The sequence below is a fragment of the Arachis ipaensis genome, chromosome B5 (genome assembly GCF_059453495.1).
Source record: "Arachis ipaensis isolate K30076 ecotype BB chromosome B5, ASM5945349v1, whole genome shotgun sequence".
NCBI classification, from domain to species: Eukaryota; Viridiplantae; Streptophyta; class Magnoliopsida; order Fabales; family Fabaceae; genus Arachis; species Arachis ipaensis.
Genome location: NC_142440.1, coordinates 18,327,942 through 18,399,544, shown reverse-complemented (window position 1 = coordinate 18,399,544; position 71,603 = coordinate 18,327,942). Strand labels below are relative to the sequence as shown.

Below are 71,603 nucleotides of genomic sequence, written 5' to 3'. Positions count from 1 at the left end.
TAAAATTTTTATATGATATAAAAACACGATGTATATATAAAATATAAAATATTTTTACATAAATTATAAATTTATAATAATATTTTGATATTTTGTTGATATTACAATATAAATTAATTTTTTTAATTATTTTTAATGTTTTTTAATTGTATAAATTATTTAAAATATGTTTTACTTTAATAATTTATAATATATACTATTTTTAAACTTATTTCAATAATATATATTAAGAAAAAAGTTGAATATGATGACATGTGGATGTAGTAGTATTTAATTAGGTATGTCTAAATATATTCAATGAATATTTTTTTTTATTTTTAATTAAAATACGGTTAGACACAAAAAAAATACATATATTAGACAAAATATCAATGAGTGTCCTATTTAAAATGTGTCTGACATATTTTGTATTAAAATAAATAAAATATATATTCAATACACAGATACGATGAATAAAAAAAATATATGTCTTTTATAAAAAATAAATAAAATAATAATCATACTATTATATTAAATCAACAGTAAAATACACATTAAAAATAATGTGAAATGACATATATAATAATAAATATATAATAATTAATTTAGTAATTAACTTTTAAAATACAGCCAGCATTTTTGGTAAAATAATCAAATTATGAAAATAATCAATAAATAATAGTAGGTAACGGCGGTTGTAATGAAGTAAATGGAAACGTTAAGTCGTTGACAGGGACCGTTATTGTACGTGTTACGTACGAAGCAGTAGACACTATCTAAATTTCTTACATTCCTTCCCACTATTATCAATTCATATTCATATATTCTGTTATTATCTTTTCTAAATCAATTATATTATGATTATTAGGCATATTCGTTCTTAATAAACATTTAAAAAAATGTCTCTAATAATTTATATAAAAAAATTTTGGGATCCGTAAATTTTAATAATTTTAGTTAATAATTAGAGCACAAAAATTATATTATTTTATTAATAAAATATAATTTAAATAACATAATTTTCTTATACTCACCTAAAAAATTATGAATTTAAATTTTTTATTTTAAAAAAATATTACATTATTTTTAATAAATAAATTTTATTAATTTATATATATTATAATAAATATAAATATAAATTATATTAATTTATATGTATAAATTATGATAAATTTATATTTATATATATATATTTTTTTATTAATATAAATACAAATTATTATTAATTAAATAAAAATTAATTTTAATATATTATTAATATAAAATTATATTATATGTGTATTTAATTATATAATATTATATTAATAAAAATAATTATTTTATATATAAATTATGTAAATAATTATTAAAAAATAATTATAATTATACGATTATATTTTATACTATCAATACAATCAAAGTTAACTTATTAAATAATAATTTAAAATAATAATATTTATTTGCAATAAATAATTTATATCTGGCGCCACGAAAAAATAAGGTGTGACTAGGCCTGATAAGATATGGTGTAGGTAGGACAGCATATAAAATAATATTTTTTTATTAGAAATAAAATTTTGGCAATTTAATATTTGGCAAGATAATTATCCACTAACCTCTATCGTGGTATTTATACACAACAACTCTGAAGTCACAGCTACTCATTCGTCGTCTCTAACCACTTTCATTCTCTGCTGAATCGATCACACTTCGTTCGTGGTAGTTGGTATCATTGTATGGCCGCCAATTCGAGCAGTCGAGGGATCACTGCCTTGGGGAAGCGACTCTGCACAAACCGGATCTGGAACTCCAACTCCTCTTCCCTTTCCCCTGCCCTCGCTTCTAGGTATCTTCTTCTTCTTCCAACTGTTCATCATTTCTATGTCTTGATCCCTTTCTTTTCTTCTTCGTTCATGGAATCTGTTGCTGCTGCTTGTGGTTGCTTTGATTATTGCTTGTTATTGTGGATGGATGATCATTTTTTGGTTAATTCAGTTTAACTAATTAGTAATTACTTGTCTGATTAGGAATAAAGAATAATGATGATATATCATAATAATTAGTCCTGTCTGAAGTATGATCGATTTTGTTTTGTGAATTTGTAATTATTAGTCAATGCTTCTTCAGAAGTGGCATCTTCTCTTGTTGCAGCTACAGAGTCTTCGTTGCCGGAGATCACCATGTCTTTATTTTATTTTATTCATTTATTTATTTTTGATAAGGCAAAACGTCTTTTCCTAACATTGGGAACCCTTTTAATTATTATCTTTATTATTTTATCGCTTTAATCAAGTAATTAACCATCTCCATTTTTTCCTGGAAATTTGGCTGTCGCCATAATTGGGAAATTTAATTCCCACCTAGATTTGGATACAGTTCCTTTCTTATCCTCGTCACTAAATTTGGCATTTCTTTCTCGCTTTCACGCATGCCCAGTCCCATCTTTTTCCATGTCTCTTTACCATACCTTATCTTATTCTTCTTTTAAACAATAACATCATAAATTGTTGTAGCCATTGTTAAACAATAATAGTTTTTTTTAAAAAAAAAAAATCATATCCTCCCTTCATCATGGACTCTCCTCTCTATTGAACTCATGAAGCTTCTTCAGTGTCACCTCTTTATTAGGTGATTGTCCTTTTTTTTTCCCATTGTCCTTTTATTTTGTTTTTGGTTTCACAATGTTACAGCCTTAGAGGTAAAGGAAAAAAAAAAGCAAAAAAAGGGGAAAAATAAAAAGAAAAGAAAAGCATCTTCTCCTAGATAGTGGCTTTTTAGATTGCTGATAATGTACGGAAAATGTTTGTTGTGGCACGGGAAAATACTATTTAATCCTTGGTAGGAGAAGAAAAGGGAATTGAATGGAGGTGGTCGTTTTCCTCCATAACCCCTCGTGGGTCCTTTCCATCTGTCCCCTAACTTGTACCCTCTCGAATATCAATCGCTCTCTTATATTCGCTCAAGATTATGCTTTTTTATTATTTTTTTCCCCTTTTTGTGTGGTAAATTGGTAACCTTCCATTATAAGGGTCCAACATAAACAGACCCATAATAATTAAACTGATATATTTAGATAATTATTTGAATTTTAACTAGTAGTTGGTTTAATGGACCCAAGTTGTGCCAGGTTGTTTTTTGATCTATAAAGAGACACGGTGGTGGTGATGATATCTGATTAGAATCTTTGTGTCATTCATCACTTTCTTTGCACTATACGTGTTAATATTAGAATCCTCCTTACTGCCGATATTGAAAATCTAGGTCCATTCATCTATATAGACCGTAGACTATGCTCTTGTCCATCTTGATATTTTCTGTATTCCTTGCTACTTTGGACGGTCCTATATATTATTTGACGTTATCTTTTTCTTTGCGAGTTCAAAGTTTGAAAATGAGTTGTTTCGTGTTGATACATCAATTTCTTGTCAGTATATAAATTTAAAACTGGTTTGGGTATTATTAAGTTGTTATGAATTTTTTTTTTATTTTTTAGTATATTTGATAAAATTTTAATAATAAAAATATTAAAAATATATATATATTTTTATAAATTATAATATATTTTTTTAAAAGACTTTTTACTTAAAAAATATTTTTTAATATTATAAATACAAAAATATCTTTTTATCGTCATATTTAAATATAATTTTTTTTTATTTTTTAAAAAATTATTTAAACAAATGTAAAAATTTACCCAAATAAGTCTTTATTATTACTTAATGTTTTTAAATTATCATTTTTTGTTACGTGAATTACCATAATACCATCCTTTGCATATATGATTTATATAATATAATTGAGAGTTTTATTTAATTTATGCTTGCGGTTCATTCTTAGCATTCAGTCTTATTTTTGTTAGAACTGTGCGAGAAGCTAAAAGCTATTTGCAGACCTTTTTTTTTTTTTTTTTTTGTGTTTTTGGATTTTGTTTGGCGTACGATTTAGCATTATTTTTTGACAATTAGGTGTTTCTAAAACAAAGGCGTGTTTCATGCTTTGAATAAATTTATAAAAGTCGTTTAACTAACCCTGCTCAGACCCAGGTGGCGGCTTGTATAATCCCCTTTTTGCCCTCTTGACTTCATGGGATTAAATTATACAATTATTATCATCTATACTCCATTAAATATAAATATATTGGTATGTGTGAAGTGTGATGCATTTGATGGAATAGTCATGGCAAGGTGACAATAAAATCACCTGTGCAATTGCAATAAATATGATGACCCGCACATAGAAGAAGTTGAAGGACAGAAGGAGGCATGGAAAATGCTACTTTAATTGCAATAGCGGTTGAGTGAGTCGGTTGTAGGTCCACATCTCGATATCTCATATATACCCATCACGTGTTTACCAATCTTTTTGCCTTTGACATATTGACACCTAACCCCACTCCTCCTCCTTTTTGTGTGGTCAAGCCACTCCTTCTCTTTTGTTTTTGGTCTGATAACCCACTTATCTGTTTTTGATCACTGTTCTGCCTGGGAATGCCCAGCCCACATGGATGACCCTCCTATATCCACCCTTTTTTGGTATGTTTTGGGTCCACATTGTTTAATTAAAAAATTGTAACTAATTAATGATCACAGATGTATGATGGTTCATCCTTATAACTTTTTTACCAAGCAAAAAGTGCTGTATTTCTTTCTAATTAAATAAATTTTAATTTCTTGTTTATATTTTATAGTAATAATTTAAATTAAGAAATTATAATTTTAGGTTTAAGAATTAGAATTAGAATTTAGAATTTAGATTCATTGTTTATGAGTTAGAGTTTAAAATTTAAAATTTAAAATTTATAATTTATGCTTTAGAGTTTAAGGAGCAATGCACTCTATTTTTTTTTTGGGAGTGCATTAGCATTTATCATGTATAATATATTTTTTTTTTGAGTGAGTATTTACATATAAATCTTTCCATTTAAAAATGATAATTGGGTTAGATGATTGACTAATTTATCATGAAATGACTTTGAATATTTTCCATATGTTGTTTTGAATTATAACTAATTTGATTGGGATTGGGAAACAGGAAGGCAGGATACAGCTCGGTGTACGACAAGAACCCGGATGAGCAGGCACACGCTGGTGCAGTCCCCGACGATGTGATCCATGCAACACAATCCGGCAAGTATTGGGCCCCAAACCCACATACTGGAGTATTTGGTCCTCCTGCCGGCACCGACCAACCCACTCCTCCTCCCACCGCTGATGCCATCAAGGACTCCGTTCTGGAGGAGAAGGCCTGGTTCCGCCCCACCAGTCTCGAGGACCTTGAGAAGCCCCACAATCTTCCTTAGACACTCCATCTCTATATGTGATCCATATATAGTATAAATAAATAAGGAGACATATTAAAGTGGGAGTGTTGTGGTTAATTAATTGATTGCTCTCTACTCTCTTTCTAGCTTGCGTGTATAGTGCTGCTTAGTTTTACAAGAGCCTGGACTGCAGCTTTTGTTATACATTTTTATATATAGCTTGCTAGTCATGATCATGAACTATGCTATGGATGTATCGTCATCATCCTTGCTTCTGTATTCATGCTACTTTAATATCATATCTATGCTTATGATGATGTTGTGCTTATATTATTGCTTACTTGTTAACGGTCCAGACTTGAATTTATTTTTGATCCAATCATACTGATAGATCTAGACGAGAAATGCAGATATATCCATAATCCATTACAAGGACTAGTGTAACACCCGTGCTAAGTGCGGTTTAAATGTTGTTTTGGTTTAAATGTTGTTTTATTGTTAAAATTTGTTGGTATTTATCTATTGATACTAATAGTTGGTACTGTTAATTTAGAAAAGTCTTCGTATATAAAAATTCATTATTAAATGTATAAGACTGTTTCATTCTCTGTTTATAAAGGTTAAAATAATTTTATTATTTTTCTAGGTGATATTAGCAAATTCCACATAAATATAAAAGCTATTATGTTTATATATTTAAATAAATGTTGTTACACATTTTTACTGTTTACAACCAAAAAAAGAAAAAAAAAATTAAAACTTCAATAAAAATAATTTATATTGTAATCATACAAACAACAAATACTAACTAAGTAACATTTAGTTATATTATTAGACTCCTAGTATATAGTCTGTAGTAGCACGAGTCATGTATTTAATCTATTTTATTGTATTTATGTATAATTTGTTTATAAAAAAGATTAATATATATTTATTAAAAGAATTAATTTATTTAGAACATAAAAAGATTAAGTAATTGATCTCTTTTGTTATATTGATGTTTAATCTGGTTGTTTATATCCTGATCCACAACTTAGCCAGACCTAAAATGGGTAAAGCTCTATCAACCATGCGTTTTCTGCATATCGCGCATGTCATGTGTACGCGTCAGTCACGCGTACGCGTCGATGGCCTTTTCTGTGTGTCACACGTACGCGTCAGGTACGCGCACGCGTACGCGTCGCTCCTCGCTGGTCAGCTCCTTGGTTTCTTCTCTTTCTCTGCAGAAACTCCATCAAATCCATCCGAATGCTACCTAAAATAAACAAATTTGCACAAGACTCAAAGTAGCATCCATAGTGGCTAAAAGATAATTAATTCTTGATTAAACTCAACAATTTAAATGCAAATTCACTAGGAAAAGATAGGAAAGATGCTCACGCATCACAACACCAAACTTGAATTGTTGCTTGTCCTCAAGCAACCAAACTAATATAAGCTTAGAAAGTGAATTTGCATGAGAGTGAGAGTTCAATTAAGCTCATGTCTCTTCTTATAGTGGGGTTTACAACTGCAATCTTGAATAGTTTTGGCATCTCACTCTCCTTTGAATCAAAAGGATGTCACTGTCATTCGGAATTAGAATCCGGATAATATTATGAATTCTGTGATCTTTTGTAACTCAATTTAACCCTTGAATACAACAATTTTTCTTTTCTTTGGTGCTTTGCACCTTGAGCCTAGCCGTGACTTTAAATGTTTTGTCTCAAGTTTTACTTGACATAGAAACACCACAAACATTTAACTGGGGAACTCTTTTGAAGTTCTGATTTTTCTTTCAACTACTCCCAGACAGTGGTGCTCAAAGCCTTTGGCATACTCTGCTAATTGCAATTGATCTCGACTCTAAATGTTTTGTCTCAAGGATTACTTGACACAAGAACACCACAAGCATGTGACTAGGGAAACAACTCTTTGAGCTTTTAATCATGTTTGACCTCCCTAGTCATTGATGCCCAGAGCCTTGGACCTTGCTTTTGTATCTTTTCTTTTTTTTTTTCTGTTTCTTTTGCTTCAAGGATTAAATTTTTGTTTATTTAAGAGAAGTCATAATAATTCTCTAAATTCCTGTTCCTTGTACATCAACATTCTTTGATTCAAATTTAAATATGCACTGTTCATGTCATGCATTCAGAGTCATAGAAAATACCACCACATTTAAATGAATAAGACTACTCTTTAATATAAACTCAATTTCTCATGCAATATACCACTTCTTTTTCTTTTTCTTTTTAGATTCAAGTTCAGTGAGCGGTACATGAGATAATTAACAAAATGAAACTAATTCTAAGAACTTGAAAGTACTAAAGACTATGCAGGCAATCAAAACAACAGAAAACAGAAAACAAAAAAAAAAAAGAACGCAAGAGAAATAGAATGAAAGGAACTCAACCACCTCAGTTATGCTGGTGGTCATATTCCTCCATGAAGAACGTTCATCTCCCTTTGGTGCTATAAAAATAAACAGAAAAGCCATAAGCGTAGCGACAACACCAAACTTAAAGGTTTGCTTGTCCTCAAGCAAAGAATAACTGAAAACAAAAACAAATAGTGAGATGAAAGAATAATAAAAGGATAAAAGAAAAAGAGAGAATTAGGATTAGGGGGTGGATGATTTGAATTCAGGCGCTGAGGGGTTTAATTTGGGCGTCGCGTGCAACGCATACGCGTAAGGCACGCGTACGCGTGGATCACGCTGATTTCAAGCGACGCGTACGCGTGGACTTGGTTTGTGCGAATCGCGCGAAGGCGGCCACGCGCACGCACAACTCTCTGCTCGCGTGGTCTGGAATTCAAAATTTTCAGATGACGCGTGCGCGTGCCATTTGGGGAAAGGACGCGCATGCGTCAGGGACGCGTACGCGTGATCAACTTTGTGCCTCTAGCACACTTCCAGCCCCAAGCCATCACAACTCTCTGCCCAAACACTCATTGACGCCGTTTTGCAGGGTCACGTGTACGCGTCAGGGACGCGCACGTGTGGGTGGCCATTTGCGCAAACGACGCACACGCGTTAGGGACGCGTACACGTGATGCGACTTATGTGCCCAGCATGGTTCTAGCCCCACTCCTGCTCAACTCTTTGGCTAATTTTATTTTTCACGCACACACACATGACGCGTACGCGTCAGCGACGCTTGTGCATCGTGTGCTCTTTTGTGTGTGTGTGTGTGTGTGTGTGTGTGTGTGTCGCCTAAAGTGTTCGGTTCCTGTTATAAAATAGCTGCATGATCAGAAAAACAGTAAAAACTCAATAAAAATCAAATAAATAATAGAACTACTACTACAAAAAATAACTAAGGATACGAAATTATGAGTTGCCTCCCGACAAGCACTTCTTTAACGTCACTAGCTTGACGGTCAGTTCTGCTAAGTCAGCAGATGAGCGGACCTCTGGCGATTGATCTCGCCTCCAAGATAGTGCTTCAACCTCTGGCCATTCACTGTAAATTTCCTGTCAGAATTCTCTTCCTGTATTTCCACATAACCATATGGTGAAGCTCTGGTAACTACAAACGGTCTTGACCACCGGGATTTCAGCTTTCCGGGAAAGAGTTTGAGCCTTGAGTTATACAGAAGCACTCTTTGTCCTGGCTCAAAGACTCTGATGGCAATCTTCTTGTCATGCAGTAACTTGGTTCTCTCCTTATAGAGCTTGGCATTCTCATAAGCTGAATATCTGAATTCATCAAGCTCATTCAACTGAAGCATTCGCTTGATTCCTGCAGCTTCTGAATCAAGATTCAGATATCGGATTGCCCAGTAAGCTTTATGCTCCAACACAACTGGCAAGTGACAGGCTTTGCCATAGACCAACTAATAAGGGGACATGCCAATAGGAGTCTTGTAAGCTGTCCGGTATGCCCAGAGAGCATCATCAAGCTTCCTAGACCAGTCCTTTCTTGAAACACTGACGGTCTTCTCTAAAATCCTCTTAAGTTTCCTGTTGGAAACTTCAACCTGTCCACTTGTCTGAGGGTGATAGGGGGTTGCCACTTTATGACAGACTCCATATCTCTGTAGAAGAGAGTCCAGCTGTCTGTTACAGAAGTGGCTTCCACCATCACTAATGAGTGTCCTTGGGACACCAAACCGGCTAAAGATATATCTCTGAAGAAAGCTCATTACCACCTTGGCATCATTGGTGGGTAGAGCCACAACTTCTACCCACTTGGACACATAATCAACTGCCACTAGAATATAGTTGTTTGAATGTGAAGGTGGAAAAGGTCCCATGAAATCAATACCCCACACATCAAACAACTCAACCTCAAGAATCCCCTGCTGTGGCATTTCATGGTTGGCAGGGAGATTTGTGGCTTTTTCACATCTGTCACAGTGCTTCACAAATGCTCTTGAGTCTCTGAAGAGATTCGGCCAGTAAAATCCGCTCTGAAGGACCTTTGTAGCTGTCCTTTCACCACCAAAGTGGCCTCCATACTCAGAACCATGACAGTGCCAAAGAATCTGCGTGGATAATCCCTAGGAACCTTGAAGAATAAGCTAAACAACGCGAAAACAGGAAATCGTTTCTCACTTGCGTGGATAATCGTAAAACAGATAGGTAAGCTCAAAAGAAGGTTAAAAATAAAATATACAGATCAGAGTTCCAAAAACATAGATATCAAGCTCCAGACTCGACCTGCGAAGCTAAGGCCGGCCAGAGTATATATATATATACATACAACCCAAAATAAAACTCAAACTATATAACAAGCACCTGTTTCTCCAAGTCAACCTCTAGGAGGGACAAACAAAAAATATATACAGAGGAGAATCTATATACATATATACATAGCATAAATACAAAATACAACATCTCAAAATAACCAAACTTCGCTTGCACAGGAAACTCCAGACACTCAACGAGGCACATCTCGACCTACATCTGAAAACAACAACATAGATATGGAATGAGAACCGGAGGTTCTCAGCATGGTAATGGTGCCCACATACATAATATATAAGGTCCTGGGAAAGCCAGAGGCGATCCTAGAACTTCGACACTCAGATTTAAATCTTAAAGTTTATAAATGGAAAACTATAAGCAGGGTAGGTTATCCAAGGTTCTTATTTCTAATTCCTTTCTAACTTAAGCCCTAATTTTTGCCTTCTTCCAATCCTCCAAAACTCCAGTGTACAGACAAGCAATATAGACAAAGCAAACACAAGTAGGATACAAATACAACACGTAGCAAATATAGCAAGTAAGCATAGTAATCACATAGGCAAGCCCAATTAATGCACAATCAAACAAAACACACATATGCATATGATGTATGCCTGCCCTATGGCTGATGAGTCTCATCTGTCGGTTATATAGCCAACCCGACATGTCCGATAGCTAACCCGAACATCGTCCTCTTAACAACTGGTGAGCGGTACAATACCACGATCCTCACCTGGTGGGCGGTAAACCACCTCGATCCCCACCATCTGCGGGTGGTAAACCACCTCGATCCCCACAGACGTTTTCAATTGGAAAACAGCACACATGTGGGCGGTAAATAACCACGATCCCCACAAAATAATTTTCATATCAAATTCATCCTCTTCATCATTCAATTCATTCAACAATTATCATCATCACACCTCCCATTCCATTCATCAATAATTCACACTCAAAACATAATTCTCTTCTTAACTAAGTAAAACTCAAAATATAATACTTTTCTTAATAAATCAAGTTCTAAAACATAATGCATTTCTTTTCTTTATAAATCAAAGTCAAATAATATAATTCTTTTATTCATACTTGTTTAAATAATACTTCAAACTAAATCTCCAATTTTTATAAAAATTTCGACAGCATCTCTTTTAAAATTCGGATTTTGCCACCCTACTCGGGTCCCAACCAAACCACCTTTCAAACCCTTTTCAAATTATTTCCAATAAATCAAACCAATTCCAATATCAAAATCATTTCCAACTCTCAATTCATTCATTATTCAACAAACACACATATATATATAAGTCAACCAATCTTCAATCTTTGATCGTCAATACTCACATTCATCAATAATCATTCATCAACTCCCATCAACAACATTAATTAACACAATTCCTACAACCAACTCAACATGATCATCATTCATCAACTCATTCGCAATATAATTCCACATTTCCAACCTATCCTATGGTCATCTAGCCTATGTTTTCACAAAATATTATATATTATCTATGAGAAACCAAAACCATACCTTGGCCGATTCCTCCCTAAGCTCGGAACACTACAAAAATCTCTCCTTTCACAAGCTCTAAACTTCCAAACGTCAATTCCTCAAACTTAATCACCCGAATTTTGTTCCAAACCGCCCAATTGAACTCCGAATCAACAGGAACACAATCTAATTCACACAATATCATTATAATCAACATAGAGTTCACTAAACTAGAAATTCACCAAGAAATAGAAGTTTCTTACCTTACCCATGGCTCAAATGAACAAAACCCAATAGTTTCCTCAAGCTAACTCAAGCCTAGAACATCAAAATCACATAATCGATCAAACTTAAAACCTTAAATTTCGAAATTAGGGAAGAGTGGCTGAGTAAGAAATTGCTAGATTCTTACCGAATTGATATGTGGGTTTTGTAGAGAATTCTGAGACGAACGCGTGGCCACTGACGACTTGTCAATTGGAGCTCCGAATTGAAAGTTACGGACGATTGAATTTCGGAGACGTTAAGGGTTTCGGTTACGCTCTTTCTCCTCTCTTCTTTCAGCGTATCAAAGTGAAAAATGAAGGAGAAAGCTTCAGTTGGAAGCTTATATAAATTGGGCCTTGAGCCGGTTTGGGTCTGGTTCAACCGGTTCGGTCTATTGGTCCAGTTTTGGGCCAAACTCTTTAAACTTAGTATCAAACTTTGTATTTTTAATATTTCTACTTTCCTAAACTATAAAATTTAATTTTCTAATATCTTTGAATAATAATTAATTTATTGGCTAATTATTTTGTTAATTTTCCAGAGTTTACACATAATGTTTATCTTATTATCTATGTAAATTCTCAATTATAGGAATTTAGTTGAATCATGGACAAGATGAAAATAATAGACACTTTTTTTAAAAAAGACTACCCAGAAGAGTGAAAATGTTTCTAATGTTGTTACATCAACACCAACCTCTTCAATACTTGAGGCATCAAACATGAATACTTTAGCTCCTCAACAAGATAGTTCAATGTCAAAGCGCCCATGACTTAATCCTGAACAAATGGAAGTATGTCATTTGGTAAGAGATCTAGAAATTCGACCAATGATTTGGAAGTTTCATCCAAGTAAAAGAGATGAAATTCGTCGAGCTTATCTTAAAGCTAGACCAAATCAATCAATACTTGATAATTATCCATTCTTGAGCGATACAAGTCATCGTCGTCGGTTTCAAGCTTCTTGGTTTAAATTATACCCTTCATGGTTAGAGTATTCTATTGAAGATGATGTTGTATATTGTTTACCATGCTACCTATTTGCTATGGAATCTTCAATCAACACATATTCAAATGCTTTCATTGAAAACGACTTCAGAAATTAGAAGAAGGTAAATAGTAAAAAAAATTGTCCTCTTTTGAATCACATTGACAAAGGCCCCAATTCGTTCCATCATAGGGCAACGAAATCATGTGATGATTTGATGAAGAAATCACAACATGTTGATACACTTATGAAACAACAAACATCAAAGAAAATTGAGAATAATCGACGTAGACTTGGAGCATCTATTGATTGTATTAGATGGTTGACTTTTCAAGGTTGCGCTTATAGAGGCCATGATGAAAGCTCGGGTTCAGATAATTGAGGTAACTTTATTGAATTGTTAAAGTTTTTGGGTTCTTACAATAGTAGTGTTCAGAAGCTTATTTTGGAAAATGCTCCTAGATTTGCTAAATATACTTCAAGTGATGTTCATAAAAAAATTCTACATGTTCTTGCTACAATGGTGAGAAACTCAATTAGAAAGGATATTGGAGATGCCAAATTTTGTATCCTCATTAATGAAGCTCGTGATGAATCTAAAAAAGAGCAAATGGCTATTGTTTTGAGATTTGTTGATGTGGATGGTTTTGTTCGTGAACGCTTCTTTGATCTTGTACATGTTAATGATACTAGTGCCTTGACTTTGAAAAAAGAATTGGTGTCTGTGCTTTCTATTTATAATCTTCAAATTGAAAACATTCGAGGTCAGGGATATGATGGTGCTAGCAATATGAGAGGAGAATGGAATGGTTTACAAGCTTTATTTCTCAATGATTGTTGACAAGCATATTATGTCCATTGTTTTGCTCATAGATTGCAATTAGCACTGGTGGCTGCTTCAATGGAAGTACTTCAAATTCATGAGTTTTTTCACACAATTGAATGCTATTGTCAATATTGTTGGTGCATTTTGCAAACGACATGATCAACTACAAGAAGCTCAAGAAATTGAAAATGCAAAATTGATTGCCAATGATGAGCTAGAAACAGATCAATGTGCAAATCAAATGGGCACTTTACGAAGAGCTGGAGATACAAGATGGAGTTCTCACTTTCATTCTATTTGTAGTTTGATAAGAATGTTTGCAGCTACTCATATCGTTTTTAATAACATTATTGATGATGGTACAACTTCTGCTCAAAGAGGTGAGGCTTATGGTGTCAACAAAGTGCTATCCTCATTTGAATTTGTTTTTTCGTTACATTTGATGAAGGAAATTATGGGGATTACTAATATTTTGTGCCAAGCATTGCAACAAAAATTTCAAGTTATTTTGAATACAATGCATGTTATTTTTACATCAAAACTACTTCTTCAAAAATTGAGGGATAATGGTTGGTACAATTTACTTGAGATTGTTAAGAAATTTTGTGAGAAACATGAAATTGACATCCCTGATATGAGTACACAATACACAGTTGGAAGAGGTCGATCTCGTCAACCAATGTATTTTTGGCCGCAATTGACTCTCAAATACAAGAGTTAAATAGTAGATTCAACGAGGAAACCATGGAGCTTTTGACTTTAAGTACTGCTTTGGACTTTAAAGACAATTTTAAGTTGTTTAATATTCAGAAGAGTAAAGTATCGTTTTTGTCCCTAACATTTAAATCGTCTTATTTAAGTCCCTAACGTTTCAAAATTGACTCAATGTTGTCCTGCCGTTAGGGATCTGTTAACAGAATTGATGGCGGGACAAAATTGAGACGATTTTAAAACGTTAGGGACTTAAATAGGACGAAAACGTTGGGGTCAAAAACGATATATAGAAATAAATTTTAATTTTATCCTTTAATAATATCAATTTTTAACGGTACATAGTTATTCAATTATTTTTTAATCACATCTAAGTAAATTACACTTAATCAAATTACTTTTATTCTAAATAAATTTATGTTTTTATAATTTTTACTCTTAAAGATGTTTACTCATCATGAAATGTTTGTAGAATGACTAGTACATAAACTTGCGGAAAAAAATGATACATATACAATAAAGTAATGTGATTCTAGTAATTTTACAAACATTTCATGATGAGTAAAAATCTTTAAGAGTAAAATTATAAAAAAATAAATTTATTTAGAATGAAATAAATGTGATTAAGTGTAATTTACTTAGATCTGATTAAAAAATAATTAAATAACTATGTACCGTAAAAAATTGATATTATTGAAAGATAAAATTAAAATTTAATTCTATGTATCGTTTTTGTCCCCAACATTTTCGTCCTATTTAAGTCCCTAGCATTTTAAAATCGTCTCAATTTTGTCCCGCCATCAATTCTGTTAACAGATCCCTAACGCCAGGACAACATTGAGTCAATTTTGAAATGTTAGGGACTTAAATAAGACGATTTAAACGTTAGGAACAACTTTGGAACTTACCCCAAACGTTGACGACAAAAACGATACTTTACTCTATTCAAAATATATGCAAGTTAGCTGAAAAAGTTTTATCCTTCAAATTTTTCTAATCATGAAAGGATTCTTTTGAATGCTCAATTGCAACATTATGCATTTGATATACCGAATCATCTAAAAGATGTTGGGACACTTTCTGAGTTATGTCAAAGATTGAAAGAAACAGAAAAATCAATAACTTATCATTTGGTTGATAGACTAATTCACAATGTCTTGACTCTTCCAGTATCTACAGCAACAACAGAAAGAATTTTTTTGGCAATGAAAATTGTTAAAACAAGGCTTCAGAGTAAAATGACAGACGAATTTCTTGCAGATAATTTAGTCATTTACATTGAGAAAGAAATTGCAGCTATTTTCAGTACAGATTCAATAATAGATAACTTTGAATCAAGAAAAAAATATCGAGCTCAATTGTCTATGTAAGTTGCAAATTTTAATTAATTTCAGCTCTAATAATATTATTATTAATTTTTTCATTGCATAAATTATGGTTGTGATTTAAATTATTTACATGAAGCATAATATATTTTTTAATAATTTTGTAGAAAATGTTTAAAAAGGGATCGAATAGTATTTGAATATTCTAAAAGCACGTATGGAACGACCTATATAATACTTAAAATTAGTTTTGAGATATTTGTGTTTAATTATTATACATATATGTTCAGTTATTTTGTAAAAGGTAAATTCTAAGTCTTAGTTGTTATTTTTAATTAAAATTAGAATTAATCTCCACGTACAAGTCTTTTTGCTATACAAGTCTTACAAGTCTTGAAATTCACTTATTCCTAAAACGCGCCTCTTATGGCACGTATGTTTCACGCTCCTCCTTAACAGATTTTTCAATCAACGCGCGCACGTTCTTCTTCTTCTTCTTTTTCGTTATCGTCGTCATCAACACCACCTCTTCTTCCTCCTCCTCTTCCTCCTTCTATTTTTCATTGAATTTTATTCTCTTCCTTTCTTTTTCTCTTTCTCCTCCATCATAAGTTATCTCGTTGTTGAATATAATGAATAATTCAAGTTCAGATTGTCAATTGAACCAAAATGAAATTGATTATTGTTTTTGAATCCAATCAAGTGGCTGAGGTGTGGTTCAATTCAAAAGAAAAAAATGCAGCATTAGAGGAAACATTTTTCTGTATTTGTAGCAAATTTAGGCATAATACGAAGATATTTGGGTGTAAAACGAAGATATTTAGGTGTATTTTTATTCTGATAAGTTTTGTATAATTCAAAACTCTTCCTCTTCCTCCTCCTCATCTTCTGCTGCTTCTTTTTTTTTCCATCATCATCACCATCTTCTTCTTTTTTTCTTATTCATCTTTTCCTTTTTGTTTTACCTTCTCAAGTTTCTTCTTGTTTTACTCTCTTAACAAGAATAAAAACAAAAAAAATCAAACAAAGAAGAAGAAGAAACACATAATGCTGCAAAATTACTTGGAAGAGGATGAACTTACATTCATTTAACTAAAAGAAAGAAAGAAGAAGAAGAAGAAAAATGCAGCATTAGAGAAAATATTTTTCTGTACAAAAATGCTATTTGTACACTAAAATCAGCAACCAATGTATTTGTGTATAAATACATGTGTGCTTTAATTTATTTTCAATGTATATTTGTATTCCAGTATGTATTTTATACTAGTAGCTGACTTTGGTGGTTGATTTTAGTGTACACGTAGTATAACTCATTTCTGTATTTGCAGCAAATTTGGGTGTAAAACGAAGATATTTTGGTGTATTTTTATTCTGATAAGTTCTGCATAATTAAGAACTCTTCATTTTCCTCCTCCTCATCTTCTGATACTTCTTCTTCATTTTCTTATTTTATATTCTCATAATTCTTTTTGGGAGGAAAAAATCAAACAAAGAAGAAAAAATACATAATGTTGCAAAATCAAAAGAAGAAGGAGGAGAAACACAATGATAAAGATGAAACACGCGAACAAAAAGGAGGAGAAACACAAATAAAAATGAGAAGAAGAAGAAAGAAGAGAGGGATGAGGAGAAACGCGAAGAAAAAATGACAGTTGTGGTTTTCATCGAGAAAAAAGAAGAGTTGTTCATAATGGTAAAAGAGCGCTTTGAAAACGTAATGCGCGTGTTAACACGCTTTTGTGATTGAGCATAATTTTTTGTTAGATTTGACCCAACTTATAAAACTTATAAATAAAAAAAAAAACAAAAAAAAAAACATATTGGCCCTTCTAAATATTGTCTAGCTTCCCCCTTGACTGCAACCCCCACCTTCTCCACCTCCAAACTACTCTCCGTCAGCCAGAGGGTGTTGCACCGCCGGCGTCTCCTTCGTCGCGGTCCTCTTCTCCTTGGCATCTCCCTCTCCGTGCTCACACTCTTTCACCGTCAAGAACGTCACTCTTCTACATCTCACGAATGTCGCTGAGTTGTCACACAAAAATAGCCGTTGGCCTGCCTCTTGTCTTCGCCGAATGACATATCTGCTTGCTTCTTCAGCGTCGTCGACGGTAAGTTCCTCATCCTCGCCTCTGGTCTTTGTTTGTCCCTAACCCTTGTTTGTCCTTGTCCTCGTTCCTAAGTCCTTTGGCCTCGTTCCTGAGTCCCTGCTGTTTTAATTTGGTTCAATGATTTCAATCGCTTAAATAAATTATTCTGCTAGTGTTGAATAAAACTATGTAAATCAAAATATATGACTTGTCATTATTCTCATATATTGATACATGTTCAGGAGGGCAAATTTTCTTATCATATGTCTTCTAACTAATTAACTCAAAGCATAAAGGGATAAAGGGCGCGTGCCCAGGTGAAGAAATCGGCTGTGGCTCCGTGAACGACAAGCGCGGCTGCGGTAACCGGAGGTGGCGGTTCCTTTGGTCTGTACTCTCCGTCTCTCTCTTCCCGTACCTTTTGTTTTTTTTTTTTTTTGGTATTAAAAGGGATAAGTAAAGAAGCTGTTGTTGAACTTAGTTTTAGGGTTTTGGATTACCAGAATTGTGCTGATCTTTGCAATGAAATGGTAGAGCTGAACCTAGACTTGATGAAGTGAAGATGATGATTTGTGTGTGTGAGTTGAAACTAATTAATTAATTATGGGTTAACGGTTAGAGTCTGCTCCATAATGTGTCATCATATTTGATTAAATGCTTCCATTCTGCTTCTTTTTTATATGATCACTTGATTTGATTTGATTCACCAATTTATTACCACTTTGAGCTGAATAATAATAATAATAATAATAGCAACAACAACAATAATAATAATATTGGTATTAATTGATTTGAATATCGGTGCAGATGACATAGATACCAAGAAACTTATCTTCTGATTAGGAGCCTCAACATTTTGATTCATTTTCTTGGTTTGGAACATTTATATGTATCAATTCACCCATATCACCTCAAAGGAAACTTTACTCTGTTATGTACTTGATAAAATATAACTTATAAGGGGCCTTCTTGGGTCAGGGATTAGGGATACTGACAAGGATGATTAGGGCAGTTGCCAGTTTCATGCAGTAATATTCCCAGATTGAGAAGTTGCCTTAGTTTTCAAAAAAACAAGTAACTTTGAGAATAGCAAATTTTAAAAACATATAATATTGCTGCTGCTCACTCAAAACTAAATGTAATAAATAAATGCTTTTGGATAGTTATGTTTTTAATTGATGCATCAGTATGAAGTTTAAAAGAATGAAAATTCTTCCCAAACAGATTTTTATGTGCTTGTCAAGCATAAATCCAAAGTTGATTGTAGTTCTATAGGGTATTCCATTCTCAAACTGAGTACTAGAATATATGAGACTTTTTTGGTGTGTTTCAAGGTTTGGAATTTTAACACAAGAACTTAGAGCCAAGGATGTCTCTTCGTATAAAGGCTGTGGTAGATAAGTTTGTTCAAGAGTTGAAAGAAGCATTAGATGCTGATATTCAAGATAGGATCATGAAGGAGAGAGAGATGCAAAGTTATATTGAAGAGCGTGAGCGTGAAGTAGCGGAGCGTGAAGCTGCATGGAAGGCTGAACTTTCTCGTCGTGAGGTATCCATTTCTCTAAAATTTATAATGTTTGTAGTGGGTTTTGCTACAAATCAATCTCATGATTAATCATATATCCTTGTATGATCATATGGATATATTTAAAATGTTAAAGAAATTAGAGAAAGGAGAAAGCAGTAGCAATCTAGCAATGCTAGTGTCAATTGACTTTTGATGATTATCCAATCATTTGATGGATAACCTGATTTTTGTTTAGATGAATGCTTTGAATTTGGATATCAGTAAGTATCCCTTTATCCTGTAGTCACGCATGACCATTGACCAAGAAATGATTGTATGAATTCCAATTCTGATGTCTAGATGAACGCTTGACAAAGTGAGATGTGGCAGTTTAATTTAAAGTTGATGGTATTGAAGATTTGATATAAGTGAAATTTTAATGAACTTTCCTGAAACCATAGAGACAAAGTAATGTGGCTTTTAGGTACTAGGCACTATCAGAGCAAATTATTTGACTAATCAGTTAAAGTTGGCAAGTATCACTGAAACAGTGGCTTCATGGTTGATTTATAAGATGCTTAGCTGCTGCAACTTTCTGCAAAATTAGTTCTCCTTAGACTAGGACATTATACTTTTGAGACACATACAGTTAGGAGAACCCTTATCTAATATTTTTTTTTGATATCATGTTTTACACATTCAAAGGTACCACTTTTCATTGTTCTGTAATGATCTGGGGCATTTTGTGAGTTACCAGCATTTTGATGGGGATAAAAAGATGGAAATTGACTGAAGAAACTTTTTGGCATTATAACAATATTTTCTTTTATGATACTGCTGGTTTACAAAAAATTTACACCGTTACTTTTTTGTTTCAGGCAGAGATTGCGCGTCAAGAGGCAAGGCTGAAGATGGAAAGAGACAACCTTGAGAAAGAAAAAAGTGTCTTAATGGGAACTGCCTCAAATCAAGATAACCAAGATGGAGCTCTTGAAATTACAGTGAGCGGCGAAAAGTACCGATGCCTTAGATTCTCCAAGGCAAAGAAATGATGCTTGATGCTCTGCTTAGCAGACCAGAATGGGAAAAAAGTACGTTTTTCACTCCTCACCTCCAAAAGAGAGGGTTAGTCCAGCTAAGAGACTAACATGCAATTCCATGTCAAGTTGTGGTTTATTTGTTCATTATTCATTGCTCAATTTGGAAAGTCATTGGTTGGTCCATATTTTTTCATCTGTAAATTTTTAGTATTACAGTTTCACACTGATGAGTTGGTACTTTTTGTAGTGAAAATATATGGTTTCAGTTACATTAAGGACAACTTTGCCGAGTTAAATACAAAGTTTTTATTGTTATCCGGACAATTGTTACGACTTCTGCATTAAAAATATGTAGCTTATGTTTTCTTAATCTTAACATAGAATTGAACATAATTTAAATAATTATATTACTTTCCACTTGATTTTATAGTGGAGCAGCATGTTTTTAAAATATGCAACAAGAATTTTTATCAGATAGTAGGAGTATTTGCTCTATTCTAAATTAAATTAAGATTAAGAATTTGTGTCCGAATGGTGGAGTATCTTGTCAGTTCTAACATAAATTGATATTTATTTTATATGCATTATTAATGTAGAGGATTTTGTTTTTTATAGTTTAGTTATTTGTTCATGTAGCAAATTCTCTCTTATTGATTTAACTCTTGTTGTTCTGGGAGTTGCATTAATTTATGAATGATGATAGGAAATGATTGCATCATATTTTAAAATATGTTAACCATCCGGAAAAATTAGGCTTCATTATATGATTCACTAGCCAATTCAAATGAAACAATCCTAAGATAATTCATATCCTTCTTTTGTTTGAATAATACTTAATGATGAAACCTGATTTAATCATTAGTATTATTTATTATTATAGATAACTTCTAGTTTCAACATTGTGATGAATGAAAAGAGTCCTGAAATTGGAAAATGCTTATAATAATGGTTTTGACAATGGATTGAGGACTTAAAGTGGCATCAACCCTAAGTATTCCCTCAGATTCATCAATCTTAAGCAAATCCAACTGAGATTGCAAAAGAGATTCCGGCATGTAATGTGTCCCTTCTGCAGCTCTTTTATTTAATCGAACACTTAGCACCTCAGCAGGAGCTTCCAACAGTACAAAGCTAACAGCACTTGTTTCATAACTTCCCAATTTGTAATCAGGGTCACTTGATCTTAATGTTTCTCTATATTGCTTCTTCAATGCAGAACACCCAAGAATCACACCATTTCCGTTAACTATGTGTTCTTTTGTGGCATCTCTTAGTGATTCAAGCCATGGCATCCTGTCTTCATCAGTGAGTGGGATTCCCTTGCCCATCTTTTCTGCAATATTTAGAAAAAATAAAATAGGGGAGAGAAAAATTAATAGAAATGTTATTTCAACATTGCTAAAAGCTGTCTATATAGTTGGTAACTATGTAAATAATTTGTAATTTTAGCTTAAAAGGAATTGAACTTCTAAGTGTGTGTTTGGATTACAGTTTGTAAACGGGAGTTTGTATAAAATTGATTTTGCAAACTTGATTTTGATAAAAAGTAAGTTTGTGTTAAAGTGATTTATGTTTGGTAATTTTTGTATCAAAATTGATTATAGTAAAATAAATGTTGTTTGGCTTATACCATTCAAAATCACTTTTAGATAAAAAATTACTAAAATAACCTCAACTTAAATAATTTTTTTATATTATTCTATAATTTTAATTTAGATATTTAAATAAATCTTATTAGTTAATTTTATAATAAAATTAATATTTACTTACTAAAATAAAAATAACATATAAAAATAGATAAAATATATTTTTAAATAAAAATAAAACAATATAAATTTTATAAATATATAAAAGAATATTTAATCAAATATGTTACATTTTTTTAAATATTAACTAAGAATGTTATTTTAGTATTTTTTTACATCGTATTTTTATTCTAATACTCTCAATAATCTTATTCTTAATATTAATTTAGAATCCAACGTTTATGATTTTATTATTATCTATGATTAATTTTTATTTAATTTTTTTTAATAGAATCATAATCTATATTATAAAAAATTACACTAAAACATAGTAAATGAGAATTACAATTATAAAAGAGAGTACTAAAAATAATAAAAAAATTAAATATTTACTTTATAGTAATTGAAACAAATTTAAAAATTCTTGATGATCTTTTTATATAGTATATTTAGTATTTTTAGTACTCTTTTTTTAGTATGCTATAATTTTTTTTATTATTATTATTTACAGTTAATTTTTTGTTTAATTTACTTTACCTAACAGAATCAATAATCATATTATAAAAAAATAATAACAAACATAATACACAAAAATCACAATTATAAAAGTGTATAATATCAAACAAACAGTTGAAAAAAATAAAAAAAAAATAAATAATAAAAAAATATAGCTCATATAAATAGAAATAACAAGAATTTTATAAATAATATAATAACATACATGAAGGATAAAGTTGGTAAAAGATAAATAAATGGTTAGTATCATGGCTAAAAAGCTCGTTAGGAAAACGCAGAAGCTAAAAATAGTTGCTTCTTGTAAACGTTGGTTTTGGCAGCAGAATCACTTCTGCGTTCATGGAAAAAAATTTTGCCAAACCAAAAGTTGAAGCTTTCAAGAAGTCTAAACGTACTTCTTCCCTTCCAACGAGTTTCCCAAACACACCCTAAAAAGGTTTGACTTTTCAAGGAGGAATTTTTGAGAGTAAAAGAACTTTGTAACTTCTAAATGAAATTTTTGTTACTATCAATGCAGTGAAAGCTCTGCTATGTTTCACAAGGAAACTTTAGCAAAGAGAGAATGTATGTATCCTACATTTTTATTATACTCCATAAAAATTGTTAGACAACTTTTGAGTTATTAAAATAACAAAACCTAAAAAAGTAAAAGAACAACATAAACAAATAACAAAAGAAACAAGACAGATAGAAACAAGTTCTTTATTTCAGGATAATATCACCCAAAGATGCATTGCATTTGTACAATTGTGCATGTATGCTCATATACCCACCTTTGTTTGATTCAGAATGAAAATCATCAGCATCAAGATACTTATATTTCATCTCTTTTCCCAGCATCTGTCCTACTGTGCTGTTGAGTAGATTTTCAATTGATTGATAAGTTTTTGAAAAGAAAATAGTTAACCAATCAGTTTCATTCATCAGCTCAAAAATTTAACTAGAATAAAGATAGAACTATCCAACATATCATTATCAAGGCGTTAATCCAGAGAAATTGTTCAGCAGACTAGCAATTAGCAGAGCCATATTCTAGAATTATTATAGTGGACTTCTTGTATCCCTTCTTTTCTATAGAGATATCAGGTGTTCTTTTATTTTATTTTGTTTTTTTTTACCGGCAGGTGAGGATCGAACTTGACACTCGGTTAAGAAATGTAGAGCCATTTATACTCAACCACTGTATTTTGATAGCTGTGGTTGCGGGTTTATGGTTTAGAATTTAGGACAAATGGCTAATGTTTGAGTACATCAACACAAAGGAAAATTTGAATCTAAAACATATTACTTGAATATTTTACAATTAGACCCTTGCTAGTAGCTAAAGAACAAAGAGTTTATGAAATCATCATATGTGGATCAAGCTACGTTCCACTGCATGTCAATCACTTCTAATTAGTTTCATGCTCTTCATTCATGTTACCCCCGACTCTCGGGTCCCGCACCAGAACGGCCTCCGACTCGGATATCCGGGGTTGGCCCCACCTCCTTTCTCTAGAAGGTCCGAACTGGTCTCCACATCTTTTAACCAATATTTGAATTCAAATGCCTCTCTTATCTTAGTTAAATAAGATAAGATGAGATAATTTCCACTAGCTATATAAAAGGGAGCCCGAGGCCCCCTAACGTACGTCATTTAGTTCACACTTTATACCTCTTAAATCCATTATGACTTAAACATCAGAGTGCCTTTCAGATAATTCGGCGACCGCTCTGAGTCGCAAGTCTCCGATCTATCTCACAACCCGTACCAGAGACTTCTAGTACCATTCGTATCCTTAATGTTGTTTCTAAGCCTTTCATTTTCATATCTAAGCCAACGTTTCATTCTATAATAACACAAAATGTCCAATTTTGTGTAACTGACTATGTATCGTACTCGTAAACAATTTTGAGTAACTCCCGGCCAAGTTTTGGTTGGAGTGGATGGGGCAACCAAAAATTCAATGACGATATATGTGTGGGTTAATTTAAGATACAATACAAACTAAGTACACTTATCCTTACTTTATCTTAATTCTGAAATCAATTTTTTTTTAATAGGAGACAATAGAGGCTTTGGTTATTGGATGGATGGACTTACGTTTTTCCGGCACCGCTGACACCCATGATTACGATAACTTCACCTGCCAAATCACATGATATATATAAGCAAAGATTAACATCTATACTTTCACATGGAAATTGAATTCTTATATACAAAATGAACCAATTGATTCACCTTTTTTCTTTGGAGCCATATCTAATGTAGGTACCTCTCTGTCTGATGAAGGCATGAAAAATCAAGTCGAGAATCAAGAACGATATATATTTATATATATTGACTTCTAGAAGAATAGGGGGAGCGGGACTTGACAAGAACTCATCGCATAAGGATAAAAATAATGAGCCAAATGAAGTAATAATGATAGAAAACTGAACATTAAATGTTGCAGCTATCACGTGACTCAGCTCCAACAAAGCAATTGAGGTTAAGCTCTTAAGTCCTAGCTACATATCTATCTATTCTGTTGTATAAAAATCGAATTTTTGTACTTAATGATAAAGTTGACGTAACATATTTTCTGAGAGTGTTTCTTGATTTATTTTTTTTTAATTTATTAAATACAATTCATTACGATAAATTAATTATATCAACTAATTGATTTGATTAGATATTTAAGTATCACACAATTTAATAATATTATGTATATTATGTATATCAATTAATTAAATATAATTGTTTGAGTATAATTAAGATCAATTAGCATTATTCAACATATCTGAATATTTATTATAAGATATTACGTCTTTATTATTTCAATTCTCTTATCACCTATAAATACCCTTCTATATTGTATCATTCTACACAACTTGAATATTCACAAACATTTTTTTTATTGCTCTCTCCCCTTTCTAATATGGTATCAGAGCCATGGTATCCTCCTTGAGGAGGATAAATTGATTTTCTTCTGGTGAAATCACCGTACTTTTCATACTTTTCTTCTGTGCCATTTTTTTTTCTCTTTTGTCAATGCTTTGATGCTTTTCTTACCTCACCGATTAGCTCATCCACTACTTATTTATTCTCATGGAGAAACCATATATTTTTCGTCACCTTCTGATAGTTTGTCATCTCTTCGCATTTTGTCACTTTTCAGCAGTTTCGCGGCAGTTCTCCATCTTTTCAGCAGTTCTTCGGTAGTTAGCCACTCTTGTGGCAGTTCTGTCTGCATTCTCTTCCACCAGTTTCGTCTGCGCTTCTTTCCAGCAATTCCATCTGTATTTCCTTGTGGAAGTTCCGTCTGCGTTTCCTTGTGGCAGATCCGTCTGCGTTTCCTTGTGGAAGTTCCGTCTGCGCTTCCTTCTCTCAGTTCCGTCTGCGCTTCCTTCCGATAGTTCTGTCTGCGCTTTCTTCATGCAGTTCCATTTGCATACGTTCTATCAGTTTATGCATTTTTTTATTTAGTTGTTTCAAATAAGTTTTAAACTCAAGTTGTCACTTGAGTTTGAGGGATGTTAGAATATAATTAGAATCAATTAGATCAATTAACATATCTGAATATTTATTATAAGATATTAGGTAGCGTTTGTTTTCGGGGGCAGGACACGGAGACATGGACAACACTTGTTTAAAAAGTGTTTGGAAGCAGAGACATGGACAGTGGACATATTGTCTCCGAGACAGTTTTTTATACTTTTGTGTTCACTCTTTCATGAAGGACAATGATGGACACGGGATTTGGAAGAGTGAACACGGACAATTTTATAAATTTTGTTTTCCTTTTTTTCCACTATTACCCCTTCTTATTTTTCCTATTGCGTTGTTCAGAGATACTTTTTTCTTCATGTTCTTCCTCTATCTCTTTCTTTTCCAGGTACTCTCTCCTTTCTGTAGAATTTTTTATTGGGGGTAGATAATTCTTTTCTTTTTATCGTTTTACTTCAATACCATTTTAACTTTATATTATATTATTTGATTTGTAATAAAAATAATAACAAAAATAATTAATCTTAAAATTTTTGAAAGATAAATATTAGCAAAAGTAAAATTAATCCTTTAAAATGCTAAAAAATAATTTATAAATTATAATTGATTTTATATAATTTAAAGAAAAATCAGTTTTTTATAAAGAAAAATCCGTTTTTAGATAAAAAAAAATTAGTTTTTTTTTTAAATAAAAATATATTTTTATATGCAAAAACTAATTATTTTTTCATGTAAAAATGGATTTTTTTTAAAATTAATTTTTTATTTAAAATTAATTTGGCTTATTAACTTAAACAAAATTTTTTATTAATCAAACTCAAATTTATTTTTTTTGTTAATCTTAACCATATGTATTCCTACATATTAATAATAAATTTTAAAATAAAATAATTATATTTATAAATTTTATTTTAATAAAAATACTAATATATTTTTTTATTAAAATTTTTTGCCTCTTCAAATATTTTTTTCAAGTTCCGTCTGTACTCCTATGTACTCTCATTTTTTATTAAATTAATTTGTATTGATGTAGAAAATTTGGAATCACATGGATATTTTAGTCATTTCATATAATATTTTAGTCTTGTCCATGTGTATCCAAACATAATACTAGACATTACATTAGTGTCTTGTCCATCGTATCCAAACACAATACACAAAAGATAATTTTTAGTGTCTCCGTCCTATTGTCTCCGTTTTAGTGTCATGTTCTGTCCTGTCTCTAAAAACAAACGTAGCCTTAGGTCTTTATTATTTCAATTCTCTTAGTACCTATAAATACCCTTCTATATTGTATCATTCTATACAACTTGAATACACACAAACTTTTTTTCTACTGCTCTCTCTTACCCTTTCTAATAATAATAAATACAATTTAATTTAGTTAGAAGTTCATTGTTTTATAGTCTTTTATATATATAAACATGACAGAATAAAATTGTAAAAATAATCTTTTTTATCACTTTGGATATTTTAACTCTTTTTTCTTTTTTTTTTCTCTTTACGTGTAATTTTATTTTGCGTTAATTTTGTTTATTTAATGATGAAATATACCCATGTTAATTTTATCATATAATAGTTTATTTTTTCCTATGTATTTTGATTTTTATAGTTACTGTTGATCTTGCTGTTTTCGTTTTCTTGAATTATTCTTTATTTTTTTATGACTTGATAATTTAAATAAAAAAGTAAAAAAAAACGATGGCCAAAGGCGGAGGTTAGAAGCCTAAAGCAGCAACATCATTTCTCAACATTATTATTATTAATATAACTTTATTATTTCTTTTCTAACATTCTTTAATACGAGCTTCATTTTTTTCTTTATTATTATTAATGCTTTTATTATTTTCTTTTCTAATTATAAATCTCCTTATAATAATTCTTTGATAGAATATTTTTTTGGTGTAATGGATTTTTTTTCCTAATTTTTGTTAAAAATTATTTATATTAGGAGAAAAAAAGAAGATACAAATTAAATTATAAAATTCAAATTTAAATAAAATGTATGTGCAAAGGGTAACTATCGAATTGAGATCTATAATTCATTTGGTAGATTTAACTCTTTGTATTATCGTCATTAAAAATTTTTAAATATTATTATAAAATTCTAGATATTTTTTTATCTTATATTGTTCTTAAATTATACATTATACTGTGTATTTGAAGAGTTTTATCTTTTTTGAAATAAGCGTGACGTTATATACTTTTTTGGATACAAAGGGATAATAAAGTTTAAATGAGTAACAAAAATGATTATATAATAAGATACAAATTTTTAGAATTTCTAGCACAATTAAAAAATTTTTAGTTTTAAATAAATTTTTACTCTATTTTTTATCTTTTATTTGATTTTTTTATAATTTTTTCTTGATTTTATTATTAATTATGATTGTAATAATTCGTCACAAATTTGTGTTTTGTAAAGAAAATTTATCAATCATAAAATACAGAAGACTTAACCAAAAAATATAAAAAATGTTAATTAATCACAAAATAAAAAATTAAAAATTATGCTTTAATTATGTTGTAAATTACAAATTGAGACTATTTAAAATTAATTGTTTACCATTAATGTTAACTTAAATTATAATAAGGTAAAAAGTAAAAATTATATATAATAGTTTAATTTAATTATTTATACTATCAAAATTATTTTTTATTATATTCTATTTATTTTTATTCATTGGTGATCTTTAATTGTCCATTCATGGTGTAATATACATTTTTATATATGTTATAGAAATATGATTTGATTCCATTAACTTGCCAAATTTGTTTGAAAAATCTAAAGCTAAAGCACAAAAATATATTTATAGATATTTTATTTTTTGCCATATTTTTTGAAATTCTAAGTTAAATATGAATATTGGTTTTTGAAATAGAATAAATATATTTTAAATTTTTTGTATCTAAAAATAATATTCTATAAATGTTAGAATTATTTAGATGGATAAGTAATAGTGAATATATAATTATTTAGGATGGATAGAATTAAGTACATCTTTTTATTGAAAATATGAATTTAAAAATATTATATTTAATTCTCAATAATCAACCTTTCATTCAACCATTGTATGTTCAAAAGATTTTTGAAGAAATGAAATAATTTTAGGTATATAATTTTTTTGTAAAAATTTAATTAATTGAATATATTTGTTCATACCTGACTCAACGCTATGGCCCAGGTCCAAACGAAAGGCCCAACCCAAAGGATTGAGCATCGCCCTACACCGACCTCCCCCCGTAGAAGTCGGTTCTTGACACGACCTGCTCTAAAGAAGTCGGAGACGAAGATGGGCTGGTAGATAAACATTCATTCAAATGAGTAACTGCCCCTAGAACCTCTCGACCCACTTCCAGAAGCCATATCCCAACTTCCCTAAGATAAAGGGACGGTTATCCACCTTAAAAGGTGGAACTACTTCAACGGTGGTTATTGGTTCACCACTATAAATACCCTGACATCCCTCAGGTATCTTTAAGTCCCAATACTCTCTAGACCTGCTTATTCCCTTGCTGACTTAAGCATCAGAGTGTCTTTGCAGGTACCACCCCACATTCACTCATATCCACAAGTCGGACGGAGGCCCAGGAACGTGATTCCCTTCGAAGGCTTCCCTCTTTAGACGATTGGGCCAACCTAACGTGTCCATCCCATTAATCTCCGGTTACCCATCGTAACATTAGCGCCGTTGCTAGGGATCTGAGAGATCAATCAGTGATGGCGGACAATTCACCCGAAGATGGTCATACAGCGTCTAATTCCGAACAAGAAAACCTAGATACCGGAAACAACGACGTGGACCTAACTCTTCACCAAGGAGCCAATGACCAATAAAGAGAAGGCACCTCCAGGTTAAAAAATCCGAAGGTAAACTCCTCAGAGGGACGCGAATCAGGGACGAAAGGGCCACCCCATGCAGCCGAGCTAATGGGGTTGGTCCATGGCTACCAAGGTCGTTTGGAACAGCTGGAACAGGAGTTAGAGCGACAACGAGAGGCGGACCAAAATCTCAGGGAAGAGATAGAGAGATGAAAAGAGTTAGAAGAAAAACTCTTAAAGCTAGAATATTCTCTTAGAAGTCAGAACTCCCGTGGCGACCGTGAAGAGTCACCCTCGGGAGGAAATGATCCATTCAGTGAGGACATAATGAGGGCAAAAGTTCCAAGAAACTTCAAAAGCTCTGATATGAACCTCTATGACGGAACCACGGACCCAAAGCATCATTTGAGCAATTTCAAAAGTCGGATGTATCTGGCTGATGCCTCTGATGCAACTCGCTGCAAAGCTTTCCCGACCACCCTGTCAAAAGCAGCGATGAAGTGGTTCGACAGCCTCCCTCCAAGGTTAGTTACCAGCTTTGAGGACCTCTCGAGAAAGTTCTTGATGAGGTTCTCCATCCAAAAGGATAAAGTAAAGCACGCACCGAGCCTCCTGGGAGTAAAACAGGAGGTCGGAGAACCTCTACGAGACTACATGGAAAGGTTCAACAAAGCGTGCTTGAAAATTCAAGACCTGCCCACTGAGGCAGTCATCATGGGACTAGTAAATGGACTTAGAGAAGGTCCATTCTCACAATCCATATCAAAAAGGCACCCCGCCTCCTTGAGTGATGTACAAGAAAGAGCAGAAAAGTACATCAACATGGAGGAGAATGCCAAACTACGAGAGCCGAGTTGGCAACTTGGGCACCCCCACGCGATAAAGGAGAGAGAAAGGGAGCCCAAGAAAAAAGAAGAGGCCGGTCTCGACAGATCAAGAAAATATCACTCTTATACTCCTCTAAAAGTTTTCATAGTGGATGTATACAGAGAAATCTGCAATACTGAAAGATTGCCGCCTCCCAGGCCCATCAAAAATAAAAAAGGGAGGAAGCCACAGCGATTACTGTGAGTACCATAAACTGTATGGTCACTCAACAAATGATTGCTACGACCTAAAAAATGAGATAGAAAAGCTGGCCAGAGAAGGCCGACTTGATAGATATCTCATGGAAAGGTCGGACTATCATGAAAAAAGGAAGTGAGATGATGGAGACAGAAGAGACCCACCTCCGCAAACCCCCGAGAGACACATACACATGATCTCGGGAGGCTTTGCAGGAGGGGGACTCACCAAGTCATCCCGCGAAAGACACCTCAAGCGAGTCTATCAGGTCGGGAGCGAATCACCCGACCTTCCTACTATCTCATTTACAAAGGAGGATGGGCAAGGAGTAATCCCTAGACACGATGATCCAGTGGTGATAACCATGATCCTAGCCAATGTCCATCTTCACAGAACTCTAGTAGACCAAGGAAGCTCAACGGACATCCTTTTCAAGCCCGCGTTCGACAAGTTAGGGCTGGACGAAAAGGAGCTAAGAGCCTACCTTGATACCTTGTATGGACTAGGCGACACGCCAATAAAACCACTGAGATTTCTACCCCTCCACACGACCTTTGGAAAAGGGGAAAAATCCAAAACTCTGAGCATAGATTTTATAGTCATCGACGTGAGATCAGCATATAATGCCTTAATTGGCAGAGCTACCCTAAATCGACTCGGAGCAGTGGTGTCTACCCCTCATCTTTGCATGAAATTCCCGACATATGCGGGGATAGCAACGGTACGGGAAGACCAGAAATTGGCAAGAAAATGCTACAATGAAAGCCTGAACCTAAGAGGAAAAGGCAAAAAAGTCCATACCATTGAGCTCGGCGGCACGAGAGCCAGAGAAGAGCTACGGCCACAACCAGGAGAAAAAACTGAAGAAATACAGGTCGGCGAAGAGGAAGGAAAAAATACCAACATAGGTAGGGGTGGCAAACGGGCCTAAACCCACCGGGCCGGCCCGCGTAACCCGCCAAAAAAGGCGGGCCGGGTTGGAAAATTGGGGCCGCCAAATAGCAAAAGCCCGCTTAACCCGCACCGCTTAAACCGCTGGTTTTGGCGGGCTTTGGCGGGGCGGGGCGGGCTTCCCCGCCGGGCTTAGTCTTTTTTTAGCAAGGGGTATTTTTATAATTTTTTTTACCAAAACCCAACATCCCCAACCCAACTTACAAGAGAATGAAGATGAAAATTGGGTGTTTTAGATTATGTTTGTTTTGTTTTAGAGACAATATTGTTAATTATGTTTTGGATTATGTTTATTTTGCTTTGGAAACAATATTTATAATTACAAAGACTTTAATGTTTGTGAATACAAAAATTATAATTTATTTATACTTTTAGAAATTATAATAGTTAAAAGTAAAAAACAAAAGAGATTTTTTTATATCTTTATATATATTATTTAATAGTTAAAAGTAAAAAAAAAAAAAAAAAAGAGGATATTTGGCGGGCTTAGCCCGCCGGCCCGCCAGCCCGCCGTTAGGCGGGGCGGGCTAGGATTTTGGGACCGCCTCACTAGGCGGGGCGGGGCGGGCTTCCCCGCTTGCCACCCCTAAACATAGGATCCAACCTAGAAGAAAACCTAAAGCAAAGGTTGACAGAGCTCTTAAGAGATAATTCTGACCTCTTCGCCTGGAAAGCTTCCGACATGCCAGGGATAGACCCCGAGCTCATGTCTCACAGACTCTCAATATATCCAGGATCCCGACTTGTACAACAGCGAAGGCGTAAGCTCGGCCCGGAACGAGCCCAAGCGGTGGAAGAGCAGGTACAAGCACTCCTAGAAGCCGGCTTCATCAGAGAAGTTAAATATCCAACATGGCTAGCGAATGTAGTGCTAGTCAAGAAGCAAAACGGCAAGTGGAGGATGTGCGTCGACTACACCGACCTGAATAAGGCATGTCCCAAGGACCCATATCCGCTCCCAAGCATTGATACTCTAGTGGACTCCAGCTCGGGGTACCAATACTTGTCGTTTATGGATGCCTACTCGGGATACAACCAGATCCCGATGTACAGGTCGGATAAAAAAAACATCATTCATCACGCCCAGAGCAAACTACTGCTACGTGGTCATGCCATTTGGATTAAAAAATGCAGGGGCCACATACCAAAGGCTGATGAACAAGGTGTTCGCTCCTCACCTCGGGAACTCAATAGAGGTCTACGTAGACGACATACTGGTGAAAACCCGGGAGGAAGCCGACCTCTTAACAGACCTCTCGCAAGTCTTCAACACCATACGGTTACATGGGAAAATTTCTAGGATTTATGCTAAACCAAAGAGGGATCGAAGCAAATCCCGACAAGTGCAAAGCCATCCTAGAAATGAAAAGCCCGACCTGCTTAAGAGAGGTTCAACAACTGAATGGCTGACTTGTAGCCCTCTCCAGGTTCTTGGCAGGATTAGCACTAAGATCCCTTCCATTGTTTTCTCTACTGAAAAAGGGATGTCATTTTGAATGGACTCCCGAGTGCGAAGAAGCATTTCAGGAGTTCAAAAGGTTCTTGAGCCAACCTCCAATCCTGACCTGATCTCTAGTCGGGGAAGACCTCGTCCTATATTTGTCTATAGCAGACAAAGCTATCGCATCAGCCCTGATATGAGAGGATGAGGTCGGACATCACCCAGTGTACTTCACCAGGAAAGTTCTACAGGGCCCCGAACTAAGGTACCACAAACTAGAGAAGTTTGCGTACTCCTTAGTAATAGCCTCACGGAGGTTACGACCTTACTTCCAAGCCCACACAATAAGAGTCCGAACGAACCAACCTATGAAGCAAATCCTCCAAAAGACGGATGTTGCAGGGAGAATGGTTTAGTGGGAGATAGAGCTCTCCGAGTTCGACTTAAAGTACGAAACTCGGACAGCAATCAAAGCCCAATGCCTCACCGACTTCATAGCGGAGTACGCGGGAGACCAAGAGGAAAAACCAACTATGTGAGAACTATACGTAGATGGATCCTCAAACAAGACAGGAAGCGGTGCAGGCATAATACTGGTTAATGAAAGGGGAACCCAAATAGAGGTCTCCCTCAAATTTGAGTTCCCAACTTCAAATAATCAGGCAGAATATGAAGTCCTGATTGCAGGATTGAAGCTGGCAGAAGAAGTCGGCGCAACAAAAGTGATGATATTCAGTGACTCTCAAGTGGTGACCTTCCAGATAAATGGAGAGTATCATGCCAAAGACTCAAATATGAAGAGATACTTGGAAAAAACTTTGGAACACCTTGGATGCTTTGCAGAAACCGAGATCAGGCATATAACTCGGGATCTTAATAGCAGAGCAGATGCCCTCTCCAAGTTAGCAAGTACTAAATCAGGAGGGAATAATAGAAGCCTGATCCAGGAAACTCTCCAAGAACCCTCTGTGGTAAAAGCAGAGGACAAACAGGATGTCCTTGAAATAACCGGGCTAAACCTCGGATGGATGAATCCCTTGGTCGAATATCTAAAATTCGACATCCTCCCCAAAGAGGAAAAAGAGGCCAAGAAAATCCGGAGGGAAGCACAATACTACACTCTGGTAAAAAATGTCCTCTACAAAAGAGGAATATCAACGCCATTGCTGAAGTGCGTACCGACCTCAAGGACCACAGAAGTACTAGAGGAGGTTCATAATGGGATCTGTGGAAACAATCTCGGAGCCAGGTCGCTAGCCAGAAAAGTAATCCGAGCTGGATTCTACTAGCCGACCTTGCAGAAAGATGCCACAGAATTTGTGAAAAAGTGCCAACATGCCAGATGCATGCAAATTTTCACGTGTCTCCACCCGAGGAGCTCATCGGTATAACTTCTCCATGGCCCATCGCAAAATGGGGAATGGATCTGTTAGGCCTTTTTCCCCAGGCCCCAGGACAAGTCAAATACTTAATCGTGGGAATAGACTACTTCACAAAGTGGATAGAAGTAGAACCATTAGCCACCATCATAGCCCAGAGAAGTCGGAGATTCCTCTACAAAAATATCATCACAAGGTACGAGATACCCTATTCCATTACTACAGATAATGGAACCCAGTTCACCGATTCTACCTTCAGAAGCCTAGTAGCCAGTATGAAGATCAAGCACCAATTCACCTCGGTGGAACATCCACAAGCAAATGGACAAGTCGAGGCAGCTAATAAAATCATACTGACAGGACTAAAGAAAAGACTACAAGATGCAAAAGGAGCTTGGGCTGAGGAGCTCCCACAAGTGTTATGGGCTTACCAGACGACGCCACAATCTGCCACAGGAGAAACACCCTTCTGACTTGTCTATGGCGTAGAAGCCATGATACCAATAGAAATCAGCGAACAAAGTCCAAGGGTGATCCTCCATGATGAGGTCGGAAACATACAGGGGAACAAAGAGGAGCTTGAATTGCTCTCCGAAGTTCGAGAGCAAGCCCAGATAAGAGAATCAGCGTTGAAACAAAGGATGACTACCAGGTACAACAAAAAAGTCATTCGAAGGAGTTTCACCCCAGACGACTTGGTCTTGATCAGAAATGACATTGGAGTCAAAAAATCTGGGGAGGGAAAGCTTGCTGCTAATTGGAAGGGACCATACAAAATTAGTGAAGTCTTAGGAAAAGGTTATTACAAGGTGACCGACTTAAACGACACCGAGTTACCAAGGTCGTGGCATGCTTGTAACATGAAAAGGTACTATAGTTAAAAGCGAACTCCACTCCCTGATGTACTCTTTTCCCAACTTTGTGATTTTTTCCCAAAAAGGATTTTTTTCTGAAGGGAGGTTTTTAACGAGGCATCATAGTAGAGACTAAGGGATCATAGATAGTAAAAAACCCTTAGTAGCAGTAAAAGTACCTTCGAAAATAAATAAAGATCTTTTATCTCTTATAAATTCCTTCTCGTTTTTCTTTCTACGAAACGCGCCGACTTAAGCTCGACAAAGCGTGAAAATTCCATGAACCAACCTAGATGGTCGTCAGGATGAAACGACGAGGTCCAAGTCGGTGTAAAGAGGTTATAAAAGTTGATCGTGATAAACTCGGGAAATCCGACTCATAAATCGGAAAAACCGAGAAGCAAAGAAAAACGCATCACAAAAATAACCTAAGTCATAAAAACTCAATAAATCAAAAAATTGAGTATAAGGAATACCAAAAAAGAGATCAAGAAACCTAGTAAAAGCATTAAGGTAAAAGGCTGTCCCGAGTTACTAAGGAAAACTTGAAGAAAGGGACAGTCAGCCAAGAAAAAGCTTTTTCAAAACAAAGATCCAAAAAGATTTCTCTTCGAAATCCAAAACAGAAAAGCATGCGCACAACAAACAGAGAAAGGTAACTTAAACCCTTATCCAAAAAATGGTATTTTTTGTTAACGGCCATAAAAGGCCAAAAGAGAATGTCAGCAAAGTACCACCACAAATATAAAAATAAATAGTTTAAAAAGGAGGGCCCACAAGCCGGGCCCCCATATAGCCACAAGAAATTTTTTAGCTGGGAAGGACGTCACCACCAGAGTCAGGGAGAGTAGTCGAAGCATCACCAGAGTTAGGAAGAGCGCCATCAGGACCAGGAAGGGAAGTGTCCATAGGAGAGGGGGTGGAAGTTCCAGGAGCCTTTGAAGAACTCGGGGCATCTTTTGGTCGGGGAGGAGACTCCATTATCCTCTGCCCCCGAGTCTTTAACTCGGACTCGGTGACATAATGGGGAGAGGGAGGAGAAACAATAGCTCCATCGACCACAATTTTGTCAGGATCCAAAGGAGAGAGATCTAGGTCGGGAGCAAGAACCCCGACCTATTCCTTAAAGATCCTCTATGCTTCTTCAGCTCCGTCAGCAATGGAGTCCTCCAACTCGGTATAGGCCTCCCGAGCTTTCATCAAATCCTTCTTCACCTCCACGAGATCCTCGAACAGACTCGAATAGCTCTCCTGCGCCTTCTCCCTCAGGCCCTCCGCCATGGAATATTGGGCCTGCAACTTTCTTTCCCTCTCCTGGAGGCCATCCCTCTCTTCCTTCAATTTGGCGACCTCCTTCCTCAGCACCTTCTCCTGCTCTAGATATAAGAGAAGCCTCTCCTCTAGCTCTTCAACCCTCGAGGTTGAACCCAAAGAGCTTAGGGGAGCCTTCTCAAAAATATCCAAGAACTTTGTACACACCCCAGCCGCCCTGATACTCTCCTGAGCCAAAATAGTAAAGTGGTTTCGAACGGAAACATCATCCATACCTATACGAGTATGAGGATAGATATACTTCCGAACAAACTGAGGCGCATCCACTTTAGCCTCACCTTCAAAAGAACAGCCAGACTATAAAGTCTTGCGCTTCTTCTTTTCTGGCTCAGGGGAAGATCGGGGAGGAGGGAACGGCTGAGAAGAAGCTGAGGAAGAAAGGACAATAGGTCGGGAAGGGGTCCCAAATTGTGGGAAGGAGAGGGAGGAGAAGGAAGAGAAGGACCAGTTACCCTGGCGCTGCTGACTCTAGCACGTGACCTCGCTTTGGCCTCCTGAACTCTCTGGTAAGACTCCCTGGAATTCTTCTTCGCCATCTCTATAAAAAACAATTAGGTAGCTAAAATCAGCAAAACAAGTCGGAAGAAACAAGTCGGAAAATATAAACAAAGAAAAAGCTACCTAGTTGTGTCTGGAAAAAGGTCGGAGACCCCTGGAGAAACTTTTTTGTATCTAGATAGGGGGCCCTCCCCCACACTTCTCGGAGGAACCCCACAATGACTGCCTCCACTTCATTCAAGTCATCCAAACTATATTTCTCAGTGGGGAGGCCTCTAACCAGTACAGAGGAAAGCGAGGAGAAGAACTCTCATCCAAGAAAAAGTGGTGGTGACCCTCTACAGCTTGAACTTTGAAAAAATAATTTTTGAAGTCGTGAAAGGATTCATCAAAAAGAATGAAGACTCTCCGACCTTGTATAGCTCAGAAAGACACCCATTGTTGTTTGTTATTTTGCTCACTAAAGGGATTAGTCATGTGGAAGAGGAAAAAGAAAATCCATAAGGAAGTCAGAAAGTCTAAAATGTGGCTAATGAACTGGTAAATTTTCAGAAAATCCCAAGAGTTTGGGTGAAGTTGGGTAGGAGCAACACGGCAGTGACGTAAGACGGCCATTTCAAAATCAGAAAAAGGAAGAAAAACACCCAAACGGGTAATCATGCTCTCATACATATAGCAAAAATGAGGGGCTGCCTCAGCAGCCCTCGCGAAGCAAACCCGGTCTTCAGGACCCGGGACCACCAACTCATACTTCGGCTCATCCTCATCAGAAGTACAAATTCTATGATGAGTACGGAGATTGGTAATAAAGTCAGTATCTACAAAGGGTTCCTCTCCCAGAACAGTAACGTCCACCCATTGAGCAAGTGTTTCTACAGAAGACATTCTTTCCTAAAAAGGTATGGTGAAACCTACAAAGGAAAAAAGAAAAAGGATCAAAAACAGGGTCTCTAAAGGGCCTGGAATCAAACAAAAAACATAATCACTAGAAGCCTACAAGCCAACCCTCCTCTCTAAAATAAAAACATGCAAACAAAAATATTTCGTAAAAAGAAAGTAGAGGAAAACTAACCTTTACTTGAAAAAGGATAGAGGCAGAGAAATGTGAATTCCTTCGAGCAAAAGCTTCTTCCGAACAGAGGAGAGGAAGTGTGAAAGTTTTCAGAAACGAAACAAGAAAAGAGAGGGAAAAGTATTTATAAGAACGTTGGGGGCATAATGGTAAAAACGGAAGCCGTCATTTAAAGATAGGCACTGTTTCCAATGTAACTGATCCCCGCGTATGAATACACAAATCCCTAACGGACGCGACGTTTGATTAGACGCGACTGTTGAGAATTTTCAAAACACGTCGGTTCTGAAACATCACGTCGGTTCCTTATCAGGTCGGCTACGGCCCTGAGTTAAATACTCGACCCCAACTCTTAAAAGAAATTGGGCTCGAGTAGGGGCACTGTTCATACCCTGGCCCAACGCTATGGCCCAGGTCCAAACGAAAGGCCCAACCCAAAGGATTGAGCCTCGCCCTACACCGACCTCCCCCCGTAGAAGTCGGTTCTTGACACGACCTGCTCTAAAGAAGTCGGAGACGAAGATGGGCTGGCAGATAAACACTCATTCAAATGAGTAACTGCTCCTAGAACCTCTCGACTCACTTCCAGAAGCCATATCCCAACTTCCCTAAGATAAAGGGACGGTTATCCACCTTAAAAGGTGGAACTACTTCAACGGTGGTTATTGGTTCACCACTATAAATACCCTGACATCCCTCAAGTATCTTTAAGTTCCAATACTCTCTAGACCTGCTTATTCCCTTGCTGACTTAAGCATCGGAGTGTCTTTGCAGGTACCACCCCCCATTCACTCATATCCACAAGTCGGACGGAGGCCCAGGAACGTGATTCCCTTCGAAGGCTTCCCTCTTTAGACGATTGGGCCAGCCTAACGTGTCCATCCTATTAATCTCCGGTTACCCATCGTAACAATATTTATTATCGTTGATTAAAAAAGTAAATTGAAATGACAATTTAATATTTCTATACTCTTAAAATATTATTTATTTATTTTTCTAGCATTCTTTATCATCCAATGATCACATTAATATAATTTAATTCAATAAAATTATTTATCATCATTTGATTGAACAAAAATTCTATTTTATCTGAAAATTTTAGAATTTCTCAACCTCAAGATCATCCATGTTAAATCATTAAGAAATATAACTGAGACTGCAGAAGCGTCCCTTCATTCGAGAGCATGATTGAGATCAGAGAACTTGGCTCTTGTGGTTCTTTAATCTTCGTCAACCAAAATCTTCTGTATCTCTGATAGGGCTGAATCACAATTCCATTGTGGAAAAAGAGCCACGGAGATGAGTTTGATGTGTTGGAGACCAAAATTCTGAAGTCATTATTTGTATTTAAGTATGACACTCATTAAACCCTAAAACTCAAATAAAATAGTATATATGGTTTCAATTTCATTTATCTAAATCAAAAGTAATAATGACTTATTTAATTCAACATTTATGATAATAAATGAGATCACTGTTATATAAGTCATTTAATATGAAATTACTTAATTTGCGATTATAATTAATATATGTATTGCCCATAAATATATTAAGAAATAATAATTTCCTAACAATCTTTCATTTGGGCTATACATATATATTTTCCTGAGATAATCACATCTTATAAATTTTATGCGCACATCTAAATGTTATTTTCTTTATTACTTTAATAATCTAGTCTGTCTTATATATTAGTTATGAAATTAACACAGCTTTTATCACAGCTTTATATGGCATTGAACTAGTTTGAAGCAGATTTTATTAGAGATGAAGCATTAAATGAAGCCGCATTTAAGGAAAGATCACCTCCTGGGCCATGGCTTGTTTACACAAGAAGGAATAGACAAAGACAAAGGTAGAGTTGGGAATAGAAATGAGCAACTGTGGAAGCTGCTTGTTGAATAATCTAAATTTGTAAATCAGAGGGATTCAGCTATAGTGAATTACAGGAAAGGGGTGCATTAGCAGCATAGTGTATTTTGCATTAATAGCTAGAAACGATTGTGGGGGAAAACTGGATGTATTTGGAATTTTTATTTATCTTTGTGAATTAACTAAGGTTTACTTGATGCTGTTGTTAAGTATTGATCAAATTTTTTATTCCTTACAGCCAAAATGAAAAAGAAGACCAACTCAAAATAGGAGAAGCTACATTACAATGTAAGCATATACACATTAAATCAATTCTATTTTTGTATTATAAATATATAATATAACATAATATTTCAAATCCTTGCAAAAAAAAAAACTCACGATTTGAGATACTCATCGAGATCGATAGCTAGGGTATTCGCCGACTTGAGTGAACAAAAGAAAGCTATCGTTGACGAAATGGGATTTGGTGGACTGAGACATATCCCAAAATTGAATGTCTCGCACGAGCTCTTGAGGGAATTGATTCTTTGCTTTGATCTGTATCATGCATTCTTGGACACGCACTATAGAAAAATTTACATAACCCCTGCCAAGATAGGACATGCACTGGGCCTAAATTCAGGCAGTATTATACTTTCTAGTTTTTACATTTGTATTTTTTCTTTTTGATTTTTTGTTATTTTTATATTAATTTATTTATATTAAAATATTTTTTTGCTGGTGGTAAGTATTAACAAAGTTTTTTATTCTTTAGTTAATGTTGGTTCATTCCTTACTTTATTTGAGGTTCATTTGGATACATAAAATAAATTTGATGTGTTTTGTTGATGATTGAGACTTTTTGAAAGCATGTCCAAATCTGAACTAATTTCGGTTCATTTGTGTGTTAATTGAGGTTTACTTAACGCTGCTGATAGGTATTAACAAATTTTTTATTCCTTAACTAATTTTAGTTCATTTCTTGTTTAATTGAGGTTCATTTGGATAACAGAAATAAATTCGATATATTTTTTTTGATGATTGAGTCTTTTCTGAACTGATTTGTTTATATTAAAATATTTTGGTGCTGGTGCTATTGTAGGGAATAATTTTCCTGAAAAAGTTGAGTACAACAAACTAAATGAACAGCAGAAGAAGATTATTGACAGTTTCAAAGGTGCTACTTTGACGTCTTTAACAAAATCTGTGACAGATATGAGTGTTGAAGGCGAGAAAAACTTGATGAAATTCAAGAGGACGTTCATTGTCTTCGTCCATAAATGCTTTTTGTTGCCGACAACAATAACCACAGTCTCCCCAATTCATAAGCAACCTGTCCTTCATGTGGAGACAGTCCGAGATTGGAATTGGGCCTATCATGTGTTCAACTTCCTACTTAAAAGGATCAAAGCCCAGAAAGCAGGAGAAAAACTTTCAATTGATGGCTGCGTGTTTGTATTAATAATAATATATTTTTTTGAAACGAAGTTCTCTAATGCAGAAGTAGATGATGCTCCTGGGCCACCATGGGTGGCGTACTGGACACGCAGGAAACTGGGCGACCGGATTGCCTTTGAGGCAAAATATAAAATGGTAACCAAAAAAATTATTTTTCTTAAAATTTCGGTTCAGATGCTTCTAAATTTTTGTGCTAACTAAATAAGCTTCTGTTTTAGGGACTTTGGAAAAGAATAGAATTGAGGGAAGGAGAAAAAGAAGAAAAGAAGGGAAAATAAAGGAAAAAAAGAAGAAAGATAAAAACAAACTTGTCATCCTGCATTCGTCTTCGGAAGAAGAAAATGTTTCTGAATAGGTATACTTCTCACCATCACTTATCAGAAATTATCTATTTATTTAAAGTTTTATATTGTTATTTTAACAAAATTATTTGTATGTATTGCAGAGAAGAAGAAGAAATGCAGAAAACACCAACAAAGAAACGAAAACAACCATAAAGAGTGGCGAAGAAACAAAGCAATAAAAGGAAGATTGTTGAGATGGATTCAAAAACAAAAACTGAATCCGAAGATGAGTAAGATTCAGAAATAATTATTTTATTGTTATAAATATATATTCTGTTTTTATTGATTAAGTCTTTTTAACTGCTTGTTCAAATCTGAAATAATTTCGGTTTATTTGTGAATTAATTGAGGTTCACTTGATAATGCTGATAAGTATTTATAATTTCGGTTCATTTATTAGTTTAAGTGAGGTTCATTTGGTTTAGTTTCACTTCGTTGATCTTATAATGCAATTCACCTTTTCTCCAAATTGTGTTTGAAATTTCCTGAACTTCTCGTGAGTATATACGTGCTAAAATTGAGCCTCTATTGGTGATTTTGTTGCACACGATATCATAGTATGAAAATTTGCAACATTAAATTCTCTCTCTTTACTCTCTGCTTCCTAGGCAATTATCATATTGCTTCACAAATTGAATCAAGGAGCTATTGCGTGTAATAAACTTGTTAAAAAAAAGTATGCATGCTCTCGCTCCTTTATGTGCTTCTCATCCTAACCCAAAAGTAATAATCGAGATAAATTGGAATCCATAAATGACGATCTTCAAATAGCTCTGCAAAATGGGACACAATTCAAAAATCAGACAAGAAAATGAACTGAAAGTTATACCTGTTTGAACCGAAAAAATAACATCAATTAATTCGAATGAAACTACGATTACCTGAAAGCTACTTATTGCCTCCAACACCAGACTTCAGGAGAAAATTATTCTAATTTCTGTCAAATGCATCTTTTGTAAACGAGTTCCAAACAACATAACCCATTTCTTGTTTGATTTCTTCATGTCGCTTGTAGCCATTTAATTTACTTGGGATCTTCTTCATGAGATGCCAAATATACCACCGGTGAATTGTTGTTGGCATACAGGTCTCAATAGTCCTTTGCATCGATGCACGTTGATCGGTAAAAATTCTTTTTGACGCTTTTCCTCCCATGCAACGAAGTCAACTTTCAAATAACCATTTGAATGACTGAATATCCTCATTTTTCATCAAAGCATATCCAAGAAGTGTCGACTGACTGTGGTGATTCACACCGACAAAAGAACCAAAAATCAAATTGTACTTGCAATGGACACAGAAGAAAAATCCGTTATGAACCAAAACTAGTTATGCATATGAACCGAATAGTATATCACAATGAACCAAAATCAGAATGAAAAAAATTACCTGTTTGTGTTGTAAGCCGTATTAAATGAAACAACATCTCCAAAATACTCATACGCAACCCTGCTTCTTGCATCAGTCCAAAATGCATTTTTGATAGAATGATCAACTTCAAGGTTAAGCTAAAAAAAATTTTGATTCTTCTCTTTCATTCTTAATAAGTACTTCCCAAATTCTTTGGCATCATCTTGTTCAGAAACATTCCGTACTTCTTTTGAAATGTAATTTCTCACATCTTTTTCAATAAAACTTAGTTCACGATGATCACCCACTACTGCTACAAACGATTGATATGTTTTACTCAGTCTTATTTTGACTTTTTCGTTGTTTTCAATGGTACGATGCACAAACATGCTTAGTTCTTTGTGTTGTTTAAGCATCTCTGTTCGATCTAGACAACAAAGATGTGAATGATTCAGAGCAACTTTAGAAATGATCCAAATGTACATAAATCATGACTGGACAGTTTATTCCAACTGAGGAATTTGTCTTCAGAGTTAGAGATATCTTGAATTTCTATTTCCCCTCTCTACTACATGTAATTAATTGATTCTTAATTTCATCTCCCTTCCGAGTGGTGTTCCTTATTTTCGTAGAAAAATCAACAAGTTTGGGATAATCTTTGTAGAACTTTCTAGCTTCTTCAAGTGTCTTGAAAGTCATCCCAATCTTTGGGATAAATTATTCATTGACAACACACCTGGATTGTAAAATGAAATGAAATATTATAACAAATGAACCAAAAATTGCGCATTATATGACTTCAGAAACTCCTCTATTTTATCGAAATTTAAATTCATAAACAACACTGGTTTTAGCGAAAAAGATGAAATTATTCATTATCACTTTATTTAATTACGTTCCATTTTATTTAATTTAAAATTGTTGAAGAGTGAACCGAAATATTATAATAACAAGATCATTGTGTAATAACAAATGAACCGAAAAATGTACATTATTCAAATTCAGAAACTCCTGCATTCTATCCAAAGTGAAATTCATAAACAACACTTATTTTAGCAAAGAAGGATGAAATTATTCATTATTACTTTATTCAATTGCATTTCATTCCATTCAAATCAAAATTGTTGAACAATGAACCGAAATATTATCATAACGAGACCATTGTGTAATAACAAATGAACCGAAAAAATGTGATCATTAAACCTCGTCCACTTGATTTGATTTAGAAGAATAATCCAAATGCTCTCATTCAATTGATTTGAACTTGAATCATTCATTGTTTTGATAAGAATAATACACTATTCGATTCAACGTAAATTGTAGATCGAAATCTGAAAAGAAAGAGAATAAAATCAGAGGAGAACACAACGAAATCAAAAATTTGAAGAGAAAATCTGAAGAGAAAGAGAGAATAATCAGACGAAAACACAGTGAAAATAGAGAAGAATGGAAGCTTTACGTTGAAGAGGAACAAAGAATGAAAGTTTTACGTTGAAGAATGGAAGCTTTACGTTGAAGTTCTGTTATAAGTAAGTGGCACAGCGCATGAGAGTAAATCGCTTGGATGGACTTAGTTAAAAAAATCACTTGGATGTAGAACATTATTGATATCTCATATTCCGGGTACATTATCTACAAACTAGTTAAAGGTACATCTCGAACTCGGGATATGATACATACGGTTAAAAAACAACAAATCGGGTGCACTATACCCAGGATACAGCCATAACAAAATTCATGACATTGTACTTAGGATATATAAAATTTATTAAAAAATATTCTCTTTAAATAATATTTATCTATTTTTTATTCTTATATATTTTACTTATGAATTATTCAGTCAATGTACTATTTTTCATTACAGTGTTTTTCATAATTTATTATAATTAATATTTAAAGACTTATTATTATTATTTAATTCTCATACTAATATAAAATATTTTTTATAATATATATTTAGTTTAATTTCTACTTTATTTTTATGATAAATTTTACCTATGTTTAAAATATTAATAAAATAAAATATAACACATATGATCTAAAAATAAAATTATTTAATTTTTATTATTTTAAATTATTAAAATTTTAAATATAAAAAATACTCAATTATTATAAAAATTATATAAGAGTCTTAATTAATTTAAATTTAAATTTTTAAAATTTAATTTAATTACCTTTAATAAAATAATTTCTAAAAATAAAATTAACTTTTGTGCTGACAACCTTGTTAAAATTGTGTATAAATTGTTACTATCTTCATATAAAAAGTATTAAATTGTTAATAATTGATGAGATCAAAGGTTATTTATACATTTCATGATTTACAATTTTAGTTATGAATGATAGTATCAATAAAAAAATACTTATTATATAACTAATAACTTTTGAGATTGTATTTTGATAAGATCATAAAATTTTTGTTGATGTAGTGCTTTAAATTTGGATGATATTTTAAGATTTATATTATACTATAATTATATTTTAGTGTGTTAAATTAATTATTTAAAGAGAAAAATATTTTTTTTATAAATTGTATGTATTCCAGGTACAATGCCGAAAACTTTGTTATGGCTGTATTTCGGGTACAGTATATCCGAGATGTGTTTTTAACTAGTTTTTAAACATTATACCCAGAATATGAGATGTATGTGCATATAAGTAAATACATTATAGATTACACATCTTCGTAAATATTATATTTAAATAAAAAAATCCTGTGATCTCTTAGAGCGATTTTTTCTATAAAAAAATTAATTAATTCCATAAACAAATTAATCCAACATTATATGTCATCGATTCACTTTTTTCTTTTTAAATTTTAACAAGTTCATCTAATACAACAGTAAACTTTAAAAAATTAGATAAAATTTGCTTAGCTTAAGATGAGCTTTAAGAGTGAGTTTGAATAAACAACTTAATTAAGCTTGTTACGATGGGTAACCGGAGATTAATGGGTTGGACTTGTTAGGCTGGCCCAATCGTCAGTGGAGGGAAACCTTCGAAGGGAATTGCGCTTCTGGGCTTCCGTCCGACTTGTGAGTATGAGTGAATGGGGGTGGTACCTGCAAAGACACTCCGATGCCTAAGTCAACAAGGGTGTAAGCAGGTCTAGAGAGTATTGGGACTTAGAGATACCTGAGGGGTGTCAGTGTATTTATAGTGGTGAGCCAATAACCACCGTTGAAGTAGTTCCACCTTTTAAGGTGGATAACCGTCCCTTTATCTTAGGGAAGTTGAGATATGGCTCCTAGAAGTGGGTTGAGAGATTTTAAGGGCAGTTACTTACTTGAATGAGTGCCTATCTGCCAGCTAATCTTCATTCCCGACTTCTTTAGAGCAAGTCGTGGTAAGGGCCGACTTCCGCTGGGGAAAGTCGGTGTAGAGAGTGGCTCAACCCTATGGGTTGGGCCTTTCGTTTGAATCTGGGCCCTAGCGTTGGGTCAGGGTATGAACAGTGCCCCTACTCGAGCCCAATTTCTTTTAAGAATTGGGGTCGAGTATTTCGACTCGGAGTCGCAACCGACTTGATAAGGAATCGACGTGATGTTTCAGAACCGACGTGTTTTAAAAATTCTCAACAGTCGCGTCTAATCAAACGTCGCGTCCGTTAGGGATTTGTGTATTCATACGCGAGGATCAGTTACATTGGGAACGGTGCCTCTCTTTAAATGACGGCTTCCGTTTTTACCAATATGTCCCTAATGTTTTTATAAATATTTTCCCTCTCTTTCCTTGCTTTGTTTCTGAAAACTTTCACACTTCTCCTGCTCTGTTTGGAAGAGGCTCTTGTTCGAAGGAATTCATCTTTCTCTGCCCCTATCCTTTTTTCAAGTAAAGGTTAGTTTTTCTCTACTCTCTTTTCACAAAGTGATTTTGTTTGCATGTTTTTATTTTAGAGAGGAGGATTGACTCGTAGGCTCTTAGTGACTCTTGTCTGATACTAGGCCCCTTAGAGACCCTGTTTTTGATCTTCTTTTTTTCTTTTTCCTTTGTAGGTTTCGCTATACCTTTTTAGGAAAGAATGTCTTCTATAGAAACCCTTGCTCAATGGGTGGATGTTATTGTTCTGTAGGAGGAACCCTTTGTAGATACTGACTTCATCACCAACCTCCGCACTCATCATAGAATTTGTACTTCTGATGAGGATAAGCCGAAGTATGAGTTGATTGTCCCGAGTCCAGAAGACCGGGTTTGCTTTGCGAGGGCTGCCGAGACAGCTCCTCATTTTTTCTATATGTATGAGAGCATGATTACCCGTTTGGGTGTTTTTCTTCCTTTTTCTGATTTTGAAATAGCCGTTTTACGTCACTGCCGTGTTGCTCCTACCCAACTTCACCCTAATTCTTGGGGTTTTCTGAAAATTTACCAGTTTATCAGCCACGCTTTGGACTTTCTGACTTCTCTGAGAATTTTCTTTTTCCTCTTCCATATGACTAAGCCCTTCAGTTGGCAAAATAATAAGCAGCAGTGGGTGTCTTTTCGGGCCATACAAGGCCGGAGAGTTTTTACCCTTTTTGATGAATCCTTCCATGACTTCAAAAATTTCTTTTTCAAAATTCAAGCTGTAGAGGGTTCACCACCCCTTTTTTCTGGATGATAATTCTTCTCCTCGCTTTCCTCTGTACTGGCTAGAGGCCTCTCCTTGTGAAAAATATAGTTTGGATGATTTGGATGAGGTGGAGGCGGCCATTGTGGGGTTCCTCCGAGAAGTGTGGAGGAGAGCCCCCTACCTGGATACAAAAAAATTTCTCCAGGGGTCTCCGACATTTGTCCAGGCTCAACTAGGTAGCTTTTTTGTTTGTTCACCATATTTTCCGACTTATTTTCTCCGACTTATTTTGCTGACTTTAGCTTCCTAATTGCTTTTACAGAAATGGCGAAGAAGAATTTCAGAGAGTCTTACCAGAGAGTTCAGGAGGTCAAAGCGAGGTCCCGCGCCAGAGTTGGCGGTGCCAGGGTAACTGGTCCTTCTTTTCCTTCCCCTCCCCCTCCTTCTCACAATTTGGGGACCCATACCCAACCTATTGTTGTTTCTTCCTCAGCTTCTTCCCAGCTGTCCCCTCCTCCCCGATCTTCCGCTGAGGCAGAAAAGAAGAAGCGCAAGACTTTAGAGTCTGGCTCTTCTTTTGAAGGTGAGGCCAAGGTGGATGCGCCTCAGTTCGTTCGGAAGCATATCTATCCTCATACTCGCATAGGTATGGATGATGCTTCTGTTCGAAACCACCTTACTATTCTGGCTCAAGAGAGTATCAGGGCGGCAGGGGTGTGCACCAAGTTCCTTGATATTTTTGAGAAGACTCCCCTTAGCTCTCTGGGTTCATCCTCGAGGGTTGAAGAGCTGGAGGGGAGGCTTCTCTTATATCAAGGGCAGGAGAAGAAGTTGAGGGAGGAGGTCACCAAGTTGAAGGAAGAGAGGAATGGTCTCCAGGAGAGGGAGAGAAAGCTGCAGGCCCGGTGTTCCAGGGTAGAGGGCCTGAGGGAGAAGACGCAGGAGAGTTATTCGAGTCTGTTCGAGGATCTTGTGGAGGTGAAGAAGGATTTGATGAGAGCTCGGGAGGCCTATGCAGAGTTGGAAGACTCCATTGCTGACGGGACTGAAGAAGCATGGAGGATCTTTAAGGAACAGGTCGGGGTTCTTGCTCCCGACCTGGATCTCTCTCCTTTGGATCCGGATAAAATTGTGGTCGACGGAGCTATCGTTTCTCCTCCCTCTCCTCGCTATGTCACCGAGTCTGATCTAAAGACTCGGGGGCAGAGGATAATGGAGTCCCCTCCCCGATCAAAAGATGCCCCGAGTTCTTCGAAGGCTCCTGAGACTTCAACTCCATCTCCTATGAACACTTCTCTTCCTGGCCTTGATGGCGTTCCGACCACTCTCCCTGACTCTGGTGGTGCTCCGACTAATCTTCCTGACTCTGGTGGTGACGACCTTCCTAGCTGAAAAAATTTGTTGTGGCTATATGGGGGCCCGGCCTGTGGGTCCCCTTCTTTTTTAAACTTATTTGTTTTTATGTGGTGGTGATGGTCTGCTGACATTTTTCTTGGCCTTTTAAGGCCGTAAACAAAATATTTAGAAATACCCTTTTTTTGGATAAGGGTTTTAAGTTACCTTTCTTTGTCTTGTTGTGCGCATGCTTGTCTGTTTAGGTTTTGAAAAAGAACCTTTTTTATCTTTCCTTTTGAAAAAACCTTTTCCTTGGCTGGCTGTCCTTTTTTCTAAGTTTTTCTTGAAATTTCTTAAGGACTAGGGACAGCCTTTGTCTTGGTGCTTTCAATAGGTTTTCCGATCTCTTTTTGGTATTCCTTATACTCAATTTTTTGATTTATTGAGTTCTTATGACTTAGGTTATTTTTGCGATGCATTTCTTTGTTTCTCGGTTTTTCCGACTTGTAAGTCAGATAATTTCCGAGTTTACCACGATCGACTTTTATAACCTCTTTATACTGACTTGTACCTCGTTGTTTTATTCTGACGACCATCTAGGTCGGTTCATGGGATTTTCACGCTTTGTCGAGCTTAAGTCAGCGCGTTTCATAGAAAGAAAGAAAGCGAGAAGGAATTTATAAGAGATATTGTAAAAGGTCTTTATTTATTTGCAAAGGTACTTTACTGCTACTAAGGGTTTTTGACTGTCTATTGTCCCTTAGTCTCTACTGTGATGCCTCGTTATCCTCCTTCAGAAAAAACCCTTTTATTTTGGGAAAAAATCATGAAGTTGGGAAAAGAGTACATCAAGGAGTAGAGTTCGCTTTTAACTATAGTACTTTTTCATATTACAAGCATGCCACGACCTTGGTAACTCGGTGCCGTTTAAGTCGGTCACCTTATAATAACATTTTCCTAAGACCTCACTAATTTTGTATTGTCCCTTCCAATTAGCAGCGAGCTTCCTTTCCCCAGATTTGTTGACTCCAATGTCATTCCTGATTAAGACCAAGTCGTCTGGGGTGAAACTCCTTCGAATGACTTTTTTGTTGTATCTGGTGGTCATTCTTTGCTTTAATGCCGCTTCTCTTATCTGGGCTTGCTCTCGGACTTCGGGGAGCAATTCAAGTTCCTCTTTGTACCCCTGTACATTTCCGACCTCGTCATGGAAGATCACCCTTGGACTTTGCTCGTCGACTTCTACTGGTATCATGGCTTCCACGCCATAAACAAGTCGGAAAGGTGTTTCTCCTGTGGCAGATTGAGGCGTCGTCCGGTAAGACCATAACACTTGTGGGAGCTTCTCATCCCAGGCTCCTTTTGCATCTTGTAGCCTTTTCTTTAGTCCTGCCAGTATGACTTTGTTAGCTACCTCAGCTTGTCCATTTGCTTGTGGATGTTCCACCGAGGTGAACTGGTATTTGATCTTCATACTGGCTACCAGGCTTCTGAAGGTAGAGTCGGTGAATTGGGTTCCATTATCTGTGGTGATGGAATGAGGTATCACATACCTTGTGATAATGTTTTTGTAGAGGAACCTCCGACTTCTCTGGGCCATGATGGTGGCTAATGGTTCTGCTTCTATCCACTTTGTGAAGTAGTCTATTCCCACAATCAAGTATTTGACTTGTCCTGGGGCCTGGGGAAAAGTTCCTAACAAGTCCATCCCCCATTTTGCGAAGGGCCATGAAGAAGTTATACTGATGAGCTCCTCGGGGGGAGCCACGTGGAAATTTGCGTGCATCTGGCATGGCTGGCACTTCTTCACAAATTCTGTGGCATCCTTCTGCAAGGTCAGCCAATAGAACCCGGCTCGGATTAATTTTCTGGCTAGTGACCTGGCCCCGAGGTGGTTTCCGCAGATCCCATTATGAACCTCCTTTAGTACTTCAGTGGTCCTTGAGGTCGGTACGCATTTCAGCAATGGCATTGATATTCCTCTTTTATAAAGGATATTTCTCACCAGAGTGTAGTATTGTGCTTCTCTCCGGATTTTCTTGGCCTCTTTTTCCTCTTTGGGAAGGATGTCAAATTTTAGGTATTCGACCAAGGGATTCATCCATCCGAGGTTTAGCCCGGTTACTTCAAGGACATCTTGTTTGTCCTCTATTTCACCACAGAGGGTTCTTGGAGAGTTTCCTGGATCAAGCTTCTGTTGTTCCCCCTGGTTTGGTACTTGCTAACTTGGAGATGGCGTCTGCTCTACTATTAAAATCCCGAGTTATGTGCCTGATCTCGGTTTCTGCAAAGTGCCCGAGGTGCTCCAGAGTTTTTTCCAAGTATCTCTTTATATTTGGGTCTTTGGCCAGATACTCTCCATTTATCTGGGAGGTCACCACTTGAGAGTCACTGAATATCATCACTTTTGTTGCGCCGACCTCTTCTGCTAGCTTCAAACCTGCAATCAGGGCTTCATATTCTGCCTGATTATTAGAAGCTGGGAATTCAAATTTGAGGGAAACCTCTATTTGTGTTCCCCTTTCATTAACCAGTATTATGCCTGCACCGCTTCCTGTTTTGTTTGAGGATCCATCTACGTATAGTTCCCATGTAGTTGGCTTTTCCTCTTGGTCTCTCGCATACTCCGCTATGAAGTCGGTGAGGTATTGGGCTTTAATTGCCGTCCGAGTTTCGTATTTCAAGTCGAACTCGGAGAGCTCTATCGCCCACTGAACCATTCTCCATGCAAAATCCGTCTTTTGGAGGATTTGCTTCATAGGTTGGTTCGTTCGGACTCTTATTGTGTGGGCTTGGAGGTAAGGCCGTAACCTCCGTGAGGCTATTACTAAGGAGTAAGCAAACTTCTCTAGTTTGTGGTACCTTAGTTCAGGGCCTTGTATAACTTTGCTGGTGAAGTACACTGGATGCTGCCCGACCTCATCTTCTTGTATCAGGGCTGATGCTACAGCTTTGTCTGCTACCGACAAGTATAGAACGAGCTGTTCCCCAACTAGAGGTCGGGTCAGAATTGGAGGTTGGCTTAAGAACCTTTTGAACTCCTGGAATGCTTCTTCGCATTCTGGGGTCCAGTCAAACTGATATCCCTTTCTTAGTAGCGAGAACAGTGGAAGGGATCTTAATGATGATCCTGCCAAAAACCTGGAGAGGGCTGCAAGTCGACCATTCAATTGTTAAACCTCTCTTAAGCAAGTCGGGCTTTTCATTTCTAGGATGGCTTTGCATTTATCGGGATTTGCTTCAATCCCCCTTTGCGTCAGCATTAACCCCAGGAATTTTTCGGCCTCCACCGCGAAGGTACACTTTGCGGGATTTAGTCTCATCCCATGTAACCTTATGGTGTTAAAGACTTGCGAGAGGTCCGTCAGGAGGTCATTTCTTCGTTGGTTTTTACCAGCATGTCGTCTACGTAGACTTCCATTAAGTTCCCGAGGTGGGGAGCGAACACCTTATTCATCAGCCTTTGATATGTGGCCCCGACATTTTTTAATCCAAATGGCATGACCACGTAACAGTAGTTTGCTCTGGGCGTGATGAATGATGTTTTTTCTTGATTTGACTTGTGCATCGGGATCTGGTTGTATCCCGAGTAGGCATCCATAAATGACAAGTATTGATATCCCGAGCTAGAATTCACTAGAGTATCAATGCTTGGAAGTGGGTATGGGTCCTTGGGACATGCCTTGTTCAAGTCGGTATAATCGATGCACATCCTCCACTTGCCGTTTTGCTTCTTGACTAGCACTACGTTTGCTAGCTTGTACCTGCTCCTCCACCGCTTGAGCTCGTTCTGGGCCCAGCTTACGCCTTCGCTGTTGTACAAGTCGTGACCCCGGATATACCGAGAGTCTATGGGACATGAGCTCGGGGTCTATCCCAGGCATGTCGGAGGCTTTCCAGGCAAAGAGGTCATAATTATCTCTTAAGAGCTTTGTCAACCTCTGCTTTAGGTTGTCTTTTAGGTCGGCTCCTATGTTGGTATTTTTTCCTTCCTCTTCGCCGACCTGTACTTCTTCAGTTTTTCCTCCTGGTTGCGGTCGCAGTTCTTCTTTGGCTCTCGCGCCGCCGAGCTCTATGGTGTGGACTTCCTCGCCTTTTCCTCTCAGGTTCAGGCTTTCATTGTAGCATTTTCTTGTCAATCTCTGATTTTCCCGTACCGTTGCTATCCCCGCAAATGTCGGGAATTTCATGTAAAGATGAGGGGTAGACACCACTGCTCCGAGTCGATTTAGGGTAGCTCTGCCAATTAAGGCATTATATGCTGACCCCACGTCGATGACTATAAAGTCTATGCTCAGAGTTTTGGATTTTTTTCCCTTTTCGAAGGTCGTGTGGAGGGGTAGAAATCACAGTGGTTTTATTGGCGTGTCGCCTAGTCCGTACAAGGTATCGGGGTAGGCTCTTAACTCCTTTTCATCCAACCCTAGTTTGTTGAATGCGGGCTTGAAAAGGATGTCTGCTGAACTCCCTTGATCTACTAGAGTTCTGTGGAGGTGGGAATTGGCTAGGATCATGGTTATCACCACTGGATCATCGTGTCCAGGGATTACTCCCTGCCCATCCTCCTTTGTAAATGAGATAGTAGGGAGGTCGGGTGATTCGCTCCCGACCTGGTAGACTCGCTTGGGTGTCTCTTGCGAGATGACTTGGTGAGTCCTCCTCCCGCAAATCCTCCCGAGATCATATGTATGTGTCTCTCGGGGGTTTGTGGTGGTGGGTCTCTTCTGTCCCCGTCATCTCGCTTTCTTTTCCCATGATTGTCCGACCTTTCCATGAGATATCTATCAAGTTGGCCTTCTCTGGCCAGCTTTTCTATCACATTTTTGAGGTCGTAGCAATCATTTGTTGAGTGACCATACATCTTATGGTACTCACAGTAATCGCTGCGACTTCCTCCCTTTTATTTTTAATGGGCCTGGGAGGCGGCAGTCTTTCAGTATTGCAGATTTCTCTGTATACATCCACTATAGAAACCTTTAGAGGAGTATAAGAGTGATATTTCCTCAGTCTGTCGAGACCGAGCTCTTCTTTTTTCTTGGGCTCTCTTTCTTTCTCTTTTATCGAGTGGGGATGTCCAGGTCGCCAACTCAGCTCTCGTAGTCTGGCATTTTCCTCCATGTTGATGTACTTTTCTGCTCTTTCTTGTACATCACTCAGGGAAGTGGGGTGCCTTTTTGATATGGACTGCGAGAAGGGACCTTCTCTAAGTCTATTTACTAGCCCCATGATGACTGCCTCAGTGGGCAGGTCTTAAATCTCCAAGCACGCTTTGTTGAACCTTTTCATATAGTCCCGTAAAGGTTCTCCGACCTCCTGCTTTATTCCCAGGAGGCTCGGTGCGTGCTTTACTTTATCCTTCTGGATGGAGAACCTCATTAAGAACTTTCTCGAGAGGTCCTCAAAGCTGGTAACCGACCTTGGAGGGAGGCTATCGAACCACTTCATCGCCGCTTTTGACAGGGTGGTCGGGAAAGCTTTGCAGCGGGTTGTATCAGAAGCATCAGCCAAATACATCCAACTTTTGAAATTTCTTAAATGATGATTCGGGTCCATGGTTCCATCATAGAGGTTCATATCAGGGCTTTTGAAGTTTTTTGGAACTTTTGCCCTCATTATGTCCTCACTGAATGGATCCTCTCCTCCCAGGGGTGACTCTTCTCGGTTGCCATGGGAGTTCCGACTTCTAAGGGAAGATTCTAGCCTCAAGAGTTTTTTTTCTAACTCTTTTCGTCGCTCTATCTCTTCCCTGAGATTTCGCTCCGTCTCTCGTTGTCGCTCTAATTCCTGTTCCAGCTGTTCCAAACGACCTTGGTGACCATGGACCAACCCCATTAGCTCGGCTGCATGGGGTGGCCCTTCCTTTCCTGATTCTCGTCCCTCCGAGGAGTTTACCTTTGGGTTTTTTAACCCAGAGGTGCCTTCTCTATGTTGGTCGTTGGTTCCCTGGTGAAGGGTTGGGTCCGCGTCGTTATTTTCGGTATCTAGGTTTTCTTGTTCGGAATCAGACGCCATATGACCATCTTCTGGTGAATTGTCCGCCATCACTGGTTGATCTCTCAGGTCCCCGACAACGGCGCCAATGTTACGATGGGTAACCGAAGATTAATAGGTTGGACTTGTTAGGCTGGCCCAATCGTCAGTGGAGGAAAACCTTCGAAGGAAATTGCGCTTCTGGGCTTCCGTCCGACTTGTGAGTATGAGTGAATGGGGGTGGTACCTGCAAAGACACTCCAATGCCTAAGTCAGCAAGGGTGTAAGCAGGTCTAGAGAGTATTGGGACTTAGAGATACCTGAGGGGTGTCAGTGTATTTATAGTGGTGAGCCAATAACCACCGTTGAAGTAGTTCCATCTTTTAAGGTGGATAACCGTCCTTTTATCTTAGGGAAGTTGAGATATGGCTCCTAGAAGTGGGTTGAGAGATTTTAGGGGCAGTTACTTGCTTGAATGAGTGCCTATCTGCCAGCTAATCTTCGTTTCCGACTTCTTTAGAGCAAGTCGTGATAAGGGCCGACTTCCTCCGGAGAAAGTCGGTGTAGAGAGTGGCTCAACCCTGTGGGTTGGGCCTTTCCTTTGAATTTGGGCCCTAGCGTTGGGCCAGGGTATGAACAAAGCTCTTTTAGAAAAAGAGCTTAAAACATAAGAACTTATATTAAAAGCAACTTATATATAAGTTATTTTGTATTTGAATTTTTATCATAGAAGTACTTGTTTTAAAATTATTTTATTAAATAAGAGTGATAAAATAGCTTTTGAGAACGAGAGAAATCAAATTTTTTGATTTTTCAAAAGCTCTTAAATAACTTTTCGAGAAGTTAAAAACATATTTAATAAACAATACCAAATAATATTAACGTGACTTTGCGTAAGTCAAAAGTCCAAAAAAATAACTTTTGAAATTTTTCAAACGGGTGCTAAGCAAACAACAAAGTTCTTCTGACCGTGCCACGAATTTGTTATATAAAGTGGTCCCTCTTCATTTCACTTACTCGAATATAAAAATTTACTCTTAAAATTTATTTTCCTCCTCTGCTCTCCTCTGATCTCATCTCAGCAATCTTATCTCAACAGACATCAAATTTTAAATAAGTTTTTTAAACTATTCTTTTGTTTTTAAATTTTTTTTATAATGTTATTTTATTTAAATATTTAGAATAGATATTTTGTAAAAATTAGAGTTAAGTATTAATATAAAGATAATTAATTAGATAATAATAAAATAGATAATAGTTCTAAAGTGTATTACATGAGATAATGTTGTTTAATTTAGATTATATTATAATTGTTTTATTTTTTATTTTTAGTTTACGTTAAATATGTTATAATAGTCGTGTCCCGTTTGTTGGTTATATTTATTTTGGGTTAATTATTTAGATTAGGTTACTTTGATTATTTTTTTTTAAATTTAGGTGAAAACTATTGATATTAATTTTTAAGTATTTTATTTTAGTTATTCGATGGAACAGAAATTATTAGGCTATGAGGACACTCTTTATAAGTTAGACCAAGAGAATATATTGTCAAATTTTTTCAACTGGTATAACATTTAAGTTATGTCTTTAATGAATATAAAATTTGTATTATTTTGAGCATAAATTTTACATAAGTTTTTTTTAGCTTAATAGGATCTTATGGACGCGACGAAATTTACTGGTGAGGCCTAACAAGCCTATCAAGACATACCTCAAACGTGCTGGTTTTGAGCACCTGGCTTACATGATTGAGTGGGACCATTCCATAATTGAATATTGGTCTCCGCATTGATCGAGAGATGTCATCTAGAGTCTCACACTTTTCACCTGTCCTATTAGGAGATAACCATTATCCATAAGATGTGACTTATCAGCTGGGTTTTAATGTTGATGGAGATCGTGTTAATGAATGCGTGAGTGGATAGGAACAGTTCTACGATGGACATTGTATGGAGGACTTATGTCAAACGAATAATACTCTTTTTTATATCAAATGATTTTTGAAGATGAAAAAATACATTGATAATTTTATTTATGTTAGAAAATTTAGTTTTAGTTTCATAATTAACTAATTGGATAATTTAAGAAAGTACATTATTACTACTCGTTAATTTTTTATTAAATTGATTTATTTATTTTTAGTTTTAATATCAAGCCAGGACTTACATTTTGCTATCTACTGGATTTGTAACAGTTAGTTGATAGTTTCTTTTTATAGTTAAACGAGAATCTCTTACCACATCTTCGAGTGCTGATCACATATCATGATATCAAGGTGGTAGATAAAATAAATAAATAAATACTTGACGAATGAATTTTATTTATAAGAAACATGAAGATGGGATGGGGCAAAGGTTCCAATCAAGTCCAACATTATACATAAAAACTCAAACGGTGGAGTTTTGTTAGTTAACGTGTAGTAAAAGCTTTTTACATGGGCTTAAGAAAAGGAAAAATAAAGCATTTAAATGCGCATTAATCCTAAATGAGTGTGCTAATAGTCGTGTTTCCTGAGTATTTGAAATTTAACGGGCTTAAGTCGTGGTTGTGATCAAGATCTACCTTTCTAATCATCCACTTTCCATCTTTTCCTTTCTTCACATTGATCTTTGCAGAACATTTTGTGAATTGGGTCGGAAGAGTTGTCGAAATACTAGATACACGGCGATCCCCACGAGTGCATGCAAGTACCACATAATTTGGTCTCCCATCAAACCCTTTTTTCGAGGTCCTGATCTTCCAACCAAAACCAATTAGCCTGGCATACCTCTTGTAAAATGTCTGAACAGCTTCTAAGGAATCAAACTCCATTCTAGGAACTGGTTCTAGATGTCCATCGTCATCTCTCTCTGAGTAAACCTCAGCAACAGCTTCAAATGCAGCATCCCCTGACACATTGTTGCATGAATCCATATCCAACACTTTAAAGAACAGTCCACCTACATAAGCAAACAATTTATCAAAACGTTGTAACCAAATTAGGTGAAGGACAACGTTTGGACAACAGTTAAAGGTTGTCAATCCTCAAGGTCACTGTTTTAAACTGTGTAATCAGCCTACTTATGTTGCATCAACCATTTGGATGTGACTGTTTGCCAAACTCTATCTAAATACACAGGATGCTTGTACACTAACCTATCCTTTGTTACCAAATCAAGTCCAAAAATTACAACACTTAAATAAAAATAGAACCTTAACATTGTAACACCATAACACTCATAATTCAATTAATGACATCATTTTAAGGGGTTTTTTAAAAGAAATAATTATTTCCTAAAACAAATTAAAACCACTTAATTTACACATCCATTTTTTGAAAGTCAAAAACACTATTTAACAACTACTAAGAATACATCATCCGACTAATGAACACAAGATAATGCAGACACAAAGTATATCTAAAGACTACTGTTTTTTATTTAAATAAATAAAAAATATAATATTTCCAGGCATATGCAACTCTGGGAGTTTTTGCGTAAATGCCCAACAGGCTCTATTCCGTGATAGGGTGGCTGGTATCACGTAATGAAAGTTTGTCAGCCAATAAGCTTCATTATGGGCCACCATTATGCGAAATGAGGTGAAATATGATAGCGCAGCATCCTCCAGCAAAATGAAGCCTATTGTGCATTTGAGCAATGGCTCCCAGATTTTCGTATTCTTGGAAATATTCTATTTTTATTTTTTATTTTTTATTTTTTAAATTAAAAAAAAAACAAACAACTCTGACAACTAAGAACTCTTTAATACATGTGTAAAAGTTGAGAAGAGAGAGTTTTCTTGGAGAGAAAGAAAGCTTATGATGAAGCAGAGAAGAAGATGCAAAAGATGGATGAGAGCATTTGACTGAGAGTAATCTGAATATCATTATGCAGAATAGAATTACACATTCTAAACATCCCTATCTAGCTTTCTACCTTATATACATGTTAAGTTACACTACTTGACATAACTTTAACCAACTAACACTTGCTCATAACTAACTAACTAACAAATATCCTAACTGAATCTGCAGCCAGCTTACTGATGATGCATTTGGTAGCTTGCTTTATCAGGTAACATGTATGTGTAATACAATATTTTTAGTGGTTCACACATACATGTATTAGAAGGTTGCCGGTTGTCGAGCTGTTTATATAGCATAACTCTAATGTAAATATGTTCTACTCAAAATTGGTCAGTCTTCTGTTAGCCCAAAAAGAGAGAAGAAGAGATTGCACTAGCAAATACTTCTCTAATGCAAACTGCAATTTATTATAATTTCCAATTATTCTTTGGAATCCACCATCAATCATTTGAAAAAGGATGTCTCGAAAGAAAAAGAAGAAAATGAGTATTTATTCAGTTGAAGTTACAACAAATAGTTACCGGTTACAAGCTATTTTCTGATTAAGTTATAACAGTGTGAGAAGTTACAAGCTACTTCAGCTCACTTAATAGAACAGGAAATCATATACACTGGGATCAACCAATCAATAACAGCAAAAGACCCAAAAGAAAAGACATTCAAACATATCCTTAGTAAATAATGGTGCATTTAATGATGCAAGTCCTGGATCGATCTATTTATTCATTTGGCTAGCCATATTCATTCCTCATGTTAAGTCTCTCTTCCTTACTACTAATAATAACAATAAAAAAACAGGAGGGACAACCATGTAAGCATTTCACCTTACCTCAAGCAGAAATGTTACACCACCAAGCTAGTTGGTTATGTTCTATCACAGTAGAAACCCGAGCCCACCACACCACCACAATTTCTCTTCAAGTTACCCTGGAAGGGTAGCTTCTCTTGGAGAACTCAATTTGGGTGGCAAAGATTGGAGCCTTGCCCTATTTATATTAAACGGATTCCTATCGGTAAAAAGAAGCAAATATTGTTAATGGAGGGTATCAAAGGCGCTCATGTCAGCACTTTATGGTTACCATAAAAGCACCATTTAAGCTAAAAAAAATAAATAGTTCGAATAAGTGAACCTAGTGCGGGTCAACATGTGAAAGGCATAGGCTTTTCTCCCAACTTGTATGACTTGTAAACCAAATAACTTGTATGTGTAGTACTCCTCGGATAATACCGAAATATCTAATTTCTCCCTAGTTACCATCATACAGGTTCGTATCAGCCTTCTAGAGTTCTAGTCAACCACACTCTCCGGCCCAAGCAAGAAACTTATCCATCTAGTTAGTTACAAGCAAGTAGAATTTTTCCATACCTGATGAAGATTGGCCTTTGCCAATGTCTTTAATTCTTTGCAAAGAGGTAGAACCGCAAACATCCATTTCATTGAATTCCTTGTCTTGTTCATCTTTGACTAAAACATTAACCCTTTTATTCAATTCCTTTCTCAATTTGCAATTCTCAACCCTAAGCTTCTCAATGGAAGCCAAACTCGCATTCCTTGCATTCTCCAATTCACTGCATCTGATCCTAATCGTAGCCAATTCATCAGTTGCTTTGCTATTTTGAATCTCCAACTCTCGATTCTTGTTCCTTAATTCTTCAATAATAGCATTGTTCTTATAATCATTCAACCCGCTCTTCTTCACTTCCTTCAGCAACATTTCGTAACCCTCTTGTGTTCTCTCACACTTGTGACAACGCTGCCCCTCCTGCTTCGTCTTCAGCTCCGATTCCAGTCGAAGCCTCGTTAGCCTCTCTAATTCGATCTGTTCATAAAGTGGACTGATCTCAGCTTTGTGTTTGGCATCTCTGGCCAACAAAACCTCTTCAACGGTGTCAAAATCGGCGCGCAGAACTGAAATGAGCTCGGAAATGGACATGTCCTTCAAGCTCCTGCGGCCGATGGAAGCGAAGGTGGGAGAGGAGCTCGTGGCGGTTTCGGGCTGCAGGTCCATGACATAGAAGAGGTGGTAGAAGTTGCTGAGATTTGGAAGAAAGAGGAAAACAAAGGAAGTGGGGTTTAGTGACGGTAGTTGAGGTAGGATGGTGAGATGAAGTGAACACGAGTTAGTTGAAGAGGAACATTGAACTTCACTCTAGTGTTTTAATGGGGCTCATTTTTATTTATTAACATTTGGAGTGCCTTTGGTGTTATTCCCCCCGGTTTTGATGTGAATTCGTGTTTTATTTGAATATTAGACATAGGCTTAAATCGCTGCCAGCGATTTGTGGAGGAACGGAAACCGACAAAAAAAAACTAGAAAAAATGGGAGGGGCGATTACTGCACAGGTGTAGGGAGGTTTTTTTTAATAGAACAAAATGGTAGTGGCGACTTGAGATATGGTGGGGGCGACTTGATGTATGAAGGGGCGATTTGTCCAAAAAATAAAAAAAAATGAATTGCATCAACTACAAATAAGGTCTCAGCCAGGTTTCACATTTATCTTCTTCGTTTTGTTGTTCTTCTTCTCACTCTATGTCTATTTTTTTTTCATTCAGGTAAATTTGTTGTTATTGTATCTAATTTTTTTAAAAAAATATTGGAAAAAAATGGGTGATAGAATTCGTTTAAGAGTGTATTATAATGGCCAAATTTTATTTCAGACATCTGAGGGTGTAAAATTTATGTGTGAGAAGCCATTTGATATTAGGGGTGTACGCGGATCGGATCGGATCGGATATGGCTGAAAATTCGATCCGATCCGCACAATTCCCATCAGATCGGATCGCATATGATATCCGCATTTTTTAATGTCGGATCGGATATCGGATATATCTGCATAATTGAACCTTCTCTTTTTAATCATATTTCTATGTAAAAAATTCAATCAAAATATTTCTTTCACACTTTTAAACATATTTATTCCTAAAATGTTTTTAATCAAACTTTTCCTAAATAACAAAAATAAAATAATACAATATATGAATAATAATTACTAACTAAAACATACAAACAAGTAAATATATATATATATAGTTATTATTGTGCGGATCCGCGGATCGGATACGCAGATATCCGCGATCTGATCCTTAAAGGGTGCGGATCGGATCCGCAATTTTCGGATCGGATGCGGATATTTACCGCGGATCTGCGGATACGATCCGATCCATGAACACCCCTATTTGATATTGTTGTTCCTTTCACCATATTATTTGAAGAACTAAAAGGTATAATTTGTGAAAAGGATAGATCTTCAGATATTGAAAAGAGTGACTAGTGTTGTGTACAGATATCCTTTAATAGTATTTGGAGGATTCATACAATTCGAGATGAAGTATGTCACTGATGAAGCAACAATGCAAGAAATATTTTCAATATATCACGAAAGTCGACCAAAAGACTTTCTCATCGAGCTATACGTTGAGTTCGAACACTTGACTTATGGTGTTGAAGAAGCCGATAGAGACATGGATTGGGAAGGCTACAATAGTGAAAGCGAAGATGAATTTGAAGGCAACTATGAAATAGATGATCCAAACGTAGATGGAGACGATGTTCATTGCATTAATGAGCCAGATGTAGAAGAAGTGGCAAATGTCCTAGCAAGTCAACATCCATTTGGGGAGTCGTCTTTTATGCGCGCTTTGGACCTTGCAGCGTTGAATGCACCAGAGTTTCCTGAGTATGTGACTGTTGGTATGTGAATATGATATTAAGAGAGTAGATATGTTTTCTGTACTATGAGATGATGATTCTACCGAGGTTGGTAAATCATATTGTATAATTACTTTTTGTGATATTGTTGCAGACCCACCTATTGTTGTAGACAGTGAATTTGTTATTGGGATGGAATTCAGTTCCAGAGAAGTTGTGGTTGCAACCATCAAAGACTATACAATTTGTAGAGGAGTTGACTATCAGGTATACGAGTCTGAGCCAACAATATTTTATGCCAAATGTGTACAATATGGCAACAATTGTGATTGGCTTATCAGGGTAAGTTTGATCCGAAAGAAATATTGTTGGGAAATAAGACGTTATAACGGTAGCCACACTTGCACCAGATCTACCATTTCTCAAGACCACTGCAAGCTGGACTCAGACACAATCGCAGAAGTGATAAAGCCATTAGTTGAAGCTAACCCATCTCTGAAAGTGCGATCTGTGATTGCAGATGTGCAAGCAAAGTTCAATTACACCGTGAGCTATCGCAAAGCATGGTTGGCAAAACAAAAAGCAGTGGAGAAGATTGTTGGTCGTTGGGAGGCCTCATATGAAGCTCTGCCAATATGGTTTAAAGCTATGTGTAACAAAGAACCATCAGTAGCTGTTCAGTTCGAAATGTTCCTGTTTATCGAGGAGATGAGTTGGATCAGGATACCCGGGTATTACAGCATGTGTTCTGGAGTTTTTACCCTTGTATTAGAGCATTCAAACATTGCAAACCAGTTGTGCAGGTAGATGGCACACACTTATATGGAAAATACAAGGGAGTTCTGATGGTTGCAGTATCACAAGATGGCAACAAAAATATTGTGCCTATTGCCTTTGCCATTGTTGAAGAGGAGACTGCTGATGCATGATACTTTTTTCTTTCTAATTTGAGAAGACATGTCGTGATTCGCGATGGTGTGGGTCTTATTTCTGATCGTCATGAGTCCATTACTTCAGCCATAGCCCGTAGCAATGGAGCATGGGATCCTCCGAGAGCTATTCATATGCATTGTATTAAGCACATAGCAGTGAACTTTTTGAGAAAGTTCAAGGCACCGTACTTGCAAAAGCTTATTGTCAACATAGGTAAATAAAATTTAACATTATAGAATTTCGAATCTTTTTCGTTGTGTGTAAATGCCTAACGGTCGTTTTTTGAAATAGGCTATTCCAGCACAGTGCATGAATTTAATATGCGATACCAACGACTATGTGACCGCGGCGAGGTTTATACTCGGTGGTTAGATAGAACCCCTCGGCATCAGTATGCTTTGGCATTTGATAGTGGACATAGATGGGGACATATGACCACGAATCTAGTTGAGTGTATCAATGGCGTCTTGAAAGGGGCACGCAATCCTCCAGTGACAACACTTGTTAGAGCCACTTTTTACAGACTCAATGAATTGTTCACCAGAAAGAGGGCCGAGGCCGAGGCACGCATTAATGCTGGACATGTTTTTTCTGAAGTTGTTATGATTCGACTTGAAACAAACCAGCGAGCATTCGGAAACATTCAGGTTAGTATGTTTGACAGGCGGAATGAGGTGTTCGAGGTCCATGGGATGCCATCCGGTATGGAGTATGCAATCGATCTACGCCGCCGACAATGTGATTGTGGTGATTTTCAGGTGGATCGAATCCATGTCGCCATGTGTTTGAATATTGTGCGAACCAGCATCTTGATTGGCAAGTTTATGTGAATGAGGTTTACCGGATGGATGAGGTCAGAAAGGTCTATAGAGCTAGGTTTAGGCCATTGGAAAACCCAACTACATGGCCAGTGGTTGAAGGACCAAGGATGATACCTAATCCTAATCTCAGGCGAGTGTGCAAAGGGCGTCCAAAAATCACACGATTCTTGAATGAAATGGACATGCGCGAGATGTGTGCTCCTAGGCGGTGCAGGCTATGTGGTGCGGAGGGTCATAGTTGTAGTAGATGTCCTCATAGGGGTGGATCCAATATAGGAGGCAATGGACCAAGTAGTTAGTGATTAAAGTGATAATGTATGTAGTCACACCAATTCAGTGCTTCATGTAAATGCTTTACGTAGATCTAACTAAGAGTGCACATCAGTCAGAATTGAATTTGAATAGATCTAAATGAACAAAATATTATTTTAACTAAAATAACTTATTATAAAATAAAAATAACATGAACTAAAAATAGTAACAATTTTTCGATAGATAACATTTTTGTTTCTTGGATTATCTAACAGATTAAAAGTAGCACAGGAAAACTTATACTAGCTAGCATTTGCTAATAGTAGAAAACTTATACACATACGCCTAATTATTACTATGAATGACGATAAAAAAAATAACAAAGTCACGATAAAAAAAATAAGAAAGTCCTGAACAAAACAAACCATTACAACAATGAAATCCAATATAATCCATGTCTTTAAACACGATAAAAATAACTACAAAGTCTTGGAAGAAACAAACTACAATAACAACAAAGTTCAATATAGTCCATATCTTCAAACATGATAAAACAAAATAACAAAGTGTTGCATGAAACAAACCACAAAAAACCACCACAACAAAGGCACTCATACTACTTGCTAAACTTGTTCTTCACCGCCTTTGCCATACTCTTAATCTTTCTGCCAACATTCTTCTTGATTGTTGCCGGGGTATATCGGTTGCGACTTCTTCGCAGAGGATCATTCCGTAAGTCATAACCCTTATCCTGAGCACATCCAGCATCTATACAACAATACAAAACCATAATCACAGCTATATAGAGTTCCCTAAATGTGAATTAAAGATAAATCCTACCCAGAACACAACAAAAGCTTTACTAATAGATTTAGTTGTATGGAGTTAAAGTAAACACAATTTAAACTACCTGTCGCATGTGTACATGCATCCTCAACAACCCCATCATTATCATCATCATCCTCATCCTCATCAGTGTTGTCGTCATCATCATCAGCATCCTCGTCATCACTGTCATCCATCCTATCACGGGGTGCATTCACTACGGTGCGTATAAAGGCATCTGCCTCCAGCTCCTCGTCCTCTGCCTCGACCTTCTCTTGAATTGTTGCTGCAACTGTGTTAAGATCAAAACGAGGTATGCTCCCACTAGGACCTACGGGACCAACAAATTCAACACCTCGGCCGAGACCACTCCTACCTGAGTCAAACGAGAAACGACCCCCAGATGGATCCCAGGAATGGCAAGACATCGATGGGATGTCAAGTGTCGAATCTAAAGACATGCGGCCAGACATCACTTCAAATGGCCTTTCGTATTGAGGTTGGAGAATTTGACTTTGACTTGGATAACTGCCCCAATGTGATTGATCTGTATCATCGAGAAACCTCCAAATTTGGTTCAGGGCGGCTTGATCCTCTTCAGGGATAAACCACCGTTGAACACCATCTTGGTTGTAAGAGGATACCTCAAGACCCTGTTGAACTTCTTGTTGTGGATGTACTTGTGACTGTGGTGGTGTATGCACTGGTTGGACACCAGGAGTATTGACTGTAGCCAATAGCAAGTGATCTGAAAATTGACATTTGTACCAACTCATATAAGACTCAAACGCATCAAAAGTAACAACCGCATTAAGATCAGTAAGTCGGCGATTAATGCGATCCTACCATATTGATATCCACTTATCGTGTGCTACAATCCAATTTAAATTTTTAGGTCCAGTCAACACATTGTTATGCGCACCGCCAAGATCTCTTGGGGCTCTCGGAATGCCTTGTTGCATACCAAACTATCTCGTCACCCTATTGGTTGGATGCCACTCCATACACTCAAATGAGATAAGAGAAACCGTTGCATTCCAACATAATCCGTCGTGACGAATATCGGCCGACACCAGGTGGGGAGAAATCCTATCTTCGTTGTATAAATCCCACACAAACTGCAACAACATGGCAAAAAATAAATTTTAGCTCAACAGATGCTAAGCATTGTAAAGAAAGATTAAATGACAACTAAATTAATATATGAATCTATACCCTAACAATATCATCCATTGTATCTAATAACTCCCTAAACCATCGTGTTGTCCAAATTCTATAATCATTCGACAGAAGTATCCAATCAACCCACCTGTCAAAACAAATTTCATTACTCAAGTAACTAACTCATTATGCGAAATGATTTAAGAGTCAAATTAAAAGCATCAATTTAAGACACTATGCACCACATTATACAAAGTAACACATACCGACAAGCTAGTGGAAACCGTGGAGTCCGAGGAACCGGAGCTAGAAAGGACATCCGCTTCCAAGCCCATATTTGGAGGAGAAGCACCGGACCATCTATGTCCTTACAATCAAAACGTGATGCTCGACACAGTGATCGATACAGATGGGCAAGACATGCCGAACCCCAGCTAAATTCCCTTATCCGGTGAAATTCACGGAGCAATGGCAGAAATTTCCAATGGACTCCGGTGCCAGATTTATCAAAGAATAGGATCGTACCAAACAGCATCATAATGTGAGCTTTTACATACCTTTGTATAGCAAAAACATCAGTCAAGTCTATACTATTTTTATACCGCCTAAGCCACATCAACTTAATGAAACTTTTCCGACAATCTTTCCCTGTGGGTGCACTTCCAAACTGATCCATACCCTCATCCATTAGGAGGCTTTGACTGCTTATCATTAACCCTGAAACTGGCATGCCATCGGACCGAAGGCCAAGAATCATTGCTACATCCTCCAATGTTATCATGCATTCACCAGTCAGAAGATGGAAAGTGTGTGTATTTGGATGTCATCTTTCAACCAAGACTGTCAACATTGCCGAATGACCTTACATTCTTCCAATGCGAGATATGTGTCCAAATCCAATCTCATTCAAAAGTTCAGTAGCAATTGGATCACATGGTTCTGGCACGTTCATATGCCTGGGATCCAATAATCTTGAACCCTGATAACCAAATAAAAAATTATGATAAGAATTAAATTTAGAGCATATATCATTAATTTTTTTCACACTTGGAATAAAAATACAACTTAAAATAAGCAAATTATAACTCTTTCCTTCATATTTTGAATGATTTATTTTTGTTAACATTTGAATACAATAGCTTCATATGTAAAAAGACTATTCTTAAACAAATTTAATTATTCATATAATTAAACTTATTAAATAACTTTTGCTAATTTTTTTCTATTTTAATTATCATTTTTTTTTGCAGTCCGAAAATTTATTTTTTCATTCAATTTTATTTTTTATCAAAAAATTTCCTTAAAATAAACCTAAGTTTCCAAAGTCCAACTGTCAAAAAATTATATATTTCTTTGTTCACAAAAAGATCATTTCCTAACAAATCATAAGATGAAAACTAAATGAACCTATACAACCTAACATTCATGATTTACTAGTATATAATCACACACTAAAATTCGTAAACTTATTTTTTTTAAAAATATTAATAATAACTTTTAATATTTTCATTCTAATACAACTTAACTTTTAATATTATTTCTATTTCTATTATACCTAAATATATTACAAAAAAACTATATCACAAAATCTAAAATTTTAACTAATCACATCAATTTTATATTAACCCTAAATATTTTAAAAATATTTCACTCTACTCTACATATGCTAACATTTTAACTAACTACAAACAATTTTTTAGTTATTTCAAAACATATACGTAAATATTATAGTACTAATTGCTTTACTAATATCTTAACTACACTACATTTTTAAACTGTACTAACAAACTTTAACATATTAGTAGTCTCTAAATAATACTAACTAATACAATCAACACTAATACTAATTAAAATTAATATTAAATAAATTAACTTATATATATAAGATGATCTAAAAATAGCACCATGTGTTCTTCAGGTCTAATGAGATCACGAACCACCATTATTATTATACTCTTTTAAGTTTCAAATTTTAACTCTTGGGACTAAGAACACCATTCATGCATGCCTTCCCTCCTCCCTTTCTTTAATTTTTTTTTGAATGAAGCAAAATGAAAATGACTTTACTTTGGAACAATGTGCATTACTCAAGTTCACCCGTGAAGAAGATAGATTGAGCCAGCTATCCATGCGTCCCCCTTAGGCCAGATCAGCAGTGGACTTGTCCATTCCCCAACAATTCGCCCCTCACCCAAGCGCTCCTACCATTTTACTTTGAATGCCCTAAAATACTCTTGAAGTTGGGCTTCCATCTCTCACGGTGAATTCAATCTCTCACGGTGAACTTTTTTTTTTTTTCAACCGCTGCAATTAGCCTCCATCATTTAGGTTTGATGTATGGAGTTGGCGATTTCTACCCTCCTGTTGTGTTTTTCACAAATTTAAATTACACACAAAATGGATCATATCCAACAAAAATACTGTATTGCCTAAGCACTTAAGTCTAATATAAAAAGAAATATTTTAATATTATTTATTATAAAAATAAATATTTTTATGTTTTTAATATATTAAATATATCAAAAATATTAAAATAATTTTTTTATGGTATGCTTGACTAATATCTTAGGATAGCAAAATTCTAAAAGTATTGTCATATTTTTTTAAATTATTATTTTGATTCTAATACTAAATTTTTATTTTGTTTAAAATTTTGATAGTATTAAATGATAGTTTTATTCTTTTATTATTTTTTATAAATTTTATAACATTATTTTTTATTTTATTATCATTGTAATATTTTTGTTATTATCTTATAGAATAAATATTTAAAATGGTCCTTGAATTTCAAATTACTATCCATTTTAGTCTTTCACTTTAATAAATGACCCATTAAATTCCTGAAAATCTAAAACATGCATTTTTGCTAATCTTTTAGAGAAGTGTCATCTAAACGTCAATGATGTAAAACCTGAAGTACCAGGTAGACATTCCAATTGTATGCTTATGTATATAAAAATTGAATGTGATTTAAATTGGTATCCAGAATTGCTTAATAATACCTAAATAAATTAGTCCATCTTTCATTATAAAACCCTAATTTTCAAATTCTTGTCTTCTCTTCTTCGACCACCGGTTACATATAACAAAAATTTCCTGGCGGGGACAACAATTCTACCGGAGGAAAAGAGAACTATAGGTGTTTCTTCTAGTTCGTACAATAGACATTTTATCAGTTAATTATTCAATGCTCTCACATAATCTTTCTAGACACTTATCCAGCTAGAGAATTGGAAAGTCCTATTGATAACCTCTTACTCAAGCTGCAGATGCAGAAATAGGAGACGAACTTGTGATTGCTGTGGACTTTCTTGACAACCTCGTGCTGGTAATTTTCATCTTCTAAATTGAGAATTTCCTCCTCCTCTTGAAGCTCTTCGAAGTCATGGATGAGAGTGTACTACGTCTGAGGACAGTAGTTTTCATTGCCATCGTCGTCGAAAAAATTGAAAAGATCCCATGAGGAAGCTCTTGGAGGGGAAGGTAGTGGCGGCAGCGACTTGGCGAAGGAAGGCGGTGGGCGGTGTTGTGGCAGATAAGATTCATCATAAGCTAAGGGTGGAGAACACCATACGAATCGTAGGGCTACAATAGGGTTGATATAAAGAAGAAGAAGAGTATGGATACAGATACGAAGAAGAGGATTTCCTATCTTGCTGAATAAAGCGGTCGAGTTGCCGATTCCCTTGAGTGAGTTGATGTACGCCATGTGCGTCGCTGCGAGAACATACCTCTGGTGGATAGCTTCGTTGAGGAAGTGCATCGATCTCCGCACAACACCACAGCCGACAGATCCTCCACCTTGGTGTTGTGCTGGAGGAAGGTGGAGAAACATTGATAATTGGGGGGGGGGGGGAAACCAATGCAAAAAATTTATTCAAAGAGGAGAAGATGTTGAAACGACATCATTTTCACATGCTTAGGGCATCCTCCCTCAACAATGTCGTTTCATCCAATGTCCGGCTATCTAGCACTTTGACGTTTAGTCAATACTTCTCTCAAAGACTAATGGAGATGCACGTTTTGAAATTTCAATAATTTAGTTGGTTATTTATTAAAGTAGAGGACTAAATTAAATAGATTTAAAATTCATGGACCATTTTAGGTGCTTACTCTTATTTTATATATTATCAATTTTTTTTACGAATTTAATATTTTTTTTACCTAACATTTGATTAGGTGGACGAATGAAGTGACCACTTTAATTATGTTTCTTTAATGAGTTAATAGTCAAAATCGTCCCTGAAAAATACCCCGATCTCTATTTTCGTCCCCAAAAGATAAATTTAATCAAAATCATACTCGAAAGATTTAATATTAATCACGTTAGTCCCTCCGTCTATTCTATCACTAACAACGTTAACTTTGCTGACGTGGCACGTTAGTTTTTTTTTTTTGTCTTTTTGGTCATCCAAAAAACAGAAACAAAACACTAACTACCCATAGCCCGACCCACCCGTATCCGCTCCGAAAATTCCTCCTCAACCCATCTGAGATTCTGAGTAGCTTCGACCCTCCATTCCCGTCCTGCTGCAACACAACCCCCGCAATGGTGGTTCTTCAAGCTTCACGCTACGCACCGTCTCCAGTAACCACCACCGTCGTCGTCGAATGTTGCAGAGATACCATGCCTTGCCTAAATTTCAACCTCCGCCACCTATCAAGCATCTTAGAGCCCCCGCTCCACAGCTGCTGCCACCGCCGCCGCATCAATAGTATAGTGCTCGCTTTCCACCCCCAATCCAATTCGGTGCATGTCAAAATAAACAAAGGAATTAACATAGCATCATCACAATCTCAAACATGCAAAATAATTAACCAAGAGAAAATGTTCAATTTTAATGTTTAAGCAAAGATAAGACCTCGTTCTATGAACAAAACCAAGCATGCAAAAATGCAATCCAAAGATAAACTAAAAAATTACTAGAATCAAAAGCACAAAAACAAAAGCGCATGATCAGTGTACCATGAATGATCACA

General features: G+C 36.0%; 6 protein-coding genes across 8 annotated transcripts; 4 read left to right on the top strand and 2 right to left on the bottom strand.

Moving 5' to 3' along the window:
* The first annotated feature begins 1,555 nt into the window (after positions 1–1,555).
* Positions 1,556–5,544, top strand: LOC107643167 (late embryogenesis abundant protein At5g17165). The gene is made up of 2 exons (XM_016346746.3): positions 1,556–1,804; positions 4,990–5,544. The coding sequence occupies exons 1-2, from the start codon at positions 1,695–1,697 to the stop codon at positions 5,255–5,257; spliced, it is 378 nt and encodes a 125-aa protein (XP_016202232.1). The 5' UTR covers positions 1,556–1,694; the 3' UTR covers positions 5,258–5,544.
* Positions 5,545–13,553: 8,009 nt separating this feature from the next.
* On the top strand, positions 13,554–14,180 carry LOC148563503 (uncharacterized). The gene has a single exon (XM_088486834.1). The coding sequence runs from the start codon at positions 13,554–13,556 to the stop codon at positions 14,178–14,180; it is 627 nt and encodes a 208-aa protein (XP_088342960.1).
* Positions 14,181–17,284: 3,104 nt separating this feature from the next.
* Positions 17,285–20,444, top strand: LOC107643166 (uncharacterized). The gene is made up of 4 exons (XM_016346745.3): positions 17,285–17,603; positions 17,825–17,969; positions 18,917–19,131; positions 19,968–20,444. Exons 3-4 carry the CDS (start codon positions 18,952–18,954, stop codon positions 20,139–20,141), a joined length of 354 nt encoding a protein of 117 aa, XP_016202231.1. The 5' UTR covers positions 17,285–17,603; positions 17,825–17,969; positions 18,917–18,951; the 3' UTR covers positions 20,142–20,444.
* A 518-nt stretch (positions 20,445–20,962) lies between these two features.
* On the bottom strand, positions 20,963–24,786 carry LOC107643165 (gluconokinase). Its single transcript, XM_016346743.3, has 4 exons — positions 24,612–24,786; positions 24,474–24,516; positions 23,164–23,243; positions 20,963–21,462 (listed from the first exon to the last, which is right to left on the bottom strand). Exons 1-4 carry the CDS (start codon positions 24,664–24,666, stop codon positions 21,023–21,025), a joined length of 618 nt encoding a protein of 205 aa, XP_016202229.1. The 5' UTR covers positions 24,667–24,786; the 3' UTR covers positions 20,963–21,022.
* Positions 24,787–57,424: 32,638 nt separating this feature from the next.
* On the bottom strand, positions 57,425–60,990 carry LOC107643164 (uncharacterized). The gene is made up of 2 exons (XM_016346742.3): positions 60,348–60,990; positions 57,425–58,073 (listed from the first exon to the last, which is right to left on the bottom strand). The coding sequence occupies exons 1-2, from the start codon at positions 60,988–60,990 to the stop codon at positions 57,616–57,618; spliced, it is 1,101 nt and encodes a 366-aa protein (XP_016202228.1). The 3' UTR covers positions 57,425–57,615.
* A 177-nt stretch (positions 60,991–61,167) lies between these two features.
* On the top strand, positions 61,168–64,658 carry LOC107640279 (uncharacterized). Of its 3 annotated transcripts, none has more exons than XM_088489007.1 (3): positions 61,168–62,673; positions 62,786–63,777; positions 63,856–64,658. In XM_088489007.1, exons 2-3 carry the CDS (start codon positions 63,696–63,698, stop codon positions 64,392–64,394), a joined length of 621 nt encoding a protein of 206 aa, XP_088345133.1. In that variant the 5' UTR covers positions 61,168–62,673; positions 62,786–63,695; the 3' UTR covers positions 64,395–64,658. The 3 variants fall into 3 exon arrangements, with proteins under 3 accessions (XP_088345133.1, XP_088345131.1, XP_088345132.1); XM_088489005.1 differs by lacking the exon at positions 63,856–64,658 and having other exon boundaries at positions 61,168–61,456; positions 62,267–62,673; positions 62,786–63,683; XM_088489006.1 differs by lacking the exon at positions 63,856–64,658 and having other exon boundaries at positions 62,786–63,683.
* The last annotated feature ends 6,945 nt before the right edge of the window (positions 64,659–71,603 follow it).

What these genes read in the sequence shown, in the direction of transcription:
- LOC107643166 (XM_016346745.3), top strand. Translation starts at nt 18,952, where the DNA reads ATGTCTCTTCGTATAAAGGCTGTGGTAGATAAGTTTGTTCAAGAGTTG. An exon ending in CTGAACTTTCTCGTCGTGAG is followed by an intron (nt 19,132 to 19,967) that starts GTATCCATTTCT and finishes TTTTTGTTTCAG; the next exon opens with GCAGAGATTGCGCGTCAAGA.
- LOC148563503 (XM_088486834.1), top strand. Translation starts at nt 13,554, where the DNA reads ATGAGTTTTTTCACACAATTGAATGCTATTGTCAATATTGTTGGTGCA.
- LOC107643164 (XM_016346742.3), bottom strand. Translation starts at nt 60,990, where the DNA reads ATGGACCTGCAGCCCGAAACCGCCACGAGCTCCTCTCCCACCTTCGCT. An exon ending in CAAAGGCCAATCTTCATCAG is followed by an intron (nt 58,074 to 60,347) that starts GTATGGAAAAAT and finishes TTGCTTATGTAG; the next exon opens with GTGGACTGTTCTTTAAAGTG.
- LOC107640279 (XM_088489005.1), top strand. Translation starts at nt 61,398, where the DNA reads ATGAAGGGGCGATTTGTCCAAAAAATAAAAAAAAATGAATTGCATCAA. An exon ending in TTGCATCAACTACAAATAAG is followed by an intron (nt 61,457 to 62,266) that starts GTCTCAGCCAGG and finishes TGTTGTGTACAG; the next exon opens with ATATCCTTTAATAGTATTTG. An exon ending in TCCTGAGTATGTGACTGTTG is followed by an intron (nt 62,674 to 62,785) that starts GTATGTGAATAT and finishes ATATTGTTGCAG; the next exon opens with ACCCACCTATTGTTGTAGAC.
- LOC107643165 (XM_016346743.3), bottom strand. Translation starts at nt 24,666, where the DNA reads ATGCCTTCATCAGACAGAGAGGTACCTACATTAGATATGGCTCCAAAG. An exon ending in TATGGCTCCAAAGAAAAAAG is followed by an intron (nt 24,517 to 24,611) that starts GTGAATCAATTG and finishes GTGATTTGGCAG; the next exon opens with GTGAAGTTATCGTAATCATG. An exon ending in GTCAGCGGTGCCGGAAAAAC is followed by an intron (nt 23,244 to 24,473) that starts GTAAGTCCATCC and finishes TCTACTCAACAG; the next exon opens with CACAGTAGGACAGATGCTGG.
- LOC107643167 (XM_016346746.3), top strand. Translation starts at nt 1,695, where the DNA reads ATGGCCGCCAATTCGAGCAGTCGAGGGATCACTGCCTTGGGGAAGCGA. An exon ending in TCCCCTGCCCTCGCTTCTAG is followed by an intron (nt 1,805 to 4,989) that starts GTATCTTCTTCT and finishes ATTGGGAAACAG; the next exon opens with GAAGGCAGGATACAGCTCGG.